The sequence below is a fragment of the Siphateles boraxobius genome, unplaced genomic scaffold (assembly GCF_051911475.1).
Source record: "Siphateles boraxobius isolate OS27281-9 unplaced genomic scaffold, OSU_SipBor_1 25, whole genome shotgun sequence".
NCBI classification, from domain to species: Eukaryota; Metazoa; Chordata; class Actinopteri; order Cypriniformes; family Leuciscidae; genus Siphateles; species Siphateles boraxobius.
The window spans coordinates 12,999,495-13,055,232 of record NW_027508866.1 but is presented as its reverse complement, the minus strand read 5'-3'; the positions used below and the strand labels follow the sequence as shown (position 1 = coordinate 13,055,232).

Genomic DNA, 55,738 nt, shown 5'->3' with positions numbered 1-55,738 from the left:
ATAATGATACCATTAAAACCATAAAAAAAATGTTACTTGAAATAAAATAAACATCAACTGAAATAAATAAATAAATAAATTATATATATTATAATTATATTTATGCTAGTTGACAAGGCAAAAATAACTAAAATAGAAAACTATTTTTGAAGTTTTGAAGCATTATTTTATGAAGTCCTGTGGTTGCATTTATTTCAGCAATGCAAGTCTGACATACAATCCGCCCCCTACTGGATGACTTCATTCTTACAGAGTTTTATTTTCTTAAAAGACAAAACCAGGAGACAGGTAAAGCGGTTGTCCAGCAGTTATCTGTGACTGTACACATGGTGAAATGGAAGAAGCCAGTATTTCAGTGGCTCCAGACCAGTTTTGCTGTCGAGTAGGCCTATGTCTGGATCTCCTGAAGGATCCAGTAGCCTTTCCCTGTGGACTTAGTTCCTGTATGATCTGTATTACAGACTGCTGGGATCAAGATGATCAGAAGGGAGTCTACAACTGCCCCCAATGCAGACAGACCTTCAATCCAAGACCTGTAGTCAGCAAAAAACCAAATTCTGGCTGAAATAGTGGACAAACTGAACGAGAAAACACTCCAATCTGCTGCTCCTGCTCACTATGCGGGTCCTGAAGATGTGGAGTGTAACATCTGTAGTGGAAGAAAATGTACTCGGTGTACACCGAGCTGAGCCTGCCAAAATGGGCGGAGCTACTGACTATGGGCTACGGCCCATTTCGCCAAAGACATTAGGTTAATTCGACTGAAGCGACAATACCTGGACGTGAAGCTTAATAGCACGGCCGTCTATGCCATACTAGTTCCCGTTATTCTCAGGGAACCGAAGTTACGAGAGTAACCGAGTACGTTCCCTTTCGAAAATGGTTCACTCGTATTGCGTCTGCTAGATGCAATGGGAACCCAATTCAATCACGCCGTGCTATTTTAGCTGACGACCTCGCTCTGAACTCCCGCCTGAGGCTGCAAGGCCTGAGGCTTAGAGTAAAACTTTAAATCAGAAGTCCACTGGGGCCCGGACAGATGTTGGCGCCCATAGAAGGGATACCTAGTGGTTTGAGCTTTTTAGAGGCCAACACCCACTTAGATAGAAAAGACTCGTGCCTGCAGAGCCGGCACCTCCAAGTTGTAAAACCTCACAAATGTGGACAACGAAGACCAGCCATTGGACTGGCCACCATTGGACCATGCCCATGAGGCATTGAAGGCCCATTTAGGCGTAGGCTACAGCCGCCCTGAAGCATACAAAGAGCTGTTCCGACTGCCTGAACGGGGCAGAACGCTCTAAAAGCCCTGACTGGGCAGAGCAGACTTAATTCTCTATCATCTTCCGAGGGGGGAAGGGCAGATAGTGAAATTACCTGGGCTCTGAACGGAGTTGAGAGCACCTTGGGTACATAGCTATGTCTCGGTTTGAGGATGACTTTGGAGTCGTTGGGCCCAAACTTAAGGCAGGGAGCGTTCATGGAGAGCGCTTATAAATCGCCCACTCGCTTGACCGATGCTAGGGCTAGCAGGAGGGCGGTCTTGAGCGAAAGTGGCTTTAAGTCAGCCGACTGAAGCGGCTTGAAAGGGGGTCCCCTAAGGGCCCTGAGGACCGTGGATAGGTCCTATGAGTGTATAGAGGGAGGATGAGCGTACGACCAGGTCGTTCTTTCCTAAGGATTGGCCAGCCACAGGAGCATGGAGACTACTGTGGCCGCCATGTATACTTTGAGCGTGGAGGGGGTACGACCCGCGTCCAGTAGCTTTTTTAGAAAAGAAAGTACACTGACCACTTAAGGGCATAGAGGCGTCTATGTATGACTCTTTCCGGGAGGTCCCCGGGTACCCGTTGAGGGGCCATACATGAAAGGTCCATTAGTCGGGACGGAGGTGCCAGACTGTCCTGTTCGCCTGAGTGAGGAGGTCCTCCCTCAGCGGGATCGGCCAGGGAGCTGTCCCTAGCAGCTGCATCAACTCTGTGAACCATGTTTGGGTCTGGCAGAGAGGGGCTTTTAGGAGGACTGCACGCTTGTTCTCCCTGATTCGTTCGATGGCCTGAGGGAGCATAGAGACTGGAGGGAATGCATAAAGGGGGCAAATCGACAAATTCTTGGGCCAGCGCATCCCTGCTCTTTGAAAAGAATGTTGAGCTGTGAGAGTTGTTTTCTGAGGCGAAGAGGTCTACCTCTGCCCTCCCGAATATACTCCAGATTAATCTAAGCGTTTGGGGGTGGAGAGACCATTCCCCGGGGGGGGGCCTTGTCTCGAGATAGCATGTCTGCTCCCTGGTTCAGTATACACGGTACATGCGCTGCTCTTAGCGATGGCAGGTTGGCGTGTGCCCATATCATGAGCTGTTTGGCCATGGTGTACAGGTTGTTCAACCTGAGCCCACCCTGGCGTTTTTTATATGACACCACTGCCATGTTGTCCAAGACATGGTTTCCCTCCAGGTTTGGGAAGAAGGTTTCTAGGGCTAAAGAGACTGCTTTCATTTCGAGGCAGTTGATATGTTGGCATTTCTCTGAGCTCGACCAGAGGCAGGAGGTTGACCTGCCCTTGCACAGAGCCTCCAACCTAGGTTGGAGGGATCTGTCGAAACAACGTTCCTCCTCAAGACTAAACCCAAGGATACGCCAGACTGGTACCAGCTGGTGTTTTCCCAAGGGGCCAAGGCTTTGGTTCAGCCATGGTTTACCCTGATGCGTAGGTGGCCGGACCGCCAAGCATGAGTCGGGGCTTCAGCCAGCGCTGCAGGGGGCACACATGCAGTAAGCCTAATTGGAGTACTGACAATGCAGAGGCCATAAGGCCCAGTGCCCTTTTAATTTTTCTGAGGGGGAGTTAAGAACCCACTCTGAATGAAGCAGTTAACTGTTAAATGGAGAGAGCGTGGCGTGAGCCAAGCTCTCATCCGAACAGAGTCGAGAACTGTTCCCAGGAAGATTATACGCTGGCTGGGGGACAGTACAGTCCTGAATAAGTTGATCCTGAGCCCAAGGCATTCTAGATGGCTGAGGAGCCAGGATTTGTGAGTTTGTAACTCGGCCTCTGACTGGGCCAGAGATGCTCACAAGTCTCTGAGCTAGAGTCCAAGTCAAGTCTCAAGTCTTTGAGCTAGAGTCCAAGTCAAGTCTCAAGTCTTTGAGCTAGAGTCCAAGTCAAGTCTCAAGCCTTTGAGCTAGAGTCCAAATCAAGTCTCAAGTCTTTGAGCTAGAGTCCAAGTCAAGTCTCAAGTCTCTTGTGGTTATAATAAGTGTTGCATCACGTACAGCGACCCATCCAGATTGCTTAGAACACTGCATAGCTATATATAAGGAATTCAAAGCATGTAATATGTTATTATGACTCCTTTATCTATTAGCATACAGTATCAGCTTTGATTTTGGTATATAATCAATTAGTTAATAACAAGTTAATATCTGTATTTTGCCTTTTAGCTTGAACATACAGTACAGTACAGACCAAAAATTGAGGTTCTGAAGAAAAAGGACTCCCTTGTCTGTCGCTGAATTATAATGAAAGGCCTTGGCTCCTATTGTGCTGGCTCTGTGGGGCCATATTTTTTAATATATATAGAAAATGTTATACCTCACAGCATTAAACTTACATACTCCGATTTAGTGAAAAACTGCAAAACATCACAGTGTAGCTAAATGCAAAACACTATTGCAACCAAATGATGTGAAATATAGGCTACTATCCACAAAAATGTAATGATCACACTTCCTTATGATAGAGTTTGATTTTTGATTGTTCGGTCGACGGGGGTCCTACATGCTGTCTTACATGTGTTTCATGGGGCACACACGCACACTAGCACACACACGCAAGGTCTCTCGCTCTCTCCCTCTCTGCCATGCGCGCGAAACACAGTTTGGAGTGCAGTATGTGCAAGCTGTTGCTTGCTCGCTCTAGATTCCGGGAGATTTTAACTAATTTGCAGGCATCAGGGAGCCGCTATCAATATGGGGGAGACTCGGGATGTCTGCAAAGCTTACGATGAATGGCACAGCAGCGACCAGTGCAGTCGACATATTTGTTTGTTGTCCTCTCATGTGTGGCCGCATGCAGCCAATACGTATGTGTTACATAGGCAGGTTATACGTAACGGAGGGAGGGGAATAACAGCGAGCTCATCAGACGTTTCCAAAAAATAAACATTGTTCATGACTCCCGCAGCTCGAGTCCGAGTCGAGTCTAAAGTCTTTCGAGGACGAGTCTCAAGTCCAGTCTGAAGTCACCGTGTGTGCGAGTCCCCATCTCTAGACTGGGCCAGAATGAGCCAGTCGTCAAAGTAGTTCAGAATGCGCATTCACATGCGCGCAGAATGTCTCGAGAGCTGCATTCATGCATTTCGTAAATGTATGAGGTGCCAGTGACTGCCCTAATGGCAGGACTGTGAACTGATAAGCCACCCTCTCAAAAGCGAATCTCAAGAATGGTCTTTGATGGGGGCTATCTGAATGTGAAAGTAAGCATCTTTCAGATCCACTGACACAACCCAATCCCCTTGGCGAATCTGCGAGAGGATTTATTTGTTTTTTAGTATCCTGAATGGCCGTCTCATTAGGGCCTTGTTCAGGTGTCTGAGATCCACAATAGGCCTGAGGCCGCCATTCTTTTTCAGGACGATGAAGTAACGGCTGTAGAAGCCTGACTCGCTCTGTGAAGAGGAAACTGTCTTGACAGCCCCTTTTGCTAGCAGGTTTAACACGTCGGTGCGGAGGACGTGAGCCACGTTGCTCCTTACCGATGTGCTGACCACGGCATTAAAGCACGGAGGTCTGTGAGCGAATTGGAGCGAGTAACCTCGTTTTATTGTGTTCAGCACCCATTTTGACACGTCAGGGATTCCCAGGCCTTGGCCATAGCGACTAGGGGCTGAATAAAGTCTGGGGATGGGCCGTTGTGTGTCAGGGACCCGGCCACCCAGGTGCTTTCAAGAGGAAAAGTGCTATTTTTTCTGAGAAGGCAGAAAGTCCAGGAAGCAGTCTTGAATGCATCCTTTATCTCCGTGAGGTTAAGCCACAGGTGGCACTCTAAAACTACCAGGCTGGCCATTCTTCTTCCAAGGTCAGTGGCAGTGTGCAGATCGCAGAAGGCCGTGGGGTCCGGTCCAGACTCGTCCATGGAGCGGAGGAGTTTTGCCTGGAACACTTGGAGGACCGCCATAGTGTGCAAGGCTGAAGCAGCTTGACCAGCGGAAGTATAGGCTGTCGTTCTGCACGGTTTGGACAGATGAGCCACTGGGGGGGGCAGAGATGCTCGGCCAGCGCTTCCTCTGGGGGGGGCAGTTTTTCGTGTCCCTTCTCCTCGGCGCCGTCAAGAGTTGAGAGTGCTGCGGAGGTGGAAGTGCCGAGTAGGGGGTGTGCCATGACTTCGTCAGTTCGTCATGAACTTCAGGGAAAAACGGTGCTGATCGTTGACAATCGTTGGCCTGATAGGTTCGCGCAGCCACGCCACCTCGCCATAAGTTCCCGCAGCCCAGCCAATCAGCACGCTTATAGCTCTGCACTATGCTGGCTGAGCAGCTGTACTGCGTTTTAAAATAAAGGCTTCAATATTCTCTGGAAAAATAATTTTTCCATAGCGTCTAGCAGACGCAATACGAGTGAACTGTTTTCGAAAGGGAACACAAAAGCACCTTGAAAAGCACGATAATTTTTTTTAAAGACAAGAGACACAATTTGATGAAAGCTACCAGACGACTCCAGGAGATGATCTGTGTAAAAAAACATGAAAGGCCAATAGAAGTTTTCTGTCAAGCTGACCAGAAGTGTATCTGCACGACGTGTATGCTGGACAAACAAAAAACCATAACATTAACACAGTTGCGGAAGAGAGGATAGACAGACAGGTATGAACCTCAGCTGATTCCAGCTGCTGAACTTGTCATCTCTGCCGTGTTTGTACTTTTTTTGGGATTATTTCATACAGTTTATTACACGCCGCCCTTATACCTTCGCCCACGCCGTTGGATTACGTCGTTGTCGAGTATCGAGAGAACAACCAGCGCTGTTCTTCAGTTTTTTCCTCTGTGAACATGCACTCATGGATTTCTGACAATATCGTTGCTTTTTGGAGTTCAAATTTAAAAACGTCTAAGATCTAGAGGCCACACTCGTTCTGCGGTGCCGTTGATCTTACGGAGCAGATAGACTATAGTATGCTTATTTAACTTTTTAGTGTTCAATAAAAAGTACCCTCAGATGAAATCCTGCAGGTGTCAGTGCTTTCTCTTCGTCCCTTAAATGAGCGCGGATTTCTAGTGCATTACTTGAACTTTAAAGGTAATATCTATCAGAATTGAAAATGGACTGAATAAAGCTCTCTACGAACTTGACGTGCGATGCCGCGCTGACTGACATGTAGGCCTATGCGCATGAATCACTGTCACACTCACACACACGCTCAGAGCAAATATTGTAAGTTACTGCATGAGAATAATAATGCATCACAATACACATAGTCTCACTGATAGTTATGTCTTTTAACTATTATAGTATTTCAAAGGGCAAAAACATGAACTTTAACTATTGGCTTTAGGTCTACTTCTTCAAGTCAGCTGTCACTTTAGCGCGAGGCCAGTAGCACATTAGTTAGCCTGAGCAAACTCGATCACGTCGAGCTAGGCGGGCGTAATTTCAGCATCCAGGCACCTCAACTCCACCCACGTCCCGCCTTTTTGCCCATTTTCTTTTATCCGGGAGTGACGCACTGTAACGCACTTCCAAGATGGCTACGAGCGACTCCGCCCACTTTAGGCTTCAAAAACGCTCTTCAGAAACCTACGGGTGACGTCATGAACACTACGTCCATATTTGTAACAGTCTATGGCTGAAACCAACAAATAGAAAAACAAGTCCATATAGAAAAGAAATGAGACTGTCAGCTTAGCTGAAAGACTAGTACCATGCACCGTTGCTCCTTATAGATAACTAGCACATGTCTTATGGGCGTGCTTCGTGTGCCTAAACATGGTGTACAAACAAACAAACAAACAAACAAACAAAAAAACATGTAACCTTCTCAAATTGTTCTATATGGCACCTCTCCTCTAGATGGCAGCAGCGAGTTCCCGCTGCCGCTCTCCAAATCTAACATTCACAGAGGTACTTAAACGTTTCCGCAAAAGCAAAATGGTGGATTTGTTTTCATTCTTGGCGCCCTGCAAAAACCTAAAAATCTGATTGTATATACTATCCTAGAGGCGTGGCACACTACATAACCATGTTTAAGAAAGCTAAGAGGTGCAATTTCAGGCGGAGGAATGAATCGGACGACGAGGAGAAAGAGGAGGTCCAGCAGTCCGGCGGGCCCGGGGCTGAAGAGTCGGCGAACCCTAACGAGTCTAGCACTGGTCCCGCTCCTGGAGCAAACATGCTTAACAACCATGGGAACGGGTTTCAGGCCGGTGCTGTTAAGGTCAACAAAGAACTTAAGAAGAGAAAGAAGGAGATCCGAGAGGAACCGAAAGCGAGTCTGCTGAGCTTCCACGACGATGAAGGTGCTTATTAACTGCCATTAAAGACACGTGTAACGTTAATAAATCTACATAAAAACAATTGAATGTTTCACATATTGTTCGTGTAGAAGTTTTGCGGTGCAGTTCATCATCTATTTGTAGTCTATTTAAATTATATAACTGTTCGCGTCTTTAAAGTTACAGTCGCTAACTGAAAACGCGAGCTACTTTGCATATTATATTATCTAGTAATAGTTAATCAAATATTAGAATATACTCAATGATTAGCTTAAGACCATATGATACAGTGATAAGAATTCGAATTCCCAGTCATGTCAAAGGTGGAAATAGCTATTGAGTCGATTATTTTCAGTGAATCGGTTCATACATCGGTTTACATTAATCATTATTGAATCAGTCTGAAATTAAATGCTTTTTAAATATCCTTATCCAGTAATGATAAAAATAGATGGACAGTTGCATTCATTTATCAGAAAGTGTGAGGTCCCTGAATAATACTTTGAAGTTGTGTCCCAAACGACATGCTATCTAAATTCTTTGATAATACACTTTGCACCTTAACTATGCATTATGTACTCAATCATCTAGTGTATGAATTTTATAGATTCACTATATATCTCTCATTATTAGACGACACTGATGTGTTCCGTGTGAAGAAATCCTATCACAGCAAGAAGATCGTCAAGCAGCTGAAGAAAGAATACAAGGATGATTTGGAAAAGACCACCACTGCCATACCAGAGCAAAGCACACGCATTGGTACTAAACTTCTTTCTTTCTTTTAAAAAAAAAAATCTTTTCATAATATCATGCATTTCTATGAAGCAGAATCAGGAGACTGCAGATGCATACAATCGCACAGATGTGATCAATTGCTTATTCCTGAAATATTATTTATGGCCCCACACCAGTTTGTTTGTCCTGGCATCGGCTCTGAGTTTGACCCCCTTTGTTTTAGAGTTATTATTTTTAAGTGGTGATTTAGCCTTCAAAAGTATCACAAACCCTCTCACTAATCTTGGCGCCAGTGCATCTGACCAGTTATATAAGTTTGTATTCTGGCTCACTGGTTTGTTCGTTTCAGGTGGACCTGCTTATAATCTGTCAATTAAAGAGGAGCCCTTAGTGGGCAGCAGAGCCAGCAGTGAACAGGGTGAAGAAGAAATGGAGGTGGACAGCAATGAGGAACCAGAAGAGGAGGGCGAGCAAAGGTCTGCGGGTGGAGCCTTTAGCCAAACTCTGTCTGCCCTCAGCTCGCTTAGACCAGGTGAGAGTTTCCATGACATCCAGACTGGACCTGTAGAGCAAGTCACAGGACCAACGTCAGCATGATCAGGCTGTTTTTGCTTATTAAACATTTCAACCTGCTGATGTGTATTGTGGTTAAACATTGAATGTTGTTAAACAACATATGTGATCAAATCCACTTTTTTATATGACAAACAAATTGATTTTAGTTCGTTTCGACTCTTTCTGGTTAAACTTATTCACATGAAGGTGATTAATCATTGTATTTAGACCAATAATAAGAGTCATACGTCTCAACAGGTGAGATCCCCGATGCAGCCTTCATTCATGCAGCTCGTAAACGTAGGCAGATGGCCCGAGAGCTGGGGGGTGAGGCTCCGTTGATCGAGAATGAAGCGACGAACAAGCGCCTTGTTCATGAAGATGAGAACGGCGGCAGTGACGACGATGAAGATGAGAAGAGAATCAACTTCAGTGGAGTCAAGATAAAGACTCAGAGGCAGAAAATAGCGGAGGAGATCGGTCAGTTTGTGATGCATGTGGGCGCAATTCAGAGCTCTAGTAATCTGAAACTTGTTTATGTAGAATTACAGGAACCCCCATTCACCTGTTCTCCAGAGGGACTGTCCTTGTAATAAATGTCATGTCACTAAGTAAAAGTCACACAAAAAAGATAAACTAGAATAACTATAAATAGGAATTGTGTGAGAGATCAGATCCTGGTAAAGATGTGCACTTAACCATAATCTGACCTTAGTGTTTGTTTTGCATGTGTCTGTGTTGTGATTCAGGTATTGAAGGCAGTGATGATGAAGCTCTAGATAATGGCCAGGATGAGGAAGTGAATCGCTGGGAGCAGGAGCAGATCAGGAAGGGCATTAGCATCCCGCAGGTGAGTCTGTCAGAGTATCACAACTAGCATATATGAAAGTTTCATAGAATGGAACAGTGCCCGTCTTCCATTTTATTAGCGTCCTTGGTTCCGGAAGGTTTCTTTTTTTTCTACTTTTTTTTTTTTTTTGAAAGTCTTCATTTAAGAGTTATAAGCCATGAACCAAACCAACCAGATACAATGTGAATCACAACACTAATTTGAAGCAAAAACCTTTTGATCCTTTATCAGCAATGATCTATTTTTAAGGGCCACTGTTATGATTGTAGCTGCTGTCATACCCAATACAACTGACTGCTTCATCTTTCAACAAAAGTTTCTTTGCAAACTCCATTACACTGTGCCTAGTTTACAAAACAATCTGCAGTCAAATTCTCCAAACAAACAAATAATCATCCGGCGCTATCCATGACAGCATTAAAAATAGAGATGCACCAATCGACTGGCCAGGGACCGAACGGTCCGTTTAACGTCAGCTGTGCTTTAAATTACTTTAGCGGCGCCACTTAAAATTTAAAATAATTACGAAATGCCCATCTTGGTGAGTATTCAGGTAAACAGTCAGTTTTGGAACACAAGTATTTGAGAAAGATAAGGCATGCTGTGTAAGAGTATATTGGAGCACATCTGTATTTCATTTTTACAGGGAAGACTATCCTGTTATTTTACATTTGATTACTTTAATTTCTGTAGTGTGTCTTACCTGAATAATAACCTGTTAGTCCCATCTGAAAAACTTAAAGCCATGTTATTTTAATTTGTCTCTTTATTCTAATGCATTTGTTTGTGCTACTTTCAATTTGTACTTATTTTATTGCTGACTTTTTACTTTTGTTTTTTTTAAATGAAAATACAACTTTGCATTAAGGAAAAGTAAATCTTTGTTTGTATATGCTGTCAATTATAGATCTTAGAAAGAAAATAGAAATCTGCAAAAATCTTTATCAGTAGGTCACACTTACGAAAAAATTGGAATCGGCCAAGAAAATTGCAGTCAGTGCATCTCTTAATTAGGGTTGTAACGGTATACCGGTATGGCGGTTTATCGCGATATTGACTTGTACGATTATCATATCGTGAACATTTGCTTATCCACGGTTTTGGAAAAAAAATTAAAGCAGATCTCAAATGCGCATATGCAACTTATTTCCACGTGGCTGCAAAATGAGGAAATATGTCAAATATGTTCTCCCATATTCGCGAACACCTTCCCTCCCTGCAGATAAAGTTCCATTTATAACTTAAGTCCATATTATTTACGTGTTGCTGAGGGAATTTACAATATAACGCAGATGTCACGTAAAATGCGCGATTTGATAGATGGATGAATAAATCTAAAATATAGCTGTGCAATAAATAAAATCGCTATATGAGTGTGTCTATTAAACAGCGCAAAAAACTGTAAATCTATATTCTGCTTGTTCAGCGTGTCTGTGTGAATGAGCAGCACCGTTTCACCTAGTATATACTCAAGTATGTGGGACGTTCATGGTGTTTAAAGCATCTGCCGTCTCACTCACTATATAAGGACGTGAACACATGAACATATCCAGAGCTGCTCTGAGAGAACTAAATAAGCATTTCATAATTTTGTTGAAAATAATCATTGTCAAATACACTCTGACTGAAACTCATAGGAGTTTAGTACAACCTGTCAAAATAAAAATTATCTTAAATAATAATTAATAAATTAAGAATTTTATTAATTCAATTGATCAAACATGTTTGTTCAAATGGGAGATCTGCAGCTTTATTTTTTCTTTCTTATTTTTTCAAAAGGTAGATTAAAAAAGTTTGTTTTAATAAACCATATGTTCAACCAAAAAACCCTATCAGTTTTCATTAATTTAAGGTTCATTGCAGCTGATAATAATAATCATTGTTTAATACCGTAAACCGTGAAATCGTGATATTTTCTGAGACTATTATCATACCGTGAAAATCTCATACCGTTACAACCCTACTCTTAATTAAAAATTCACCATCCACTTGTTCCTGATGCTGGTATCGTTCTGAAGTCTGCAGAAATGAGCAAATGAGCTGTTTAAACAGGATGCGTCAAAGCAACCGTCCCGTTACACTTCCATCTACTCTTCCATTTGTCCTCATTAGCAGACTTAAGCGCTTGGATTAATTCAGAAAGTGAACGGGCATCTGTATACTTTATCCACCCAGTGTCCATGATTTATAATGGGTTCTATTTGCATTTGACATGGCGCTCGCATCATCTAACGCCAGTGGGCGGGCATAGTGACGTGATGTAAAACTATTTGTCATTGATAAACATTGATCAAATTTGAGAAATGTTTCTGGAACTCCAAATAGCATATTTCTGAAGGATTATGTAACAAATTAAAAATATTTTTTTACTGTGTTTTAAATCAAATAAATGTAACCTTCAAAAACATTTGAAAAAAGCCTTTCTGGTCCTAAACTGTTGAATGATGATACCAGTTCTGTTCACATTCCGACAGTGTACTATAAATTGCACTTTGAATTTGCAATATTTAATGCTGACACCAATCCTTTTGTCTCCTCTTGTTTTGATATTTTAGGTCCAAGCCACCCAATCCGAGGATACAACCATGTATTACCAAGGCAGTTATGATTCGCAGCCATATGGAGCGTCCTACGCCATGCCGTTTAGCTACACCAACATCACAGTTGGAGCCGACAACAGCAAGACTTTGAAAGCAGAGCCCACAGTTCCTTATCCCATTCCCTCTTGTGACCTGACCCCTATAACAACAGATCTGGTAAAGAAACGTCTCAAAGACAGGTACGGTCTGAACTGCCTTCTCATCGGCGGTCACTGTAACCCATCAAATTGCCAGTTCAAATCTGCCCAGTTGGTATTTCCTAGGAGTTTAACTAACCAACACTTTATAGTTTTTAATGCCCTGATCACTTTCATGCACGTCCCATAAAATTGCCCTATTCAGACATTGAAGATGAAAGCTTGCACTTTGGACTTCCAGCATAGTGAGGATACACACAAGGCGCATATCTCCTCACACGTTGTTCCTGGTTAAGTCTGGGTATCCCTGTTTCTGCAGAAGTGTAATATTTCTTCCTCCGGATGCAGTATTTGCAGATGCTAAAATCTGCAGCTGTTTTACTGACTCAATTGCATTGTTTAGATCTAATCGTCTTCATCAGGACATGTGCGACCCTGGTGATGTCCCCATACATCACTAATAGCAAACCTCTCTTTGACTCCCCTGTGCACCAGGCTGAGCTTCATGCACCAGGGGCACAATTCCAATGCCCAGCGCTTTGAGCAGATCCAGGAGGAGCTGGAGGCCTCAAAAAAGACCATCCAGCTCCTAGAGGGCTCCTCACAGGAGGCCGCAGACAAATATAGATTCTTGCAAGAAATGCGAGGGTATGTTGGAGACTTGCTTGAGTGTTTCAGTGAAAAGGTAAGAATGAATGCATTTGTTTTTATGTTGCTGCTGTTTGTTTTACTGACTTGTTTTTCAGTTGTTGTTTTTTTTTCTTTCTCCAGACCTTGCTACTGTATTTCATTTGGAATGATTTCAAAGTTTATTGGATGTTGCCTGTCAGAATTTTGTGTAGTTAATTAGACTTTAAATGTATTTATTTCAACTAAAATGACCATATTCGTTTTATAATACTGTTAGTAGTAAAAACAACACCAGTTATTTGTAATGTGTGTATATATAATCACATAGTTCATGTTTATTATGTTTGTTAAACTCATTTTCAGCTGTCCAGCAGGTCATATTTTCCATCAGATCATGGATTATTTTGTAATCCTCCATATTTTTCCCATAGCTGATGCAGCAAGAGATTCTTTCTGTTTCTCTCATTTCTTTCAGCTATAAAGAGGCATTATAGATAAATCATGGTGTCTATGATGATGCATTGGGAACTAACATAGCACCAAAAGTGTTATTAGTTGAAAAAAGGCCTTTATCGTGATTTATCTAATACCTTTTCATGTTATTTAGAAAGTAATGGTTCAAACTTCCTTTTTTTTGTGTGTGAGACTTCCAATTCAGTAGGTAGCTAAGTAGCTTGTTTACGGTGTTGTTTAACCATTTAAAAAACATTAAAAGTAATAAAAAGCCCCAAATGGTAAATCTCTATTACACCACCAGTGGCCTATACTGCCCTTTAAAGGCAAAATGCGTTAATCATGCATCTGTAGCATTAAGCTCTCATTTGAATGCCTGATGATAGCTTAATGATTGCATTATCTTAGGGTTAGCTTGTCCCAAGGATTTGTTAATATCTACATTCATTTGTAGTACATGTTTATGAAAACTATAGAGTGCAACATTCGGGTACCAAAAGTAAAAATCCCATTTGATTTCTCCCTAGGGGAATTGAAATAACTTTTAAACTACTGTGAGCTTAGAGCTAAGAGGTTGTTAATTGATGACGCATCCTTTTGTTGAAGCCATCAGCCTGCTTTATTTCAAATTATTATTTTTTAAATCATGTTTTACAGTGGAATTCTTGGTGAAAAACTACTTTACCATTATTTAGTAGAGACATCTCCACCAATCAAAAAATTGCACCAAGCAAAAAAGCTGTTTTTAGTGCCTGTCCATTCCCATGAAACATTGCATATGATAATTGATGTAATCATGTCCCTGCACTCTCAAACTGCATAGTATTTATATATTCATATTTTGCAGTTAATGTAAAATATAATTTTTCTATATACAGAATCAGCATCATCTTTAGTTGTGAATTTTTTCTTAAATTTTTTTTGTACTATTTTCAAGAGTACTTTTTTGCTAATCAAGATTTGTAATGTTGTGATTCACCTCGAAGCTGGTTGGTTTGGCTCATGGCTTTAAACTCTTAAGAACTTTTTAAAAATTCCTATGGGAAAAATTAATGGAAAAATACTTCCGGAACCAAGGCAGTTGAAAAAGTGAACAGGCGCTGTTGCAGTCTATCAAATTCCTGACTGTGCAACCATCTTTGATTCTGTACTTACTTTTGAACAATTATACTTCAGTTATGTTGTTGACCAGCTGCATTAAATGAAAAAGAGCTGTTTGTCAAAAACAACCTACAATGCTTTCAAAGAAGTTTCATACAACTCCGCTTTAAAGGGCTTTGTGTCTAGAGTTATTTAATTTGGCTGCTTTCTCTATCATGCCACAGCAGAGCACACTAAGCCCCTCGTCTCGGTCTCCGGCCCCTTGTCTTTGGTTCAGCTGTCACAAAAATCATCGTATCTTTCAGGTGCCTGTTATTCTGGAGCTAGAGGTCGCCATGCACCAGTTACTTCGGCAGCGGGCGTCCCGTCTCGTCCAGAGAAGACAGGATGATATTAAAGATGAATCGTCGGAGTTTTCCAGCCTTTCAAGTCAGTCCATCTTGAAGGTTTTTATTTGAATGGCCTCATTGTTTTTTTTTTCCTTTCCATTTTTGTTATACAGTTATGATTAATTGCACTTCAGAATAATACACGCACAGTGTGTGTGTGCGTGTGTGTGTGTGTGCGTGTGTGTGTGTGTGCGTGTGTGCGCGTGTGTGCGTGTGTGAGAGAGATTAAGAAAAATGAAAGTGTATGTGGCTTTCGGATGGTGAAAGCTTACTGGCTTCTTATTTATCAGTGATATATTGTTTAGATGCTGAGCAGGTAAGTGATTGGAGGAGAGTTTCCATCTCAGCCAAGTGAAATTGAGCAGGTGTAAATTTAACTTTGTAGTTGGAAATTAGTTCTGATGACATCAGAAAAGGGGAAATAGAAATGTGCATGAAATTAAATTAAAAATACCTTTTACTGATGTTTGTGGAATAATGCATGAACATCTAGTACGCTATATTAATGAGTAGGTAATGACTATTAGATCTGTCAGTATAGGTTGTAACAGGGCTGGTGAGTTCAGCTTTACTGAGGGTTAATGTCTGTTCTTTCTGTTTCAGGTAAGGCTGTTATGGCCCCTAACTTGGACTCATTCGGTCGAGATCGCACAGCCTATCAAGAGCTTGCCAAGCAGAGGAGGATAGCTGAAAGAGAAGCCAGACGGTATGCAAAAAAAAAAGCTATATATGTAGACCCTTGACTATTAGTGTGTGAAATATACCCTCTAAACTAAACAAACGCCTACAACCTAAACTAAAATAATGCATTATTTTTTTTATTTTATTATATTTATTATTTTATTATTGTTGTTTTTTTTGTTTTGTTTTTCTGTTATTTTTGTATTATACTAATTCCAAATCTAGTAAAAATGTTCTAATCTCATCAGTATCATTGTCATTAGCTTTGAATAGTAACCTGTAATGGCCAATTTTTTTTGAAAATGTGCAAAAGTGAGTGTTATCGTCACAATGTCGGTCAGGCAGATAGCAGAAGTGGGCCTTTTAACACTAACTGAAATATTTCCAAATATGGAATGAATTAAAATCATAAAAGAAATCGCATCAGGACATAGTGAATCTGAAATAAATTGAATCAGAAATAAATTGAATCAGAAAATCTGTATCAATACCCAGATCTATTTTAGGTAGACTTTCTGTGATGTATTTCAGTTTTAATAATTGTCACTCTGTTTCGACACATCCAAACAGAACCCGTCGGAGACAAGCTCGAGAGCAGAACGGCAAGAGAGCCGAGCATAAGGAGGGGCTGTCTAGTGATGATGAAGAGACGTCCACTGACATCACCAGCTACAACCTAGAGAGAGGTGACCAACCTAACGCATACCAATACAAGATTGGCTGCTGCTGATTGCGTTTCAATCTTTTCCCGATTAACCTTTTCATCTTTTTGATTTCCAGATCGCATTTTAAATGAGTCAAAGAAGGTTTTTGAGGACGTGGTGGAGGATTTCCACTCTCTGGACAACATAAAGTCTCACTTCGAGACCTGGAGAAAGCTGTATTTTACATGCTACAGAGACGCCTACATCGGACTGTGCCTGCCTAAACTCTTTAACCCCCTTATTCGACTGCAGCTCATCTCATGGTCTCCATTTGAGGTACAGAGAGCATGTCATTTCCACATTTTTGGGATCTGCTTTGCATCGCCTGAACATTTCAGTTTTTAATTGCCAAAATGATGCTATTTGTATCTCTGCAGGTGGAGTGTCCCAACTTTGAGTACATGCTGTGGTTTGAGTCTTTGCTCTTTTATGGCTGTGAGGAGCAGAGCACTCTAAAGAAAGAGGAAGAGATGGATAACAGCCTGCTTCCTGCTATTGTAGAAAGAGTGCTTCTTCCTAAGCTAGCAGGTTAGTCTGTCCATTTCCCATCTTTGTAAAGGTTCAGTTCTTTAAACTCAGAACAGCATCTCAAACCTAAATCACTCTTTTAAAACATGATTTCTGCCCTTCCTGTCGCCCCGCCCTCAGTGCTGACGGATCAGGTGTGGGATCCGCTCTCCAGCAGTCAGACGTCCAGACTGGTGGCTTTCATGCAGAGACTGATCAAAGATTATCCCACTGTGCTGCATGGCGACAACCGCAACACACAAGTCAGTGAAGAGATGAGACTGTAACGATTTAATAATAATGTATAAAGGCTCAAACAACTTTCATATGTCAGGCTTTACAGGTTTAAATCATTAGTTGCATCTGATTGTCATTGAGAAACAAAAATCTAATATCTTTTAGGAGCTTCTAAGGACCATAGTCTTGCGAATTCGACGGACTCTCGATGATGACATTTTCCTGCCTCTGTTTCCGAAAAAGTGAGTGTGAAAGCAGAATCACTCATGTTGTCACTGTTTGTATATGCTGCTCTTTTTATGTATCTTCTAGTTTCTGATTGTGACCGAATATATTGTGTAAACCAGTGTGATGCTGATAATGTTTTGTTATCTCCTCTTAAAGTGCCATGGAGAACAAGAACTCTGGTCCTTACCTCTTTTCCCAGAGGCAGTTTTGGTCTTGCGTAAAGGTAAGTCTAGTCATGCTTAAATATTCTGGAGACTTTCTGTTGTCGTCTAAATCAGTGCATCTATATTTTTAGTTACACATTGTTCAAGCTTATTCTCTGCTGAATCTCTTTCTTGTGCTCAGTTACTTGGGAATATCTTAATATGGGATGGGATCCTGTCTCTGTCAGCACTGAAGGAGCTCGCCGTGGACAGCACACTAAACCGCTACATTCTCTCAGCCCTGCAGACCACAGACGCCAGCGAGGAACATGTGGAGAAATGCCGTAGAGTATGACTACTTTGGAATTAATATTCATATAAACACTGTTTACAGATGAAGTCATTCTAACCCTCTATTAACCCTAACCTGCCTTCAGGTGGTGGAGTGTTTTCCTGTGCAGTGGTTCAGCAGTCTGAAAGGACAACAGACTCTTCCTCAGCTCGAGAACTTCTGCAGATTTTTGAAACACCTGGCCAGTAGTCTGTACCGCAGCTGCGTGGCTGGATCAGACGTGGAGAAGAGGACCGTGAGGTAAAGCGGTTTCTTATGTTAAATCAACATCTCTGTAGATGCCACACAAAGATATAATGGATATTAACATAGTATAAAAGTATGATGATGGTTTAATATAAAACAGGGGCCTTCAGTGGGAGTCTGGTGGTTTTCTAGGCCTCGGGGATCTGCCCACTGTTCTTTGGAGATACTGATTTTAATGTGGAAAAGAAAAATATATTAAAAAACATCAAATTAACATTTCATTAATTAACATTGGTTGTGTGTATACATATGTTCATATGTTTCATGGTTCCAATGTATATAAAGTAAAATTAAGATGTAGCATGTAAGTTTATGTACATCAATAATAGTTATTTTAATTGCTCTGCAATGTAAGCATTATCTCTCAATTTTTTTATTAAAACAGTTCTTGTTTCTCTACATAGGGAACAAATAAAGGATGTGATTAGGCATCTGGGACGACTCAACGCTTTGGACCACGTGATCGCAGTTGCGTCAGAACATGGCATTAAAGATATAAAGACTCTCCTCGAGAACAAATGAAAGGCAAACCAATGGAACACCGCACTGGCCATTTTTGGATTGACCACACCGTGTAAATACTGTGAATATTGTACATTTATCTGTGTGGCTGAAGGGTTTTCTTTCGAGGCACATTGGTGGACTCTAGTGATGTTTCACCTTCAGGAACACTGAAACTGTCACTGATTTGGGTTTGAAGTGCACTCTGCTGTGTTAAGACTTTTGTAGTCTCTTACCTGAAGAGGCGTCACTTCTTTTTACTTTTTTTAAACGGATGGGATCTCTTAGTTGGATCTTTTAAACTATCAATCACTCTTCAGTACCTGTAAGAATTTATTGGTTCTGTACACTTTCCCCTCCCTCAAAGGCTGCAGTTTGAGAGCAGGTTGCATACAGCATATTGTGAACAACGTTCAAAAAATATTTATTCACAGCCATGGGTCAAATGATCCAGCATCTGTGCCCATCTCAAAAACAGAGTTTGGTCTTGCTCATGTGCCAACCTCATCCCTAATTAAACGAACATGACATGCTGGCAAACAAAACCATGTGCTACTTTAACAAATGTACTTATTGTTTGTTGTTGTTTTCCTGAACCTTGAAATGATTTATTTGCATAAATAAAGTGTTAATGATTATTCAGGATAAATTCCTTCCTTATATACAGCTTAGTTGTGACCTCACGATTGCGGTTTCACATTTGCAACTTGATTTCATGAATTGATTTTTTTCTTGTATTTGCAACTTACAACTCTCAAAGTGTAACTTTCATTAATTTTTTTTTCTCAAGTATGTTTTTACTTGTTGAAACAGCAATAACATTGCAATTACACTAGTAATGCAGTAGCATATTCTAAGATTTAATGAAGTGAATCTGTTTTACATGCAGTTAGGTGTTTGCTTATTGTATACTTTATAGGTGTCAGCAGTTTCCTTAGGTGTCAAGGTGTGGTTTAGCCTGAGATGGAAAGTAATACATAATTTGATTCTATAGAAGCCATTTGTTTAAACCCAACTAGATGTTACCTTTGAGTTTTTATGTATATGTAACTTTGCCGTTATAAGGAATTGTCTTTTCCTCCCTAGTGGTTTTTCATTATTTTTAGGGGACAGTCACTAAAGGTGTGGAGGCTCCTATTGTTTCTGGCTGGGAGTCTATGGCAGCCCATTATACCCTTCGGAGGAATATTTGGCAGACTGAGAGGTGAGAGTCTGAACTTTGCTGGTGGTCTTGATCTCAAACCCTCTAGTGCCACCAACAGCTCAAAACTGCACTTTTCTGATCTTGAACCATGTGGTCTAGAAAGATATCTTTTTTCTTTCTATTTCTTGGCTCATGCGAGTGAAAGAACATTTACATAACAAGAAAATAATCATGCTTTGGTAAATCATAATTATGACCGTGTCAAAATTATGAGACACTAAAGGAGTGTTCACATTAGCAAAAATTTGTGAGCAAAGTCCATTATCGCCAATGGTGTAGTGATTCATGAAGCACAGCTCACACAGAAGTCACTTCCAAATCAAGCAGCTTTCTGTTGGTCCTCATTGGGAAATCTTTCGTCCTCATGCGAAAATCCTGATTGTGTTGATTAGCCTGTGAAAATTCAATCAACGACAGTAAATGTGACCACAACTTAAAGGCTAATAAAGGCTGCCTGAAGTGAATCGATGTGTTTGTGTAAGAAAAATATCCATATTTAAAACTTTATCGGCTAAAATAACGACTCGGTTACTAACGTAACCTCGGTTCCCTGAGAGGAGGGAACGATCGCGTAAGTAGCTTACGCTATGGGAAAACTCCTTTTCTCGAGAATATTGAAGTCTTTATGTAAAACGCATTGCAGCTGCACAGCTGACAGCAATGAACGAAGGAAGCTCGGTCATTGGCTGTGCTGCGGCATCTTGCTCGAACCAATGACGGGGCGACTCTGAATGCGCGACCAATGAGCGCGCTTCGCGCCCGCGCGCGTCAGAGCCCGCCAAGATGGGCGTGGCCAAGAGCTATTTATTGGGCGCCCCGTCATGAGAGTTCTTTAGGTTAAAACGACTGAAGCGAACTAACCAAGCACAAGCACGGCAGCTTACGCAATACTCGTTCCCTCCTCTCAGGGAACCGAGGTTACGTTAGTAACCGAGTCGTTCCCTTTCGAGAGGTCTCTCCTATTGCGTAAGTAGCTTACGCTATGGGAACACCATGCAAAACGCTGTGCGTGCTGAACTTCGCCTTATGATAGCCAGAGGCAGGTGCCTGAGCTGAAAAGCAAAGTTATCATCCAACTAGCTGGCAGAGGCGAGCTTTATATGTGGGAAAAATACAAAGCGGCTAGAAGGCGCTCAGTGTGACACAAGCACATACATAATCTAGATACGAACTCGTAGTTCAACTAGTATCATGCTGATAGTACATTGGAATGCAATGTCGGGACCTGTAGGTTGTAGAACCTGATAAATGTGGACGGTGAGGCCCAGCCTGCCGCCGCACAAATATCCTCGATCGGTATCCTGCTCGACCATGCCCAGGAAGAAGCCACACTCCTGGTGGAGTGTGCTTTGACTCCCCAGGGGCATTGAAGTCCCTTAGCTTCATAAGCCAGCGCTATAGCCTCAACTATCCAGTGAGAGATTCTCTGCTTTGAAACGGCGGAACCTTTCGTACGGCCGCCAAAGCATACAAACAGTTGTTCTGTCTGTCTGAATAGGGCAGAACGCTCCAAATACACTCTGAGAGCCCTAACGGGGCAGAGTAGATTAGCGTCGTGTTCGTCTGCTGGAGACGATAGCGCAGTTAGGGAGATAACCTGTGCTCTGAAGGGAGTGGTGAGCACTTTAGGAATATACCCATGTTTCGTTCTAAGGACGACCCTGCAGTCGTTAGGTCCGAATTCTAGGCAGGCAGCGCTTGTCGAAAGCGCGTGCAGGTCGCCCACTCTCTTGACCGAGGCGAGTGCCAGCAAGAGCGCAGTCTTGAGCGAGAGCTGTTTAAGGTGCACGGTTCGGAGTGGTTCGAACGGGGGCCCTTTAAGAGCGTCTAGGACAGTAGCTAGGTCCCAGATCGGCACTGAGGGGGGGCGTGAAGGGTTCATCCTCCTAGCGCCCCTTAGGAAACGAATAATTAGGTCGTTTCTTCTCAATGGACGTTCCATTACAGGGTTGTGTGACGCTGTGATGGCCGCCACATATACTTTGAGCGTGGAGGGGGTGCGGCCCGCCTCCAGAAGCCCTTGTAGAAAAGCGAGTACGTTCGTAATCTCGCATGTCTCAGGGTTCAGGCCCTTGGCATTACACCAGTCACTGAACACTTTCCATTTCTGGGCATATAAGCGTCTCGTGGAGGGCGCCCGCGCCTCAGCGATGGTTTTTAGCGCTCCACTCGTGAGGTTCCTGGGAACCCGTTGAGGGGCTATGCATGAAGGGCCCACAGATCGGGGCGGGGATGAAATATCATCCCACTGGCCTGACTGAGGAGGTCTGGCCTCAGTGGAATCGGCCGTGGTGCAGATTGCATTTGCATCAGATCTGGAAACCATGTTTGGTTCTTCCAGAGTGGGGCTATCAGAAGCACTGCGTTTTTCTCCTCTCTGACCCGACTGATGACCTGTGGCAGCATCGCGATCGGGGGAAAGGCATATAAGGGGCGGCTCGGCCAGCTCTGGGCGAGCGCGTCCGTGCTCTTCGTGAAGAAAAGAGAGCAGTGCGCGTTCTCCTTGGAGGCGAAGAGGTCGATCTCCGTTTGCCAAAGGTTTTCCATAACCATTGAATCGTCAGCGGGTTGAGAGCCCATTCTCCTGGGAGAATCTTGTCTCTGGATAGCATGTCTGCCCCCTGGTTCAGGGCGCCTGGCACATGCGCTGCTCTCAGCGAGCGCAAGTTGTGCTGGGACCATAAAATGAGTCTCCTGGCCATTGAATGCATGGAGCTTGACCTGAGTCCACCCTGGCGATTTATGCACGACACTACCGTCATGTTGTCCGTTCGGACCAGGACGTGTTCGTTTTTTAGATGTGGAAGCAGGGCTCTGAGAGCCAAAGCGACCGCTTTCATCTCCAGACAGTTTATGTGTAGGCGCTTCTCCGGGTTTGACCAAAAGCCGGAGATAGGCCTGCCCTCGTAAAGGGCCCCCCAACCTATTTTGGAGGCATCTGTCGTTATCATCTTTCTCCTTGTGTTCACACCCAGACTCACGCCTGACTGGTACCAGTCGGCGGCTTTCCAGTGCGTCAGGGCTTTTATACAGCCGTGGTTCGCTCTGATTAAAAAGTGGCCCGAACGCCACGCGTGAGTAGGGATGCGGCTCTTGAGCCAGCGTTGGAGAGGGCGCATATGCAACAATCCTAGCTGGAGTACGGCCGATGCTGAGGCCATGAGACCGAGCATCCTCTGAAACCGCTTGACGGGGGCGCGCGCGCCCGCCCTGAATGATGTTGCAAGGCGCCGGATGGTGAGCGCGCGCTCTGATGAGAGACGCGCTGTCATTTGCATCGAGTCTAGAACTATTCCCAGGAAAGAAATCCTCTGGCTGGGAGATAGTATGCTTTTTGCTAAATTGATTCTTAGACCCAGGCATTCTAAATGGCTGATAATCCAAGATCTGTGTGTTATTAACTGACTCTGTGATTGTGCTGGGACCAGCCAATCGTCGAGATAATTCAGTATTCGCACTCCCCTTCGTCTCAAGGGGGAAAGTGCTGCATCCATACATTTCGTGAATGTACGGGGAGCTAGGGACAGGCCGAACGGAAGTACTGTGTACTGGTAAGACTGTCCCTCGAAAGCGAATCTCAGAAACGGCCTGTGATGAGGCGCTATTGGAATGTGAAAGTAAGCATCTTTCAGATCCACTGAGAGAAACCAATATCCTGGGCGTACTTGCGCGAGGATATGCTTGGTTGTTAACATTCTGAACGAGCGAATCATTAGTGCTTTGTTCAGGTGTCTGAGATCTAGGATGGGACGGAGACCACCATCCTTTTTCGGGACGAGAAAATAGCGGCTGTAAAAACCTGCCTCGCTCATAGAGGGGGGAACAGTTTCCACAGCGCCCTTTTCTATTAGTTTGCGCACCTCTGTGCGTAGAACCTGTGAACACTCCTTTCTCACTTTCGTCTCGACCACAGTCGTAAAACGTGGTGGTCTGCGAGCGAACTGGAGCGAGTATCCGTGCTTTACTATATTCAATACCCATTTCGGCATATCTGGAATGTTTTCCCATGCCGCTGCGTGTACAGATATGGGCTGAATACAGGCTAGGGGCGGGCCGCTGTGACGTAGGGACCCGGCCAGCGAATCGCCTGAGCTCGTAGCTCTCGGAGGCGCGGGCGCGCGCTGAGCAGCTGAGTGAATGGGCGCGTGTGTGCTTACAACAGCGCGCGCTATGTCTGTAAAACTCGCAGCCTGAGCTGGGGTTGTGTTTGACACTGTAAGGACAGTGTTTATAAGTGGGGGTGCATAAACAGTGGTAGGCACACGCGTCACTTTTATAATGTTTCCCGCTTTTACTGGGGATGAATTCATAACTGTGTGAACAGTGCTTGTGTGTAGTGGTGCGTACATGACCGTAGGCACGTGATCTACATTCATGGGGCGCGCAGCCTGAGCTGGGAATGAATTTGGCACTGTTTTGACAGTATCTGGGAATGCACACTTTATGGACATGTGAACCCTTAGTGACACAGGCAGAAAAAGACTCTTTTTGTGTTTTCTGTGCGTCGCCGTAAAAACGGCGTTTGTTTGCAGGTGAGCGAGCTCTGTGACTGGCCCATTGACTGCTGTATGGACATTTCCAGCCGCCTGTAAGGGGACTGGGTAATGTTTGAGCTTTTGCAGAGAGAGTGGTCCGGCTTTTGCGAGACACGCACTCTCTCTTCTCATTCCTGTGGCTAGGACGGCTTTCGAGGCTCAGGGTTCAGCACAATCATGGGCCGAGGACCCCGTCGCTCAGGAGGCGGCTTGCGGTTGTGGGAGCTCGAGCGGCGTTGAGCGTCAGCATGAGGCGCGGGCTGAGAGGCGGTGGGAGCTGTTCTAGCCCGCTGCGGCTGTGGCGGTCTCTGTCTGCTCTGCGATGAGCTGGAGCGCTTGGGCAGGAAATGGCGCATAGCTTGTGAAGCGTTCTGGGCCTCAGTGAAGCGCTCGGCGAAACCTTTAACCGCCGGTCCAAACAGCCCGCTGGTGGAGATAGGTGCGTCGAGAAACGGCGCCTTATCTGCGTCCTTCATCTCCGTCAGAGTCAGCCACAGATGGCGCTCGAGAACAGTCAAATTAGCCATGGCGCGGCAAATAGACTGGGCGGTGGCCTTCGTGGCTCGCAGAGCTATATCAGTTGCGCTGCGTAGGTCCTTAAAGGCTTCGGGTTCGGGGCCAGACTCGTCCATAGAGCGGAGAAGCTTAGCTTGGAACACTTTAAGTACCGCCATTGAGTGAAGCGCTGATGCAGCTTGGCCGGCGGCGGCGTAGGCGCGACCGGCGAGAGCAGAAGTAGTGCGGCAGGGCTTCGAGGGGTGGGAAGCTTTGGCTTTCCATCCGGTGGTGGAGGGCGGGCAGAGATGATTGGCCACGGCCTCCTCTAGGGGCGGCGTTCCCTCGTAGCCTCTTTCCTTCGCGCCGTCCACAGAGGAGAGCGACAAAGAAAAAGAAGGCTTCAGACGCGCAGAGTGGGGGGCTTTCCATGACTTGGTGAGTTCGTCATGAACCTCCGGGAAGAAGGGAGAAGGCCTTTGCCGAGGGGTCTGCTGGCGCCCCTGCAGAAACAACTCATCCAGTCGGCTTCGGGTTGGTTCTTCGGGAGAAGACCAATCGAGCCCGAGGTCCTCTACGGCCTTCGAGAGGACGCGGATAATCTCCGTATCCATGGTGGAGCCCCCGCTCGTGCTAGCTAGCGTCGACGGGGCGGGGTCGAGAGTGGAGCCCGGCCAGTCGTCCGATGCAGCGTCGATGGACAAGCTGTCATCCATTCCCCCATCGTCCTCAGACGCGCCGAAAGTCACAAGGCCCACCGCTCTGCTAGAGGGGTGTGGGTCCGGCTGGGTGAACTGAACCGGCGGTGGGGAAGGTAAGAGCGGCGGTGAAGCACGCGGAGACTGGCTCGGCGTGACGTCACTGAGCTCCGGTTCAGGAAGCCTCTGTGAGCGGCGCTTTTTCTTAGTGCGCGGCTCAAACAGAGGGGTGGGGGCGATGGGCTCGCTCACGGCGAAAGCGGCGAGGCGAGCCCGCAGTGCGGAGAGACCCAGGTCATCACATTCCGGGCATCCGCCCTTGGTCAAAGCAGCTTCTGCGTGGTCCCGGCCCAGGCAGCGAGCGCAGATGATGTGACGATCCCCGTCCGGGAGAAGGTCTCTGCACGACGCGCAGGAAGGCATTTGAAACAACGCCTCAGAAAATTGCTCTTTTACAAGTGTCGCGGGGCGAACAGATGTAAAGATACTTGCGTGTGTGGCACGCCGGATGGCTCAGTAGGATGGCGTTCGAAGGCGGCTGAAGGTGCCGACGTCCTCGTATCAATCCCGCTGGTATGCTTTTCGACGGCGGCGAAGGCTTCAATAATCCGGAGGATCCAGCGAAGAAGGTGTTCGCTGAAGGAGATTAAATCTAAAGAACTCTCATGACGGGGCGCCCAATAAATAGCTCTTGGCCACGCCCATCTTGGCGGGCTCTGACGCGCGCGGGCGCGAAGCGCGCTCATTGGTCGCGCATTCAGAGTCGCCCCGTCATTGGTTCAAGCAAGTTGCCGCAGCACAGCCAATGACCGAGCTTCCTTCGTTCATTGCTGTCAGCTGTGCAGCTGCAATGCGTTTTACATAAAGACTTCAATATTCTCGAGAAAAGGAGTTTTCCCATAGCGTAAGCTACTTACGCAATAGGAGAGACCTCTCGAAAGGGAACTAGCTTTCAGCAGACGGCCTACACAAGTCGACTTACGCCAAAGGAGTAACACTTGACGATGTATGATGTAGGAATAGCGTAAGCTTTGACACCTCTCAATTCAAACAAACGGCTGGGCAACAAACTCAAGCTCCTCCGACATTTCTCTTTAAAAATTCTCGACTTCTCTAATCCGTGACTGGTGTTTTGTTTTGCTCTATCCTCAGTGCTTCCGCATTCGTCAATGCGTTATGTCAGGGGTTACTCTTTCGCTGTAAATCAAAGCTAATTAAATATTTTAGTCAAAGTTTTAAATATGGATATTGTTCTTAGACGAACACATCGCTTCACTTCAGAAGGCCTTTATTAACCCACTAGAGCCGTGTAGAGCACTTTTGACACTTTCATGAATGGATGGACTTCGAAACATAAACGGCCATTCACTCCCATTATAAAGCTTGGAAGAGCTGGGACATTTTTTAATATAACTCCGATTGTATTCGTCTGAATGAAGAATGTCATATACACCCAGGATGGCTTTAGGGTGAGTAAATCATGGGGTAATTTTAATTTTTGGGTGAACTATTCCTTTAAGTCATAATTATTAGAAGTATATATTGACAATGACTTCATAATTTAGAATTTTTATGACATTGTTTACTTCAATAGTTATAACATAATCTCGTAATTTTGACTGGGTATGCAAACATTTTTACTTTTTTATCATAATTATGAGCTACCAATGAATTTATTTATTTTTCTGTGTGCGTGTTGGGGGCTTCCAAACATGCATGTATTTAGATGATATGAGTCTCATTTTAATGAAAATCTACTTCCAACCACTTCTGTTTATCAGATTTTCCCTTAATTTGTCTAAGATCTTCATCATAATAAAGTTCTGCCATTTTTTTTCTTTTCAAACTAAGCAACCATGTTTGATGCCATATCAATTATGTAATGGCGTTACCAGCGTTAAAATTAGGAATTCTGACTGTCATTAAATGGAATTTCTTAAAATAATCGCTAATAAAACAATGCACATTACTTAGCGCCCCTTTGTTAGGAATACAAAAAGGTTTTTAAAACAGTTATATTTTAAGTTTAGCCTGCCGCAGCGGTCTAACAACACTCGTCAATGTCAAAATGATCGAGATGGCCAATCAAATCAAAGTAGGCGGGGTTTACTGTTAACAGAAACAGCGCGAATTTCAGCGCGAATCGCGGCAGTTTAAGCTTTGAAAGAGAGTGAGGTAAGATCATTGACTGGTTTAAAACGGGTAAAATGTAAATAGCGAAACATTTAATACGTAAATTGTTTTGCGATAGACATGTAAAACGACCTAGAGTAATTCCTAGTGATGCAAACAAATTATCTTTTTTCTCAAACCTTCAGAAAATGAAATGAAAATGCGTTTATGTAATTCGTGTAATGAGTGTGAGGAGACACAAAACGGTTTAAGTTTTCAACATATTAGGCATACGAATAAAAGTAGCTACATGTAAATGAATGCACATATTTGCTAAGTTAATTATTTTACACTGTTCTATTTCTTTATGCCTTGTAAAAATTGCAGTTTCTCTTCAGCGAATAGTAAAATTCGGGGTGGAGCATTTACAAAACCTCAGTGAAACCCGATCCATGTAGGCTACCTTACACATCACAAATGATGACCACACCACACACACTTTCACACCACCTGTCAGGAGACTCGGCCCACATAACCATAGACAGAAGGCTCAGCTGAAGGTGGAGGACACAATCTGAGGGAAGTTTTCCTGAAACACAAGTAGGCTATTACTTGATCCAGTCTGATCTTCTCGGAGACCAGCAGCACGGTAAGACCCAACATCTGTTTCAGCTAAGTTTCCTTCCAGGCGTTTTTTATAAAACTTCCATCAGATATGGAAGTTTATTTGGTCATTGCGCTCTTGCTTTAACTTAGTTATTATTAAAGTGAAAAGTGAATCAACAGGAGGTCCGCAGCAGCACATGGTGGTTTAATGACTTATATGCAGCGTTACGTGGGACGGGGCGCACGGGGTCTCCCGCCCTCTAATGTGGTCTGTCCTGCAAGGGGGAAAGAGGGGATAGCTACGGACATTAAAAAGGAGTGTAACGTTAGGTTTATGGAAAGCTGCCGCTCCTGAAGCCTCTGGTTTACTGTGAGATGCGAACTTGCAACGCTCTGGTTTATTTGTGTCGCGTCGAGCGCTTGTAGTGTGAGTTATAGGGTTTTAATCGTAATTTATTATTTTGATCATTATTTTGCACGGTTCGTTTTCTAATTATATAAATCATAAGAAGTAACAACAGACAGATCATCTGTAGGATATGTCGTCATATGCCAAAAAGCATACGCATAGGCTATTACATGTAAATAAAATAATGAAATGGTGAAATGAAATATTTAAAAATAAAACAAGACTATATATTATTAATACAAATAGATTACTATAATTTAATTAAATACATTTGGTTATACTACACATACGTCTACTTGTTTTAAGTAATAAAATGCAGGAAAATACTTTTCTAAATCTTTTCTATTTATAAGTGATACCGGAGTCTCTTCTTCTAGTAAGAGTAAACTGATCTAAAAGAGCGGCATGTCATGCCACCTCATGCCATAAGAGATGCAGTAGCTAGTCTAAAGATATTACTGCCAAAACGATCAAAATTTTTTAAACAGACAGTCATTATATAATTAAGTTGGCTTGTGAGAGCCAACTTACTGAAATCCTATTTAAACTTTTTCTTCTTCTTCTTCTTCTTCTTCTTCTTCTTCTTCTTCTTCTTCTTCTTCTTCTTCTTATTATTATTATTATTATTATTACTCTGAAATTTACAACTCTATCTATATATATATATATGTATATATATATTTTTTTTTAATGATTAAAACAGTTTATTAACATTTATAATAAAATTATGATTTTTCATTGCTATAATGGAACATTGCACCATCAACACTGACTAACACACACCATGATCTGTATTTATATGTAAACAATGCAAGTGCTCTTGAAGTTCTCTGTCCAATGTGGCCAGTAGGGGGTCTTTATTTACTACAGCTGAGTCACTGTATGTGAAATGTTTCTTCCTCAGACCAGATGTTTTCTTCAACAAAGAGCTCTTTTAATGCTCCTGATTGTTTCAGTAAGTCCTCGCTGGCTGATTGTAGGACAGAGAAATTATTCATTGTCAAATGTTTAGTGGTTTTTAGATGAACCTGTTGAATGTTTCCATATTACATAGATCACAGTCAAGACTCAAGAGCATATAAAACAGTTCTGATGACTTTTGACCGTTTTTGGTATGTTCTGCATTTGCTTTTTGATACCATCTATACTACACTAAAATATTTATGTGTGGGTGCGTGTCTGAATGAATCCCAAACTAGATGTTGTTGGCCCTTATAATATTATTACATCCCTTGAAAGGTTTTTATTGTGATGGTGCAATGTGAAGATCACCACAAGAACTAAAATTCTTTATTTATTTGTCCCATCAAAAGTAATCAGATAGCATGAGCTAGCTATCTAATAGGAAGTAGAAGTGTTTTGCTTATTTATATGTGTGACTCGTGACCTCATGGCTCACCCTGCAGGTTGTCTGTGTTATGTAAACTAATTGATTTGTACATTTCTCGTAATTTGGTCACGTGTATTTATCTATGCCCCCAACATATAACATATACAGGTCCTTCTCAAAAAATTAGCATATTGTGATAAAGTTCATTATTTTCCATAATGTAATGATAAAAATTAAACTTTCATATATTTTAGATTCATTGCACACCAACTGAAATATTTCAGGTCTTTTATTGTTTTAATACTGATTAGTTTGGCATACAGCTCATGAAAACCCAAAATTCCTATCTCAAAAAATTAGCATGTCATGAAAAGGGTCTCTAAACGAGCTATTAACCTAATCATCTGAATCAACTAATTAACTCTAAACACCTGCAAAAGATTCCTGAGGCTTTTAAAAACTCCCAGCCTGTTTCATTACTCAAAACCGCAATCATGGGTAAGACTGCCGACCTGACTGCTGTCCAGAAGGCCATCATTGACACCCTCAAGCAAGAGGGTAAGACACAGAAAGAAATTTCTGAACAAATAGGCTGTTCCCAGAGTGCTGTATCAAGGCACCTCACTGGGAAGTCTGTGGCAGCACAGACTTCCCACTGAGATGCCTTGATACAGCACTCTGGGAACAGCCTATTTGTTCAGAAATTTCTTTCTGTGTCTTACCCTCTTACCCATGATTGCGGTTTTGAGTAATGAAACGGGCTGGGAGTTTTTAAAAGCCTCAGGAATCTTTTGCAGGTGTTTAGAATTAATTAGTTGATTCAGATGATTAGGTTGGTTAAAGGTCACAGATTTTAATTCCACTTTTGCTGCAATATCTAAATTTTTCAAATTATATCATGACTCAGAAATTAAGTCGCAGTTGCACGATCTGAAGCCACAAGCACAATAAATAACATTGCAGTTGCGCACAGTAAATTAATGTTTTTTCTATAAACATTGCAAAAACTGCAAAAAGGTGTTTAGATGGGGTTATTAATGCTAAGGAAGAGATAATATTCCTTATTTCTTAAATTATTTAAACTTGTTCCAACAGATGTTAGCACACATTAAAGGGTTAGTTCACTCAAAAATTAAAATTCTGTCATTTACTCATGCTTATGCCATTCCAAACCCATAAGACTTTCGTTCATCTTCGGAGCACAAATTAAGATCTTTTTGATGAAATCTGAGTGCTTTCTGTCTCTTCATTGGCAGCTATGCAACTAACAGTTTGATGCTTTAAATAGTTCATAAAGAGATTGTAAAACTAATCCATATGAATCAGCGCTTTATTCCAAGTTTTCTGAAGAGACACCATCGTTTTAATATACAGAATGATGAACAGATTTGATTTAGGCTTTTATTCACACTTCACAGCCTCTTATTTTGAGGCCACAGACAGATATTTAGTACCCATCAGTATTTGCATCTAATTTTTGATCAGTCATTACTTATCAGTAAAACTTTGTTTGAAAATTACATTTTTATAATATATTTTCATTTCACTTTTATTTTATCAGGCAAGTGACTTGAGAACAAATTCTTATTTACAAAAACAGCCTGGCTTAAATATTTAATTTGTATATAGGCATTTAATATTAATGTTTGATTAAATTAGCCATATAAATTAATGTATATATTTTACTCTTTTACAGTATATATGTGTGCATGTATAAATTTTATGTACATAGACAATTTTGATTTTATCAGTGTTAAATTTAGTCATTGTTAATAATATAATCAGTTTTCCCCCCGGTTCATGACTAAAACTAAACATCGCAGGATAAGACATTTTTAGGATAACAACGTTTTAAGAACAATAATTACAGTATTTCACAAAAGTAGGTACAGCCATCACATTTCAGCAAACATTTTAGTATATCTTCCAAGTAGGGCTGGGCGATATGGCCTAAAAAAAAATCCCAGATTTTTTCACAAAAAATCCGATTTACGATTTAAATCGATTTTTTTCTCTCCCTACTTAAAATCAATCTGCAGATGACAAAGAAATTGTTCAAAACAAGTTTTAACTTTATTTTGTTTTAATATTCCCTTCTGGGATTTGATCTCCATTAAAGTGCAATCAAAAACAACAAGCCAAAAAGACAAGAGGACAGGCCCTGTCTTTGAAAACAATGAAAATGTAACATAAAATAAAATGGGTGGATGTGTAAAAAACTAAAAAAAACTTGCATCACAATAAGTGTATTGTGATTGTCAAATTATTTGGTAACTAAACATAATTTTATTAAGTTTACTGGTATGCTACTGTTTTTATTATTGCTTAACACAAATTTCCCAATTTCAATTCAATTCTTGTGATTTGATTCTGATCTTTATTCAATATAAATTCCTTTGGATAAATAGGTACAGTAGATACGTTAATGTGTTAATTGTTCTCCCAAAAAAAAAAAAATCTCCTAATGCTGTAAACATACAGAGAGCCCTGTCAGCTGGTATTATTAAAGGTTTACTAAGGTTTAATTTACTAACTGAAATTAAATATAATGCGTTTTTTATTTTATAATGCGTCTAACTAACATGCGTTCTATGGGTCATTAAAAGCCATCCTGAGGTAAATGTAACGTTACGTGACATATGTTGTTCTCCAGCTGTTTTATGGACATCTTTCCGCGGTTGAAAAACACTGATCGATCGATTTTATTACATTTCGGTAAGTTGGTAGTAAAGAGTAGCCTAACAGATGTTCGGTTCACGTGCCGCTTGAACTGAGATCTGTCAGCGTTCTTTCACGTCACATTTACAAGCGCCAAAACGGTGTTTATTGTTTGAATTTTGTAATAAAATTGACAGAATCTGAGAGCTGAGAATCTGTTTCATATCGATAGTAACCTGCTCTGTCTTGTCTGTCGGTGTCAGTGTCCTCTTTGCTTCGCGATTTTTCTCTGCGTGAGAAAATGGATGTGTGGCGTGAGAGCGTGTAAAAAGTGACAGAATTGCATCTCTCACAGTGAACTCGTGAGAGTTGGCGGCCTTGCAGATTCAGCTTGTAGCCTAAATGTTTTCGGCGGGTGTGCTTCTGCTGCCGCGGTCCTGCTCATTTGCCATGTTGTTTGTGTATCTCTATCATGGCAAGCGCTGAGCCCGGTCGGAACTACGGGAGCCCAGATGGGAGCGTCGGCGGTTGTTAAAGAGAAAACCGATTTTCATTAAAAAAAAATCGGCGTAAACTACACATTCGAGTTAATCGATAAAATCGATTTATCGCCCAGCCCTACTTCCAAGGGACAATAATATAAAAATGAAAGTACTGTCCTCTGAAAATAACTCAACATGCAGCCACTATTGTCAAAAAAGCTGGCAACAAAAGTGAGTACACCCTAAGTGATAATAGCTGTACGTCATTTATGCAAAGCCACATGTCCTATTCATCATGTTGAGAATACTTTCACGAGAATACTTTTTGTGCGCAAAAACCCCCCAAAATAACGACTTTATTTCAACTATTCATTTCCTTCTCTGTGGGCCTCGAGTCAGTTCACTAGTATAGTAGCGTAAGCTTCTGTTGTTATACGTCAGACGAATCACACACATGACTACGTGTGACGTAGCTCTACGCTTTCACACTAAGTTAACTGACTAGAGGCCCACAGAGAAGGAAATGAATAGTTTAAAGGTGCAAAACGCAAGTCTCTGAGTTTTTGCAGAACTACGCCCCCTCTGGCGACAAGCGAAACTGCAACCATAGTTGTGCACGCTCATGGACCACACGCACACGCACGCATGCACGAGCACGAGCTGTTCATAACTAAAGGAGCATCTGCCGCACAGATCTTTGGTGTACAGCCAAAATGTCTTCAGTGGTAATAAAGTTATAAATCTGCAAGTCATTTCAAAAATATGGAAGGAAAGACATTTGAGTAAATTACTCTTATGTGTGAGGGGAAAAACGGGGGTAGTAGAAAACTTTGTTTATGTTTTTACTGTATCCACCTATGATTGTATTGTTATGAAAACACGTTCATGAACAATATAATTGATTACTTCGCAAAAGCTCAAAATAATAATCATACCATACACAGTTGGTCAACAACGTTCACTCAAATGTCTCAAGGTAATAAACAATCAAATGTCACCATGACGTTTTCATAAAAGCCAAACAGGCTAATCCGCCGAAGACTTGCGGGGTTCAGCCTGTTATTGATCTGCTAAGTAGAATATTCCAATAAAAATACATCCTTTTTCTGTTATAATTTACTCAAAATTTCTGTCTAATTATCGGTCATTTTATCAGCATGTTATATCACACTCAAGAATCTTGAACTGTTTTGCTAATCACTAAACTACATGTAGCGCTGATTTATTTAGTAGATATTTTGACAGGGACAATACACACTGACAAACATTAATGTGAAATGTGTCAATACTTTATTTAGTAAATAGTTAGTCTGCTAAACAGTATGAGTAAAGTAAAAATATTTACCCCTTTACCATTGTATTTCCCTTCCTGCAATGTTCAGAATAAAACATGTATTTTATCACAATACCAAAATATTTTACGTTTTCCTCGTTTTGATAGAATACGAGCTCCCACATACCTCATATATACTACATACAAAATGTACCACATTCTCGGGAACAATTTACTATTTTTACCGAAAAATACAATATAGCCAATGCAACGGCGTTCTTCCTTGTTGGTCAATGACATGAACACCTTAGCATGTTAGCAATGGACACAAGGCTAACGTTACCGGTAGGCCATACACAAAAACATAGTTAGCATCTTTTAATGGATATGTTTTATGTTTCATGTTGTACTATTCTTCCGAATACAATTCCTAGTTTATGAAACTGTTCACTAACAATGGTAGTAAAACCAATTCTGATTGTACATGTATCTAGCTTACGCTAAAGCATTACACATTTTACGCATCGTCATTTGTTGTCATACATAGATTGGCCGTATCAAACATTAGAGACTGGGCTATATCTTACCGTTTTATCAAGAAAAAAGCCAACTTAGGATCCCGTTTGAGACCAAGAGCAGACCGGAGATCTCTCCATTTGTTGAATGCCTTCCCGAGGTAGACTCTCGTCTTACTCCGACGCCTGTCTGACTCCAATTTGGACCTTTTGGAGGCACTAGACGACAATTTTCTTTTCTTTACTTTACGTGGAGTTTGCGTTGGGGTTTGGAATGGACTACAAGCCGGTCTCTTTGAATCCATCTTCTACCTTTGACGCACGAGTTGTCTTCGCTGATGCGGAGAATGGTGGCGCCGGCGAAAACACAAACCTGCGATTCATAGCCTGGTGAGCGTGAACGCGCATGACGTCACGCCCAGTCTCAAATTCGAACCCGAATCCCTCTTATTTATTTTACTGTACAGGATTATAGAGGCAATTGCAGTGATCAGAGAAGGGCTCATTCAGTCCATCAGGCAATTGTTTATGCATGTATGGGTTAGAAAACGTGTATTTTTAACATGAATTGTTGCGCAATGCACCTTTAAATAAATTAGTTATTTTTGTTTGTTTTTGCGCACAAAAAGTATTCTCGTCGCTTGATAAACTTAAGATTGAGCCACTGTAGTCACTTGGACTATTTTAACGATATCTTTAATAACTTTTCGGGGCTGGCAAGTGTCAATCCCTTAGAAGCCTATGGAGGAGTGATCCAGCTCTCAGATTTAATCAAAAATATCTTAATTCGTGTTCCGTAGATGAACGAAGGTCTTACGGGGTTGGAACAACACAAGGGTGAGTAAATACTGACAGAATTTTCATTTTTGGGTGAACTATCCCTTTAAAATTTGTGCTTTGAGTACAATTCTCTCATACTGACCACTGGATGTTCAACATGGCACCTCATGGCAAAGAACTCTCTAGAGTGTGAGAATTAGAATTGTTGTTCTCCACAAAGATGGACTAGGCTATAAGAAGATTGGTAACTCCCTGAAACTGAGTTACAGTACAGGCCAGGGTCAACAGAGGTTTTCCAAGACGGGCTCCACTCGTAACAGGCCTCGCTAGGGTCAATCTAAGAAGTTGAGTCCTGCGTCAGGTGCAGAAGCTGGCTTCAAAAAACAGACGCATGATTGCTGCCAGCATTGCTTTAGAGGTCGCAGTAGCGGAAGGTTAGCTTGTCAGTGCTCAGACCATACACCGCACACTGCAACAAGTCGGTTTACATGGCCGTCGTCCCAGAAGGAAGCCTCTTCTGATGCTGGCACACAAGAAAGCCCGCTGAAGTTTGCTGAAAGCAGCCTGTCCAAGAGCATGAATTACTGGAACCATGTCCTTTGGTCTGATGGTGTCCAGCATGTGTGGTGATGCCCTGGTAAGGAGTACCAAGAACATTGTGTCTTGCCTACAGTCAAGCATGGTGGTGGTAGCATCATGGTCTGGGGCTGCATGAGTGCTGCTGGTACCGGGGAGCTGAGCTTTATTGAGGGAAACATGGATTCCAACATGTACTGTGACATTCTGAAGCAGAACATGATGCCCTCCCTTCAGAAACTGGGCCGAACGGCATGATAACGACCCCAAACACACCGCCAAGATGACAACTGCCTTACTGAGGAAGCTGAAGGTGATGGAGTGACCAAGTATGTCTCCAGACCTGAACCCTATTGAGCACCTGTGGTGATCCTCAAGCGGAAGGTGAAGAAGTGCCATGTGTCTAACGCCGGCAGCAACGTGATGTCATTATGGAGGAGAGGAAGAGGATCCCAGCAACAACCTGTGCAGCTCTGGTGAACTCCATGCCTAGGAGGATTAAGGCAGTGCTAGATAACAATGGTGCTCACACAAAATATTGACACTTAGGACACAGTTTTGACATGTTCACTTAGGGTGTACTCACTTTTGTTGCCAGCTATTTTGACAATAATGGCTGCATGTTGAGTTATTTTAAGAGGACAGTAAATATATACTGCTATACAAGCAGCACATTGACTACTCTAAAATATATCCAACTTTCATTTCTATAGTCTTGTCCCTTGAGAAGATTTACTAAAATGTTTTCTGAAATGTGAGGGGTGTACTCACTTTTGTGAGATATTGTATATAGACTATTTGTATAAAAAATAGACATTACTAGACCAGTAATGTGCAATGCTTATTAGGGCAAAGACCAGTAATGTGCAATGATTATTAGGGCTAAAGTTACATTTTATTTAGGCTATTATTTATTTTTACATTTATTTACAGATAGTTTTTATGATTTTTTTATTTTTTTTTGTTCAAAAGTGAATTACAATTACTTATTTACTTGCTTGCATTAAAGGGATTTTAAAAAATGAAAATTCTGTCATTGTTTTTTCACCCTTCAGTTGTTCTAAACCTGTATTTCTGGTAACACTTTAGTTTAGGGTCCATTTCTCACTGTCAACTAGTTGCTTATTAGCATGCATTTTACTAGGATACTGGCTTTTTATTTGTACTTATAAAGCACATATGGATGCCTTATTCTGAATGACAATATTCTACATCCCTCAATCCTTTCCAAAACCTAAACTTAACAACTACCTTACTAACTATTAATAAGCAATAATTTTGAGTTTGAATCATAGTTTATAGTTATGGTTAATAGTGAGAATTGGACCCTATTCTAAAGTGTGAACGATTTTCTTTCTTCTACTTAGCACAAAATAGGATGGGGGTCCATCAACTGTTTGGTTACCGCTCAAAATATTTCTTTTGTGTTCAGCAGAATAAAGAAATTCATACAGGTTTGGTACAACTTGATGGTGAGTATAGTAGGACATAATTTTCATTTTAGGGAGAACTTTAAATCTAATCGGGGTGCCTGTCCTCTTTAACCTTTAATTTATAGTCTTTTGCATGTAGTCTTTATTTATAGTCTTTTATTGTATTTTGCACTCTTTAGTGTAATATGGTCTGTCTACATAGATTGTGCTTCGTGTTCATGGGAAGGTTAGTAGACAGTGTCACAGGTAGAGAACTGGCTTTGCTCCCAATGACAGACAGCTGAGACTCTGTCCACCTTGGCTGTCCTCCCATCTCACGTCTGTCATCCTTTTTAAACAGTTATTGGTCTTTATCTGGAGGACGAGACACGGATTTAATTGTTTTAAGCTATAACTTCATGTTGCCATTATAAACAACTAGGCCCAAGACTTTAAGATGTACTAGAAGGTCCTGAAGAAAAAAATAGAAAAAGCATGTTTTCTTATAATATTTACTTATTTTAGTGAAAAAGTATTGTGATACCTTGACATGCTTGAGGATTTATTCATAACCGAACTTGTTTTCGTTTACTTGTTGACTGTTTTATAAAATAGAAGTAGAGGGTTAGACAGAGTGAGTTTTTTTCTTGCCGTCGGTTGGCTGCGAGCACATCCTAAATGAGTTTAGACATTCCTGCCAAAGACTAAAACTGAAGAATGTTTGTCACATACATACCAAAGCAAAATAGCAGTCACAAGTTTCTGAGCTAATGGTAGTCGGACGGTGCCAGGTACATTGTGCCGCACTCTAAACATGCTCATATGATTGGACAGACCTTCACAAAAACACGTCAACAAAAACATGTTCATTTTCTTTCTAGACACTGTGCCCTTGACCCTATTTCCTATCTGAAGCCTTGCTGTTTCTAGAAGGGGCTTGTGTTGTGGTTGTTATCATACACCAAATGTCTATGACGTCAGTACTCAAGCCCGTATTGATGCTAGCGTAGGATCAGTGTGTTTAGTTCACGTGCTGATGGGATTTTATTGAAGAAATGTTGTGATTAAAAGTGAAATAAAAAGGCACAAGCATTCCAAGGCTAAAACACCATAGCAGAAAGTCGCTCACTGATTGGTTCCCAGGCACCACACCCCTGCTCTACCCACCTACTTAATTTAGCCAGATAAACTACACGTGTGTGTCCATGGTCACCTCACTCATCCTGACTGAGCCAGAATGTCAAATGATGGCACTATTAACCTTACACAACCCTGCTGACAGATGAAGCTATGTGGATTTATTTAGATGTGATTTTTCCACATGGTCTCCTGGAGACAGTGTGCTGCAAAGTGTATGATGCCATTCGAGAAAAAGATTTAATTAAATGCTATGCTAATGGAGATCTTGGTTGTGTTTTATGTAAATATACATTTTGTCTCAGATATTTCTCCTGAAAATGCCTGGGAGGATTAAAAATGGAAACAATTGAGACGTTTTCAAATACAATAAGTGTGGAAAGCTATGAAATTAACGTTGATGGCATACCAAGGTTCAATGCTAAAGATTTTTTCTACAGTTGTTTTGATTCCCAGAAAAAAACCCATATTATTTTCATTATTTTTTACAAAACCTGCACATGACATGAAAAAAACAAATTCAATTGTTTTAGGTAAATCATAGCCATATTGTTCTAATTTGCTCCCATGATTTATTTATTCGTTCCGTCATTTTGGCCATGATTTAACTACATTAAAACGAGTGAACAAAGTAGTACATGTGGCCATTTATCTTAAAGTTAACAAATTTGTTTAATATAATTTATCTCCCCCCACATGTGTGGCTCTGTAGCTTTTGACCCTTATAAACATTTTATTCTAATAAATAAGATTTATATGACACTAATATTTTTGACACCAGTGAAATTTCGCTATTCTTGATTCCAATTTCGATACCACAACAAAAACTACTAAGCTGAGTCTGACTAATATAAAGTTCAAACATTAATAAACACAGGTAAGCAGTCAGTAATAAAACAAGAACAAGTAAATAAATTACGAGCAGCACAAATAAGTACAATTTAACAAGACAAATGAAATAAACTGCTTTGATTTTCAGGTTGGTCCGACAATAAAAATGTAGGTACAAAAATTACATAAAGTAATCAAATGTAAAATAACACTGCATAGTGCACTTCACTGTATGAATCAAATATTAATTCTTATTAAACTATGAAAGATGTTCAGTCAAGAGCAGTGAGTGATTTTCTCTTTTTCTTAATTGTGTGTATATTTGTCCATTTAAGCATGATAAAATGCAAAGGACAACTCAACTCGGTAGTGGAAATGCTGTCAACTGTTATGAACATCTTAAAATGTTCTTGAATGGAACTTAGCATGACTTTTGTTTGCAGACTGTAGGGTCTTGACTCTTGGCAAACCCCAACACATTGAGACAATTTTGAAATTGGTTCTGAAACTCTTGAGACATTCAGAGATTAGTAGAGTCTTTCTTAAAGGACAAAATGTAATAGATTTAAGCAGAGCTTTTCATGTGCTCTCTAAAAAACAATGTTTGTGAGTAAAACCTCAGGTTCATAATGATAATTGAAGTATGCATTCTTACATAAATTGTTTACAATTGTGTGTTGGTCTTCATCTTAAAATTGACATGTTTTGCAATCCCATTTAACCATTGCTTATAAATCTCGTCCAAAATGCCTTGATAGCATTTGGAGTCTTTCTGCATGGCATAGAGACATCTATCTCAACATGTCTGATGTCACACCATTAGAGCAGTTTAGACCAGCTCACTCAGTGAATGCTGGGACATCTGAATGAGGTCCAACAAGACAGAACTTCAACTCAGGAACAGTTTGGATAGACACCAAAGATAGGGAATGGTTTTTTTGAAAAATCTATTAGATGAGTGGAAAATGTTGGTAGGTGAGTTCCTATTATATTATTTGTCTAAATGAATTGGTCATGTCAAGTGTTATAAGTAAAGCATATTTTAGGGACTTTCTCCCATATATTGCACATTTTTTCATATACATTTCGTATATAAAAACATACATTTTCTTCATGGTCACACAGTGTTATAAATTCTTGGATATAACTTTCAGAAACTGTGCATTTGTTAAAAGAAAACAACCGAACAAACCTGGTCTTGTGCACAGCTTTAAACTCTAGTTGTCTTTACTTGATCACACTGCTATTCTCATTTTAATGAACTTCCGGTATTTAGATGTGGGAAATATGGCAAAAGCTTGTGTTTGCACTGTTTCAGCAACAGGTTTGTTCCAGTCAGGCGCTCATGCCACGCTTGCGTGATTTAGATGGCAACAGTTAAAGGTGCAGTATGCTCGGGTGACTCTGCTGACCTGCTTCCATGTTGTGAGATCCATGTTAAAGACATCCGATAGCCCCGAAGCAGAGAAAGAAAAGGTCGCCACCTCTACGTCTGTGGAACTTTCCATTTAAGTGTGGCTTGTGTGACAGGAAGTGACTCCTTATGTCCCCTTTGCTGTTTAGACGGGAGCTACAAAGAAAGAGAACTGGGTCATGATTCACAGTAGCTTAATTTATACTTTATTTCGATCCAAAGCCTCTCAAGTTACCCATAGTTTGAAGTAGTTAAACTGTAATCAAGCTACTATTTAAAGAAAAGTAATTAGCTACGCTATGTGTTTCTAACAAAATCTAGCTGACTAAATTAAATGTTTTTGTTCTCAGAGTAATCAATATCTATAGGACACAAACAATGAGGATTACCCTGCTAAAAATAGCTTAAACCAGCCTAAACTGGATTTCTAGTTTTATCTCCTATCTTGGTCATGCAGGTAAATTTGACTGGTTTAGGGACATTAGGGTCAGACTGAGGGACCAACTGGTTGACCAGCTTAAACCAGCTACGACTAGATTAAAACCATAGACCTTAAGCAGAGCAGCTTTTGAATTGTGCTTTCCAATGATGCCTAGCATTGGAAAGCAAGAGAAGGGTTATTAATCTTTATTGTATTATTGAAATAACATGTCTCAAAAAATAGTGCTTTATTGTACTATACTTGTATTCATGTGCAAAGCTGCACTATTTCTACATCAGCTGAGCTACTGTCATACTTTTGTAAAATGTAGTTGTGTGACAACTTTTAGATAGTTACTCCTGAAAGGTATTTTTCCTTTATTATGTGAGAAAAATACAAAATTTACTGCTGTATACATCTGTAATATGATGGTAGCTTCACATAGAGAGATTCATTTGCATCAAATTAACTTCTCAGAACAAGCTGTTCTCACATTGCTTGTGGACACAGAACCCAGTTGTTCTTTTGCAATTGCATGTATTTTTGCCATTAAGATCCGCTCTCGGTTGCGTAACATGTCAGTTTGTGTGAATATGATAGATTATCCCCCTGTGGGCCTCTCCAGCTCTGCCACCAGTCACATTTTATGGATTTCTCTCTATGTTACTCAACACTTGGGAAAAGTCTTCAGTACTTAGACTGGAGACAGTGCAGCTGTATGAACTTATTGACTGGAGAGCTGCCGCCCATTTGTACGTACAGTACAGTAAATTTTGACTCTTGATCTTGGCCATTGTGCTTTTCATTCAAGAGAGGTTTGGCAGCGGTTCACAATACATCGTAGAGTTCTCTTGCAGTATTCTCAAAAACCCAATTTTTTATTTTTCTAAGTGTTTGGCTACAAGTTTAAGTGAATATGTGTCAGTGCTCTGCACGTTTTTAGGCCCTTAAAAATCTTGACAGCTGCTATCCTCCCCACAAATGTACTGGTTTGTGTCCTGGAGCTTAGGAAAAGGACGTAATGTTTGCTCTTATCTCAGGTGGAAAATATCTGGAAAATGCCTAGTTACTTTGGTCAAACTGGGAAGGTTGTAAGAATTAATTGCTATATGATTGCTGAAGCTTTTAGGTTAATCTCTGGAAATGTAATTTTGTGTGGAAATGAATTTTAAGCAAAAATTTGAAACCTTTCTTGGACAAAATATGTATGCTTTATCAGACAAAATGATTGGATATTATTACAGTACTATCCTATCGTAACATGGTTACCCAGTCATTTGACATATTGAAGTCATAATTTACCCTTTCTAAATCCATGAGACTTTTTGCAACAAAAAGATGAAGAATGTTCATGCTGCTCTCTTTTGTTTTTTGGGGGGGTGATCAATATTTTAATTTTCAATTGTTTTAAAAGAAAATGAACATTTAATGGTTTTTTTTTGATTTTGTCTAACAACATAATCATTATTTGGCCATAATCTATTGATTTATTTTAAAACGAAGGATTCCAATATCCTTAAAATGTGACATTTATTGCAGCAAATACTGATATGGCCGCACTGATATATTTTGCACCCCTAATCATTTGTCATCATCTTCAATATATAGACTGCCACTGCCAGTTCCTCAAGCTCATTACTTTGTGTTTTCTTCTCACAGATAAACAACACTTCTTAACAACATTTTAAACATTGAGAGAGTGACACGGCAATAAAACGAAGCACAAAAAGAGGCTGGCATCAGATCGAATCAGCAATGGTTTTGAAAAAGCTTTTGCGTTTCGGGAAGCAGCTGCTGAGGGTGAAGGTTGTCAATTGCAACTCGGAGGAATCGCGTCTCTCCCGATGCCTGAACACCTTTGACCTGGTGGCTCTTGGTGTGGGAAGCACTTTGGGAGCTGGGGTGTATGTCCTCGCTGGAGCTGTGGCAAGGGAAAACTCCGGACCGGCCATCGTGTTGTCGTTCCTCATCGCGGCCATGGCCTCAGTGCTCGCGGGCCTCTGTTATGCAGAGTTTGGGGCGAGAGTGCCGAAAACGGGCTCGGCGTACCTGTACAGCTACGTGACTGTAGGAGAACTATGGGCCTTTATAACTGGCTGGAACCTTATACTTTCATATGTTATAGGTGAGATGACACAAACAACTACATGTATTTTCCCATAGGCCTACTATATGTTTTTTTTTTTTTTAAGTTAATGTAGTCATTATTTCTGTGAAACCCATAAACTAAAATTAAGATGGCACAAATTGGTGTACGTGAGTTTGTAAACTGAGGTATAGTGAAGGTTTTTACATTTTCTTATGTTTTTCTTTCTTTATGTCTTGTTACATAATCTGTAAAACTTTCTCAGGAACCTCAAGCGTTGCCCGAGCTTGGAGTGCCACATTTGATGAGCTGATTGGAAAACATATTGAGCATTTCTGTCGTCAGTACATGTCCATGAACGCTCCGGGCATTCTGGCGGAGTACCCAGATATATTTTCTGTATTCATCATCCTCACTCTAACAGGTAAAACATGAATAACAAAGCATATATATATATATATATATATATATATATATATATATGCTTTGTAATTTTTATGTTATGTTTCTTCTACTGCGAAACATGTGAAATACATTTTTTAAAGATGAAATATTAATTTTAGAACAGCGATTGTGAAACACTCATTCATTCTGAAAATGAAAGCTTTTTCAATGTATATATTTAGCGTCCCTTTGTGTTGACTTTGCTCCGTAGTGTTTTGAACTACGTTTTGTTTGCTGTAGGCCTGCTGGCCTTCGGGGTGAAGGAGTCAGCTATGGTCAATAAAGTGTTCACCTGCATCAACATTCTGGTGCTGCTGTTCATGGTCATATCTGGCCTGGTCAAAGGTACGCTGAAGAACTGGCACCTGGACCCTGATGAGATTCTCAACGGAACCAGTTCCACCCTTAAGTGAGTCATGTTTTTATGACTTTTGGAAAGCTTCCAAACATAGGGAAGCTCTCTGTTTATTATTTTGTGATGTGTAATCTTGTCAAATACCAAGTTATATCAACATTATCTCAAGAAAATGAGATGATGATGATGATAATAGTAATAATAATGCTTGACCTACGTAGATGTACACTACCATTCAAAAGACTATTTTTAAAGAATTGAATACTTTTATTCAGAAAGGACACATTAAATTGGTCAAAAGTGAACGTTCATATAAATTCATCTGTATAAATAAAATGTACAAAAAAAATAAGTGAACGTTCATTGATTTCTATTTTAAATAAATACTTTTCTTCTGAACTTTCTATTCATCAAAGAATCCTGAAAAAATGTATCATGTTTTCTCCAAAATATTAAGCAGCACTACTGTTTTCGATGTTTCCATCAAAAATTGCTAATTTATCGGATGCGCAAAACTGGAATATGGCAGTACGGAACTTCCTGATAAACTGGCGCCAAATATCACAAAGAAAAATGGAAGTTGCTGCTGTAGGAGAAGCCACTAACAAGATTGTTCTGGCGGTTAGTCCAGTTATGCCGTAATAATTCTGAAAATTCAGCTTTGCATCACAGGAATAAATTACATTTCAAAATATATTTAAATATAAAATTTAGCTATTGCAATAATATCTAACTTTTAATAAGTATTTAATATTTTTCATATTACTGTTTGTATTGTATTTTTGATCAAATAAATTCAACCTTAGAGAGCATAAGAGACTTAAAAAAGATAAAAAACAATCTTACCGACCCCAATATTTTGAACGGTAGTGTATATTTCCATATATTTTACTCTTGCAATTCCCTTCACAGTGTCACAGAAATGTCACACTTCCCTTTTAAATTATGTTTCAAATTCAAATGTCTTGTTAAAAATGTCTGTATTACTCTCTCTGACCAGTTCCACACAGCCCCTGCCTTCGAGAGAGATTCTGGGTGAAGGTGGGTTCATGCCTTTTGGCTTCACAGGGGTCTTATCGGGGGCGGCTACGTGCTTTTACGCCTTCGTTGGGTTCGACTGCATTGCCACCACAGGTACCTAATGATCACTCTGAACTCCAGTGCTCTCAAATCTCATGTCTAATCTTTAGAAGGCACCCGTTTTCTCCTGAAATTCACTTGAAAAGGTCAAATATATGATGCATGTCCACAAGTGAGGTTAAATTGCGCAAGAACCATGCTTTCCACATATAAACGTTTTTAATAAGTGCTGCATTGGTACAACAGTCAGACTATTATGTTACCTACATATTTGGCTTGCGTCCATGTTGCTTTGGTCAAGGTTATTTAGAGTTTCCTTTATGTTTATAATCGTCTTGCATGGATATTCTCAGTGGATTTCTGCTTATGGTTTGCCTCTGGCCCCCCTCTTTTATGGCGGCTCACTCCCCCACATTCCCTTGCTTTTGATTGGCTAGAGTGTTTCAGGGTTTGTCTGGACTTGTTTTCCTCCCTGTAGCTGTGGCTCAGACTCAGTAACCCCTTCTCATCTACACACTGGTCAGGAATGCTAATTTACCCATGTGCCTGTGCTCTCTCTGCCACTGCTGGCATGAAGATACTACTCCTCTGTTTTATGTAGTGCCCTGCGCAAGGTCAAGCCACAGGAACTTTTGCTAAAAGCGAACATGCTCACACTACTCACTGCAGCAGCCAAGGCATTCTCTAACTACAAGGCTTCTTAATGGCACAGTTAAATGTAGTTGAATTAATATGAGTCTGATGTTCACTACTGGTCAAAAATGTGGGGTTGGTAGGATTTTTTTGTTTTGTTTTTGATAAGTCTCTTCTCATTAAGGCTGCATTTATTTGATAAAAAAATACAGTAAAAGCAGTAATATTGTGAAATATTACTGTTTAAAATAACTGTTTTAATGTATTTTAACATTAAATTTATTCTTCGGTGTCACATGATCCTTCAGAAATCCTTCTAATATAATTTATAATATTATAATATAATTGTAATAAGTCCGATTGTTTTCAATGGGATCACCGCGTTTTTAAAATGGCAGCAGCATGGCAAGGCGCTGTGCGTCTATTTCAGGAGAGAGATAAAAATTAAAAACAAAAATGGTGGATTTTGTGCACATTCATATACTGTATTTTATGCAAACCTCTTTCATAATAAAAATCTTATTGTGACTATATTTCTTGTAATAACATAATTGACAGTGATGTGACTTCATTTCTAATTTTAAAGGAGATACAATAATTCTCATTTTAAGTCTCACAATTACCCTTTTTATTTCATTTGTTTTTTACTCTTACTTGGAAACATCCATAGTTTTTGTAGAGCCACTAATTAAAAGACAACCATCTATCAATTCGTTCTCTATTTCACACAATAATGATCAGTCATGTCATGAGATAGGATGGAACAAAATTAAATCCCCACATATCAATAATGTAAAGAGCTGAAAATAAACTGGTGTCTTGTTACATTAATGTTCTCTTGGGAAAAAAAAAACTGTCTATGAACTCTTGTTATTTGATAGTCTGACCATGTTATTGGTACTGTGATAGCAATTAGCTACTGACATGAATGATGCAGGTTCGAGTCCATCCTGCAACATGCAATTTTCCATAACTCAATACTGTTTCTCACAATATCCTGTTCCATATCACAGGTGAAGAAGTGAAGAACCCCCAGAGAGCCATTCCCATCGGGATCGTCGCCTCTCTCCTTATCTGCTTTGTGGCATACTTTGGTGTATCGGCTGCCCTCACCATGATGATGCCATATTACATGCTGGATAAAAACAGCCCTCTTCCTGCAGCCTTTAAGTACGTTGGCTGGGAAGGAGCCACGTACGCTGTGGCGGTAGGCTCCCTCTGCGCCCTGTCCACCAGGTAAGCACTAATCTTACAAGTCGTTTTAAAACACTATGGCCCAGTTTAGAGTAAACCAGCCCATGCATGGTAGAGCACTAAAAATTTACTTGAAATGAATAATTACCCATGTTCCCTGAAACGAATGGATGTAATCACCCTCAAGCCTGGTTGCTGTTTAAAAGACCTCCGTCTTTTTTATAGTACAACCTTAAGAAAGTTGACCAATCCAATCATTAAACTTTACTAAGTAAACTCTGACAACCCAAGGGAGGTTGAGAGAGTGCAGTCCGGGACTAAATTCTGTGATGGTGTGTGTATATATTTATCTGTGGCAGCTCATATGAGCCCCTTGCTAAAAATACGAAAGGAAATTTGGTGTGCTGAGTTATGAATCCTGTTTCTCAGTTATGCAACACTCTCAGTCCAGGCTATGAGTGGGATTAAGCATTCATGTTACATTTTTTCTGTCCATTAAAGTCAGGCAACAATTAGTCTCATAGTTATGACCTACATGCATATGCACCCTGTTGTTTGTACTTTGAAGCATGAATTGTGTGTAATCTATAAAGGGAAAATGTCTTCTGCATGACCTATGCAAGTCCTAAACCTCTCATCCTTTTAACAATCCACCTATTTTATGAAACTTATAACACTAATGAAAACCTCAGTTGAAGTAGAATTATTGGCATTTTTCTCCTTGGTTTCAAGTGATTGCAATATTTTCAATATTAAAATACTATTTTGGAATCCATTCAAAAGTGAAGTGTGTAATTTTATATGTTCAAATACTGTACCTCCCAAAGGACTGCCCGTTTAGACAGGGTCATATTGTTCGACCCCGTGTATGATTTAGGTTTTACTTATAGATTTATCTTATGAAACCATTCATCTACATGATACCATAATAAACAAAAAACCTTTCAGATACATAATTGAAAAAGCTGAATATATAGTTCTGCTTATTGGTATCTGTTTTTTGCTACTAAATGCTGCTAATACCTTGTCTTAGTCAATATTTCCTCATTTCGGGCATTTCATTTTAGTTGACAAAAGTAATATTTTAGTTGAGAAGAATACAAAATTGAACCAATAGTTGTCATCAATGTCATCATTATACAGATATAGTCCACACCACATCTATAAAAAATAAAGACACAGAGGAACATTATCCTTGGAATCACTTTCGTATTTTTTTCCCAGTTGATGAGTGATAAAAACATTGATATTCACTCAACTTTATAGAGCTTGAGCATTTAAAGCAGCAGACGGAAATAATATAAAGAGAATGTTATTGTCAAGTCAGGTATTTATATAGTTTTACTATAAGATTGTTTCAAAGCAGCTTTACAGTGATAATAGGAAATGAATGCAACAAAGATTGTTTTGGCTGTACAGCAGCTCTAGAAGAAAGTCATTGTCTAGCTTAAGTAAGTCTTTGATTGATTCATTTCCGTTCTAAAAATCATTAGTTATTAACTTAGGGGCCGCTTACACGACACCGTTTTCAACTGAAAATAGAAAACTTTTAATGCTTTCTGGCTGTTCATATGCACGACAACAGCGTTTTGGTGGCCTGAGAACAAACTTTGAAGTAGGTTTCAAAGTGCAAGTTTTTTAAAATGGGTTTTGAAAGCAATTCCGTTATAAGCGATACGTTATAAACCGTTACACCCAAAAAACGTGAATCTGTAAAAACGTTGACGGCATGCACACTTGTATTATGTGTTTACCCTATAGGCATGTGCGTCTGAATGCTTATGTGCGCGGGTGCGTAGTCTTTCTTTAAAAAGTGACATTACCAATTACTTGTCTGCCATGCATAATACAGTGCTTTTAGTCGTTTCCGTGGATCCGTGTGAACAGGAATCGTTTCGATAACGTTTTCATCTGTACAGAGGAAATATTGTTGGTATGGACACTAATATAGTTATCGTAATCGTTATCATTCTTGTTGTGAACAGGCCTTAAAAAACTGGCTGAATCCCAGAAGTTGTGTAACACCAGCCAGTCAAATTAGAAGTGTGTATTTGTAGGCTGATTTCCCCGAAGAGCAAACGCTGTGGCTATGTGGCGCTTTCAAAACATTGCACTGTTTGTTTGAGTTTTCATCTAAGGCTGAAGGGGTGGTAGATGCATATATAAACAATCATTATTTTTGCAATGCCACTTGTTTACCACTAGTGCTTCAGAAAGTACATGCTTCACCATTGAAATAATCATTCAAAATTCACTCTTGAATGCCAAGAGATTGATGCTTATGCTCTTGCAAATATTTTATCTTTATGTTGGTGGTCTAATCTCTCTTCTGATTGGTGGGGGTGGCCTATTTGTGGCATGTATCTATCTTATAATAACACCACAGCAGTGTATGAATGCACTATGTCTGTGTCTCTCTTTTGCATGGCATGGTTTGTTTTCTCCCTCTCTCGCGGCAGCCTGCTTGGCGCCATGTTCCCCATGCCCCGTGTCATCTGGGCCATGGCTGACGATGGCCTGCTCTTCAAATTCATGGCTGGGATCAGCGAGAGAACAAAAACACCCTTATCTGCCACAATAACAGCAGGCTTTGTCGCAGGTGAGAACGAATTTTAATGCTACTAATCTACTGACGTCGCGTTACGTTTGCGGTATCGTGCATCCGTCCACTGGAGCATGTTGCATGGAAAAAAAAAATTCGTCACACTAAACCTAGCTGGCATGGGCCAGGTGACGCTGCCAGCCCACAAAAACTACGATGGCATTTAACAGTTTTTTTGTTTTTTTACTGGATTTATCCACTTTCTGCCTTTGACACAATCTCTGGCTACTGCCCAGTTGGCTTATGTTTACTTCTATTCTCTGTTCTGCTTTCTTTCTTTTTTTGATCATTCCATGATCAGTCTCTTGGGGTCCTTGTTCCCCCTCCCACGTATAATCTTTGCCATGGCCCGGGACGGTCTGCTCTTCTCGTTTCTGGCACGGGTGAGCGAGAAGAAGACGCCCATCGTGTCCACTCTGGCCTCCGGGGTCATTGCTGGTAAGAGCAGAGGAAGGCATTGTGGGAATGCAGGGCTCAGCTCCAGTGGGCTGCTTTTGTTGCTGTTAGAAACACCTGCCTGTACATATCTATAGGGAGGAGGTTGGAAACTCACTGTTTATAAGACAAACATGGAGCGGTTACATGTAATTGGAATTATTAATGTTTTTTTTATGTTTATTTTTAATGATTTTAGTAGTTTCCTGGAATAAAAGCTTGTAAGACAGACTTTGCTTTGAACTATTTGATTTATTGTGCAAACATTAGGTGATACCATGACTTCAGTTTTGCTATACAAAAGACTTTATTGACATTGTGTATAGTTTTGTTTCCGTTTCATGCATTTAAAGATTTTAATTGCTTATGCTTTTAGCCGTTTCCATGAATAGGGTACTAATGACACTTCGGGGAGATAATAATTTTTTATTATTATCATAATTATATTCCAAGGAGGCACTTAGCCTTCAGAAAGGAATGCTAAAACTAAATATAATTTGACTAAATATTAGAATTTGTCTATATTGAATTTTATATTATTTTTAAATACATTTTATATTTCATATTGTTATAGAATATCTGATAGTTGTCTGTATTTTTGCCTTAACTTTTAACGCTAGAACTTTTAACCAAAAAACATCAAGATTTCACTCCCCACATTTCTCCCCACAAATAATGTGAAAATACTCTTTGCAGATACACATAATATTTCATAAATCATTGTTATTATTATTGTTCTCAAAAACATATCAAAATATACCATGTTAAGAAACATAAATACGGGTCATTTTGAAGCCATTTATGCAGTCTCTGGTAGTGATATAAAAATGTATTCTATGACAAGGAACTATGAAAATTACATTTAGGGTCAGAATTTTTAGAAATTAATAAAATGTATTAAAATAAAAAAATATATTATTAAAATATTTATAAAACCCTCTTTATGCATTTTAGGGTTAAAAAAAGTAATGTGATATCATTTTATACCCTATTTGTGGAAAGTGCCGGTTTCTTTAATTTCACATGTTTATAGTATCTATTTAATATTACAAATGATAATTTAAACATGTTGATAAATGTTTTGTAACAGTTGATTATCCATGAGCATTGAATCTTGACTGCATTTTTTTTGCTGACAAACAAGACACAAATGCATTTTTAGGAGTATTTCTTGGGAATAATGTTTATGTAATTGTTATATTTTCTTTTACCTTGAAATAAGTATTAATGTCATGTTGACCTAAACAAAACATGCATGTTCTCTACACAGTAGATGTAGTTTTGAAACCTTATTAAATTGCTCATTGTAAATATTAAACTATCATCCAAAAAGGATGACCAAATCCGATCCTCTTCCTTCCTGTGCAGCTATCATGGCTTTCCTGTTTGACCTGAAGGACTTGGTCGATCTGATGTCTATAGGAACTCTTTTGGCCTACACCCTGGTCGCCGCCTGTGTTTTAGTACTCAGGTTGGCAGATGCATATTTAATGAATGCATTTTAAATATCAGTGTAATTACAATTAGGCTATTCACAGTCCCTTCCGCAAAACAATGTTGTAATCTACAGGTACCAGCCCGAACAGTTTTCTCAGATATATCACTTAGCAAACACACAGGAAGAAATGGAAATGAGCGAGACCATAAGCACGCCTAGCATGGGGATTCTTCCTGGCATAGAAGAGCGATTCAGCTTCAGAACAATGCTCTTCCCCCACATGACTGAACCCTCCAACATGTCAGGCTTCATCGTTAACATCTGCACAAGTCTGCTTGGTATGAATCAGTGCGATTCCAGATCCTGGTTTTATTAGGGCTTTATGATTTTGTTCAGTTGTTTTTTGGAGGTTTCTAAACGGCGTCTCTTCTAGGTATGCTGATCCTTTGCTTCAGTCTGTTGGCTGTCCTGGGCGGAACTGCTGTGGGGAATATTGTCACTCTCAGTGTCCTGTTCAGTCTGTCCGTCATTATCACATTTATCATCTGGAGACAACCTGAGAGTAAAACCAAGCTCTCTTTTAAGGTTAGACCTCAAGGCGTAATACAACATGCACATTTAACAGAGTACCAGGATGTGGTCACATCCAATAAAAACAGCTCTTTTAGAGGTAGATTTACTATTTATAGAGTTAGTTTCATTCAATCGCATGTTGATAATTAACTATTAAACACAATGATATAGAAAAAATACTATGTTTTATATTATTATGTCGGGTCAGATGGTTAATTTTTGTTTTTGTCCAGATCTATATGAATTTAGCCAGAAATATATGAAAAATGCTATTCATCCATGCAATTACTGGAATGGACCTCTTTTGTGACAAGCATATTTTTAATTTCTGTGTGTGTGTGCGTGTGTGTTTTAATTTATTATTTTAATACATTTTTTTTTATATATATATATTTCAGGGTGGTACAACTGTCCTGATATTACAATGAAGAATATTTTGGTTTTGAATGGGGTTTTTTTTCTTGCCAAATCAAAGTCATGTAATGTGGCCAATAAAGTAATGTGGTAAAGTCAACATGCAAAAAAAAAAAGAAAAAAGAGAGGACCCATAATGTCATGACTGTCAAGGTCAAAGTCTCTTAAAATAGCATATAATTTAATGTTGTGTTGTATGACTTCCAATTACGTGAAGAATTTATAATTCATGATATGATCTTGAAAAGAAAAAAAAATGAAACCACATGAAACCATCAAGTGTTACTGATACTAAATCGTGCAAAAAATGTTTTTGGTTACTGAATTGCAGCTTAAATAAAATATAAGACAGATGAAAAATGTAAAACTTTGTCTTGGCAACTAACTGAAATAAGTATAAGTTATAGTTATATAAGTAATAAAATATCTCAAAAGCACATAACAGAATCACTAAAATGAATATGAAAGTAACACTGAATTAACTTGAATACATAGAGGACATTTCTAAGAGCTTGCCATGTGTTTTTTAGACTATATTATCAAAAGATTTCTCTAATTCTTTATCATAGGCATTCTTATTACCTGTAATTCTGGGATTTCAATCATTTTTAATTACAATACTAATTTTTCACATCTTTCAACAGGTTCCTTTGCTTCCTTTTCTCCCGGTGGTTAGCATGTTTGTCAATGTGTACCTGATGATGCAGCTGGACAGGGGAACCTGGATACGATTCGCCATCTGGATGTCTATAGGTACAGTACATGCTCCTTCACGAGCCAGTATGCTTGTCCAGAAACTTTTTGAAAACTGGCCCGACTACTCGTAAACACTAGTTGTGCTGTTTGTAAAGATCAAATTTAGGCTTTTGGTCATTTGACGATTATGAATGGCCTCCAGGAAAGCACTTGGCATGTATGTGGTCAATAATTTGTTCTATTATCCCTCTGTTCTCTCCAGGACTCGTAATCTACTTTGGCTATGGAATCTGGCACAGTACTGAAGCTGCACTGGCCCATTCCAGTATGGACGAGGAACTGAGTGTGTACAAACCAGCCTGCGGTCTAAACCGGGACAGTATGACCCCGGAGAAGGAGGCTTTTCTCTGTAATGGCCATGGATCACGGGTTGATGATGACGGAGATCTCTAATGTGGAACAGTGTTACGTTATTTACTCTAACTTTACATTAAATCACACCGCTGAGAGGTTGTGAGGAGCACAGGCCGTTGGAATCTAATCAGATGGAGCTCTTTGACCGATTTAACGATGTCACTTCCTTGTCTAAGGGCTCTGTTAGGTGCATACTACATGGGTGGAAGTATTTGAGTATTCTCACAACTCTCAAGTTCTTTTTTTTTTCCTACTTAAGAAATCTCAAAGTAACCAAAACAGGCACAGGACCTTTTATTGAGTGGCTTTAGAGAGAAAAAAGATTTGAGCTGCAGTATTTGATGTTGACGGCTGCTTTTGTTAATTGATCTAATTGAACTTGTGCCTTTTGTCTTACTATTGCAATGCAAGCTTAATCAGAGTTGCTCTTTCTGAATGTTGGATGTCATTGTTTTACGTATCTGAACGTGGCCTTACAACAGATGAGAGGAAGAAATCAAATCATGCTTGGCTTTTCTGTTGAATGTGTAGTACTGTCTGAGGTCCCATTTAGGAACCTTTTCTGGCTGGTTTGAACTGCTCTTATCCAGAATTTGTAGGTTTTTACTGGTCCACCCAGATTAGACCTTTAGGTAGTACTGCCACCTGGTGGTCTGGTTGAGCAGTTACCAGCGTTAGTTGCTTTTATCTGTCACAGTGCTGGCTGCTGTGTCTTCTATGCAGATGGAGTAAAGCAGGCATTTTAAAAAAAAATATTTGGAGAAAAGTTAATATCTAGGGGTATATTTTGGTCATTTAAGGTGTTTGGACATATCACATTGTGTTTTTGTCAAGCTAACGTGTTTCAAATTAAAAAAGAGTGTTGGAATAATTTTTTAAAGGTTTTTGAAAGAAGTCTTCTGCACCAAGCTAATCATTTTAAATACTGTAAATACAGTAAAATTGTGAAACATTATTACAATTTAAAATAGCCATTTACCATTGGAATATATATATATAGACTGGATATTAAAATATATACAGACTATATCAATGTTATAGACTATATAAATATCAAAAACTAATCTTAATTATTTTAAACACAAGTAAAATCAGTAGTCCAATTACTTATGCTACATTGGGTATCCACCTAAAGAAACTACTCAAAGTTAGTTTTTATTAGTCAAAAAAAAAAAAATATATATATATATATATACAGGTCACAAAGTCCGCGGTGTGCCTTTAAGATAATGTAAACCCATGAGGCAAGGAAAACTTAAAAGCATATTCATATATCTTAAAGGTGTATTGTGTAATATTTAGGAGGATCTGTTGACAGAAATGCATTATCATATACATAACTATATTTTCAGAGGTGTATATAGACCTTACATATTGAAATGTTGCTTTTATTACCATAGACTGAGCCTTTTCTATCTACACACACACCACGGGTCCCCTTACAATGAAATACCAATTTTGCGCCACCATGTTTCTATAGGAGCCCTAAACAGATAAACGCGTTTTGTCACTATGTTGTTCTTCGTGCAAAGAAGGTGCTAAAGTCAGCGAACAAGTAACAATAATATTCGCAATAACATATCATTTTACCTAATAATTAAGTAAATAATCTCTTCATTTATCTTTGTCTCAGACGACCATAACTTCTGTTGGTTGCAATTCGCAACCTCACCACTAGATGCCGCTAAACATTACACAGTGCACCTTTAAAACTTCTGGTTACATGAGCCTAAGCTATTTTCAATAAAATCCATGCAAAAGTTAATATACCGAATATTCTTCAGTTTTATGCAAAACAGAAATACGACAAATAGAATAACAGATCTCTGTCATATGGCCAAAAAAAAAGCTTTTTTGCATAGTAGTTTGACACAACTGACTGTAACAATGTATCTTACAAGGTAACCAACGTAACTTTGCTCTCACTTGAAATGTGTCCCTACATTA

At 40.3% G+C, this 55,738-nt stretch overlaps 2 protein-coding genes across 5 annotated transcripts; both read left to right on the top strand.

Annotated features, from left to right (window-relative positions):
- The first annotated feature begins 7,095 nt into the window (after window positions 1-7,095).
- On the top strand, window positions 7,096-19,177 carry paxbp1 (PAX3 and PAX7 binding protein 1). The gene is made up of 18 exons (XM_077242773.1): window positions 7,096-7,511; window positions 8,121-8,249; window positions 8,575-8,757; window positions 9,039-9,260; window positions 9,530-9,630; window positions 12,186-12,409; window positions 12,863-13,052; window positions 14,857-14,980; window positions 15,544-15,646; window positions 16,192-16,307; window positions 16,402-16,601; window positions 16,703-16,853; window positions 16,974-17,095; window positions 17,235-17,311; window positions 17,454-17,520; window positions 17,643-17,789; window positions 17,878-18,032; window positions 18,443-19,177. Exons 1-18 carry the CDS (start codon window positions 7,235-7,237, stop codon window positions 18,558-18,560), a joined length of 2,706 nt encoding a protein of 901 aa, XP_077098888.1. The 5' UTR covers window positions 7,096-7,234; the 3' UTR covers window positions 18,561-19,177.
- Window positions 19,178-27,616: 8,439 nt separating this feature from the next.
- On the top strand, window positions 27,617-54,662 carry slc7a1a (solute carrier family 7 member 1a). 4 transcript variants are annotated; one of them, XM_077242734.1, is made up of 13 exons: window positions 27,617-27,646; window positions 27,982-28,232; window positions 43,087-43,552; window positions 43,779-43,937; window positions 44,198-44,366; window positions 45,313-45,446; window positions 47,039-47,261; window positions 50,123-50,259; window positions 51,625-51,727; window positions 51,827-52,032; window positions 52,128-52,279; window positions 53,326-53,434; window positions 53,640-54,662. In XM_077242734.1, exons 3-13 carry the CDS (start codon window positions 43,183-43,185, stop codon window positions 53,828-53,830), a joined length of 1,953 nt encoding a protein of 650 aa, XP_077098849.1. In that variant the 5' UTR covers window positions 27,617-27,646; window positions 27,982-28,232; window positions 43,087-43,182; the 3' UTR covers window positions 53,831-54,662. The 4 variants fall into 4 exon arrangements, with proteins under 4 accessions (XP_077098849.1, XP_077098848.1, XP_077098851.1 ...); XM_077242733.1 differs by lacking the exon at window positions 50,123-50,259 and adding an exon at window positions 49,679-49,818; XM_077242736.1 differs by lacking the exon at window positions 27,617-27,646 and having other exon boundaries at window positions 28,095-28,232; window positions 45,313-45,353.
- Window positions 54,663-55,738: the final 1,076 nt, after the last annotated feature.

What these genes read in the sequence shown, in the direction of transcription:
- slc7a1a (XM_077242733.1), top strand. Translation starts at nt 43,183, where the DNA reads ATGGTTTTGAAAAAGCTTTTGCGTTTCGGGAAGCAGCTGCTGAGGGTG. An exon ending in CTCTGCGCCCTGTCCACCAG is followed by an intron (nt 47,262 to 49,678) that starts GTAAGCACTAAT and finishes CTCTCGCGGCAG; the next exon opens with CCTGCTTGGCGCCATGTTCC. An exon ending in AACAGCAGGCTTTGTCGCAG is followed by an intron (nt 49,819 to 51,624) that starts GTGAGAACGAAT and finishes CTTCCTGTGCAG; the next exon opens with CTATCATGGCTTTCCTGTTT.
- paxbp1 (XM_077242773.1), top strand. Translation starts at nt 7,235, where the DNA reads ATGTTTAAGAAAGCTAAGAGGTGCAATTTCAGGCGGAGGAATGAATCG. An exon ending in CCTCAGCTCGCTTAGACCAG is followed by an intron (nt 8,758 to 9,038) that starts GTGAGAGTTTCC and finishes ACGTCTCAACAG; the next exon opens with GTGAGATCCCCGATGCAGCC. An exon ending in CAGCTACAACCTAGAGAGAG is followed by an intron (nt 16,308 to 16,401) that starts GTGACCAACCTA and finishes TTTGATTTCCAG; the next exon opens with ATCGCATTTTAAATGAGTCA.